At 37.8% G+C, this 66806-nt stretch overlaps 6 protein-coding genes, 2 long non-coding RNA genes, 1 other non-coding gene and 1 pseudogene across 13 annotated transcripts in view; 4 read left to right on the forward strand and 6 right to left on the reverse strand.

Annotated features, from left to right (window-relative positions):
* Window positions 1–5994: 5994 nt before the first annotated feature.
* LOC131325196 (small ribosomal subunit protein eS25) lies at window positions 5995–9303 on the forward strand. The gene is made up of 4 exons (XM_058357310.1): window positions 5995–6148; window positions 6288–6362; window positions 6810–6944; window positions 9031–9303. Exons 1-4 carry the CDS (start codon window positions 6146–6148, stop codon window positions 9142–9144), a joined length of 327 nt encoding a protein of 108 aa, XP_058213293.1. The 5' UTR covers window positions 5995–6145; the 3' UTR covers window positions 9145–9303.
* Window positions 9304–13078: 3775 nt separating this feature from the next.
* Window positions 13079–19365, forward strand: LOC131325189 (glucose-1-phosphate adenylyltransferase large subunit 1-like). 4 transcript variants are annotated; one of them, XM_058357303.1, is made up of 15 exons: window positions 13079–13207; window positions 13832–14087; window positions 14535–14657; window positions 15415–15585; window positions 16242–16334; window positions 16423–16506; window positions 16591–16646; window positions 16778–16871; window positions 17573–17758; window positions 17957–18037; window positions 18171–18257; window positions 18335–18439; window positions 18554–18660; window positions 18759–18819; window positions 18944–19365. In XM_058357303.1, the coding sequence occupies exons 2-15, from the start codon at window positions 13854–13856 to the stop codon at window positions 19043–19045; spliced, it is 1584 nt and encodes a 527-aa protein (XP_058213286.1). In that variant the 5' UTR covers window positions 13079–13207; window positions 13832–13853; the 3' UTR covers window positions 19046–19365. The 4 variants fall into 4 exon arrangements, with proteins under 4 accessions (XP_058213286.1, XP_058213287.1, XP_058213285.1 ...); XM_058357304.1 differs by having other exon boundaries at window positions 13131–13154; XM_058357302.1 differs by having other exon boundaries at window positions 13205–13347.
* A 2476-nt stretch (window positions 19366–21841) lies between these two features.
* On the forward strand, window positions 21842–26400 carry LOC131325191 (SNF1-related protein kinase regulatory subunit gamma-1-like). The gene is made up of 7 exons (XM_058357305.1): window positions 21842–22143; window positions 22633–22817; window positions 23288–23380; window positions 23520–23678; window positions 25124–25206; window positions 25295–25486; window positions 25865–26400. The coding sequence occupies exons 1-7, from the start codon at window positions 21915–21917 to the stop codon at window positions 26250–26252; spliced, it is 1329 nt and encodes a 442-aa protein (XP_058213288.1). The 5' UTR covers window positions 21842–21914; the 3' UTR covers window positions 26253–26400.
* Window positions 26401–27124: 724 nt separating this feature from the next.
* On the reverse strand, window positions 27125–27930 carry LOC131325194 (17.3 kDa class II heat shock protein-like). The gene has a single exon (XM_058357309.1). It carries the CDS (start codon window positions 27743–27745, stop codon window positions 27257–27259), a length of 489 nt encoding a protein of 162 aa, XP_058213292.1. The 5' UTR covers window positions 27746–27930; the 3' UTR covers window positions 27125–27256.
* Window positions 27931–34028: 6098 nt separating this feature from the next.
* On the forward strand, window positions 34029–39029 carry LOC131325193 (protein RER1A-like). 2 transcript variants are annotated; one of them, XM_058357308.1, is made up of 4 exons: window positions 34029–34233; window positions 35774–36152; window positions 38317–38497; window positions 38690–39029. In XM_058357308.1, exons 2-4 carry the CDS (start codon window positions 35803–35805, stop codon window positions 38741–38743), a joined length of 585 nt encoding a protein of 194 aa, XP_058213291.1. In that variant the 5' UTR covers window positions 34029–34233; window positions 35774–35802; the 3' UTR covers window positions 38744–39029. The 2 variants fall into 2 exon arrangements, with proteins under 2 accessions (XP_058213291.1, XP_058213290.1); XM_058357307.1 differs by having other exon boundaries at window positions 34057–34233; window positions 35782–36152.
* A 1255-nt stretch (window positions 39030–40284) lies between these two features.
* On the reverse strand, window positions 40285–44194 carry LOC131325192 (probable pinoresinol-lariciresinol reductase 3). Its single transcript, XM_058357306.1, has 5 exons — window positions 43978–44194; window positions 43137–43271; window positions 42196–42433; window positions 41868–42071; window positions 40285–40969 (listed from the first exon to the last, which is right to left on the reverse strand). Exons 1-5 carry the CDS (start codon window positions 44158–44160, stop codon window positions 40803–40805), a joined length of 927 nt encoding a protein of 308 aa, XP_058213289.1. The 5' UTR covers window positions 44161–44194; the 3' UTR covers window positions 40285–40802.
* Window positions 41670–41777, reverse strand: LOC131328133 (small nucleolar RNA snoR100). The gene has a single exon (XR_009200413.1). It is a non-coding gene; the product is annotated as a small nucleolar RNA snoR100 (small nucleolar RNA).
* A 1337-nt stretch (window positions 44195–45531) lies between the features above and the next one.
* Window positions 45532–51616, reverse strand: LOC131325200 (uncharacterized). The gene is made up of 2 exons (XR_009199610.1): window positions 51442–51616; window positions 45532–46179 (listed from the first exon to the last, which is right to left on the reverse strand). It is a non-coding gene; the product is annotated as an uncharacterized LOC131325200 (long non-coding RNA).
* A 13-nt stretch (window positions 51617–51629) lies between these two features.
* LOC131327523 (putative F-box protein At5g60060) lies at window positions 51630–52818 on the reverse strand (annotated as a pseudogene).
* A 13409-nt stretch (window positions 52819–66227) lies between these two features.
* The window catches only part of LOC131325199 (uncharacterized), a 3852-nt gene continuing 3273 nt past the window's right edge, over window positions 66228–66806 (reverse strand). The window contains exon 2 of the long non-coding RNA XR_009199609.1: window positions 66228–66806. This exon is cut by the window's right edge and continues 624 nt beyond it. This is a non-coding gene — a long non-coding RNA (uncharacterized LOC131325199).

Below are 66806 nucleotides of genomic sequence, written 5' to 3' on the forward strand. Positions count from 1 at the left end.
GTGCCCAACCAACTGAGCTAGAAGTTAGGGTGAAACAATTGGGCAGTTAACACTAGAGCAGTTGTTTATAGGGGTGAGCAAATAATCCGTTAAACCGTAAATCCAATCCAAACCGAATTATTTTGTTTGGTTTTTAAGTAGTGTGGTTTGGTCTTGGTTTTAAAAAATTCAAAACCGAGTTATATGGTTTGGTTTGTGAATTTACAATAAGGTTGTAGTTCCAAACCGATCCGGACAATATATATGCATTTATATATATTTTTAATTTAATATAGATACACCAATAAACATAGGCTATCCCATGGTGAATTGACTTCTGAATTAGTAATTGCCCTAAATTTCTTTACTGCGAATAGTAATTGCCTGCTACATTTCTTTACTCCACTTCACCGTTACATTTCTTTACTGCGAATAGTAATTGCCCTAAATTTCTATTAGTTCATGAGTTTTGGTGATGGTTGATTTTGATGAGTTTTGATGATTTCAATAGAATTTTATGTTTAACTATAAGTTTTGGTTTTATTTATCTATGCCATGTTGAGTACTTTAAATCATGTATAAAATTGATATTTTAATTTCAAGCAAATTATGGTTCAAAATCAAAATCGATTCGTATCTTAAAGGTCAGGATTGGTTAGGTTTTATAAATTTAAGGATTGATTTGGTTCTCAAAATTCATAATCCGTAGGTATTGATTTGGTTCTTGTATTACTATAAAATCGAATCAATCCGAACCATGCTCATTGTTTAGCTTCCCATTCAGGGTGTGACACCTGGATAGGAGGGCCAAGTGTGCTGCTTCCATTGGATTCCACAACCCTTCCTTACTTGCTAAGAAACAGCCACGTGTAATGTCTCCATCTTTCCTCTTTAAAATCTTTCACCTCAAATAACTGACCTTTTGCCTTCCAAAGAGTTTTTTTTTTTTACACCGGCCCTTTTCCTTTCAGTTATTCATCTGGCCCACCAAGGGAGCCCACCACAATAGCAAAGATTTCTAGGGGGGCCCCTCAAGAGCCTTGTATTTTTCCTTTTTTTTTATTGGGCGCCAGAAACATGGTATACCAACATGTTGGGTCCTAGCTTGGTCACACAAAAGGCTTCAATGGTACCCTATGCTCTAATTCTCAATGCTTCCACATACTAGTAACGTTTTCGCACTAAGATCGCGCTTTTGCTTCCGCTCTCGCTCATCCACGGGTGACTCAGGTTGGGTCTATACGCTAGTGGTGCAATACGTGTGAGTCCTCATACGATAGTGACTTTCACCGATCAAAAGAACACTTATTTGAGTGCGTGTGCATTTGGGTGTTGTTATAGATTTATTCATCGAAGAAAACGGATCTACAAGCAGAAAAGTAACTATTTTTGTCGTACTTGACCATGATTATTCATAATTCATTTGAACTATAATAACTCCTTTGATAAATCAGAAGATAAGGGAATAGAATTAAGGCTCCGTTCCATTAAGGTTCTTATTTTTTGCTGCAATTTTGCCACCTTTTTTTTTTGTTAATGCCACTTCTCTGCAAGTGTATTTTTGGTGCAAAAATACACTTACAGGGGAGTGACATTAACAAAAAAAAAAGTGGTAAAATCATTTCCCTTATTTTTTAAGTATTTATTTTTCGTTTTATAAGATAGATCATTCTCTCACAATACATCACTTTAAATTTAAAAAATAAATATTTATTTAAAATTATATACTTATTTTTCTTAACAGAAAAGCTACGTGCACAGCATGCTGTGCACAGCAGCTGTGCACAGATCCCGTTTTCTCCCGCCTCGGGTCGCACAAAGATAATCGGAGCCGCTCATTTTGTTCAAAATATGTTGTTTAAGGTCTCTGTAAAAAATGAGCTTTGTTCGATATCATTAGAGGCGTTAACAAAACACCCAAAATCACTTCAGAATTTAGGCTATCATCTTTGCGTGACCCGATGCAGGAGAAAAAGGCCGCTGTGCACAGCCTGCTGTGCACGTAGCACAGCTCTTTTCTTAATGAAACAGGCCTAACCAATATTTCAAAATACGAGACCGCGTGCTTTTGAAGTTGAAAGTAATCAAGGGAAAGAGGACATAATGATGAGTGAACTGCATTTTTAAAGGGATCAACTCCTCTTTTTATGCTGTCGCTTCATTCCCTCCAAATTTCTCATCTTTTAAACCCAGTCAGAAAAAAAAAAAAAAACCCCACATTTGCCGTGCAACTCTTGATCTGAAACGTTCACGGTGTAAAATTCTAACAAAAAAAAAAAAAAAAAGGGTCTGGTAATAATTAGGCCAAAGAAGAGCTAGAAAATAGGAGTTTAAAGGGATCGAGATGAAGATGACTTGACTCTGTTTTTCAAACAATAATGCTAGGGATACACTCAAAGTGCACGTACGCTCACAAAAAAGTAGGAGGTCCACCTACACTACACAATGTAGCAAACGTTTGTGATAGTTTCATTTACATAGGAGTATTATATATGTGTGTCCTCAGTATTTTTTTTTTTTTTTTCAAAATGATGAAAGCACACAATTAAGCAAGGAAAGTGTGTAACATATGAATACTGATTGTGTTCGATTTAGGGTCTCTAGACTCAACTTCTCTTTCTGCGCACAGTCTTCAATAAATTTTTTTCTCAATTATTACTCACATTTTTCTATCTATTTACTTCACTCCCTCTCTCTCCACTCATAACCTCAAAAATCTTTCTCAAAATCCAAACCAAACGAAGTCTAAAGGTCTTGTCCCACTCGGCAAAACTTCCATGAATGATTGGGCTCCATAATGGTTGATAGTCCCTGCTTGGGACTTCCAATTGAGTTGGATCTCTGGGATCCATCGGCTTCATAACTTAGATTATCCAGCTGAAATTAGGCAGATATCCGAATAGTTTACTAAAAAAAAATCCACAGAAAATGTGTATACATATTAATAGGTTGCTCTTTTAAATTATTCTGCGTTGGGGAGGTGGGCTCTATTGGGGGAACATGGCTTTTCAATGATGCTTATGTTCTCCAAAATTGTTTTCGAATTTCGATCATGATTGTCCCGTCAGGACTTCGGGTGGAGTTCACGTTATTGACTAAACTATATTTTTATTTTTTCGGTACCAGAAAATACCCACTATTCAGTTTTCCTTATATCTAAATGGATTAAGTGCTATTGTTTTGTATTTTTTTAGTAGAAACAAGTGGTATTTTGGCATTAGCTTGATAGACAAAGCATAACGCAAACTCGCCTTAAATAAGAAAAAATCAAGCAGTAGAGAAACTCTTAATAATTTCCCCTTTACTATTTTTATTCTCTTACATGAATTTCTCCATAAATCTTCCAGACAAAAACTTAAATCTGAGAGTACGTAATAGGCAAAAAAAACTATCCTTCTTAATAAACCAGCTATCCCTTATCTCAATTTCTCCCATACCTCCTCCCTTTCTCCTATACATTTCCAATATCTAGGAAGAAAGAATAACAAGAAATCAAACTTTCTTCTTGCTTAAATAGCAAGTATTTTTGGTTTCAAATTAGATAAATCGGTTTATCTATGATTCGTTGGAACGGAAAAAATGCCCGGCAGCTGGTTACTAACCTAGCCTGATCGGTGGAATAAAAAGAAAAAGACCCTTTCGTACAAAATCAAAGCAAAGAATTCTTCTTTAATTTATTTTTGTTTCTATCGGATCTTTAATTCCAGGGCCAAAATAATAAATTAGTTCTTTGGTTCAAAGTAGAAGCTTTTTTTGTTTTTTCTAGATCCTAGAAGGCTAATCGGAGAACAGATAAGGAATCTATTATTAAACTCCAAAAGCTACTTGGTTTAATCAAAATTAAAACCTTTCACACATTTGACAATCTTTTAATCTCATTGGAGCTCCAGACACTCTCTTTTGATGCTACTTTTGTCATGTTAGTATTTTCAAACTTTTTTCAGCTGGGGCTGAGTCAATGGATAGCAACTACGATTCTCTATGTTTGTTCACTTTTTTTTTTTTCCCTTCGTGAGCCAGCTTACGCGTACCTCGGCTAATCGCCTCTCCGGTCAGGTCAAAGGCAAATCAATCACGCTAGAACTAGGGGATTCACAATAAATTTATTTCTTGCAGCCATACCCCAAGAATCAATCTCTCGCAAACCCATCAACCAACCGGATTAACCCTTTCGGGCTGTTTGTTCTCCTTTCACAGTTAAGAAGAAGGATAGGTAATCGAAAAGGAAGAGTGTTTTTTAAGCTATCTGGAGTGAGATTCTATAAATTATTGTCCACGATTATATGCACACGGCTGAACACGGTGGATTTGGAGATAATTGAGTCGGATCCCCACTAAGTTGTATCATCGATCCTAGGTTCTCCTTTTATTCCATGTTCTTTTTTTTTCTAGGAAAACAAGATTACAATTACTTTAGCATAAAACCATTAATTCCGCTGGACAAATTGACTCCAACAACTTTTTTGGGTCCAAATACAAGTATACTTATTGGGGAATAAGTACTATTTTTATAAATTAAAGGTGATGTATCGTGAGAGGATGACATGTCTTGTGAAAGCGGGAATAAGTACTTATCCCATGCGTAAGAGAGGTTAGATGTTTTAGGTCAAATGTTCGTATGTGTATGTGCTAGAGAGGTATGAATAATCAACGGTCAAGATGTGAGAAATGAGAGGATCTCTTGGGGTTGAAGGAGAAGGTAAGGGTGTACAGAATGGACTCTATGGTAGTCACCCTGTGTGAGAGCATGCGTGAGCTTTGGAAAAACAAGAGCGAGAGTGTAAAGCATGTATCAAAAATGAGAATAAATTCTTTACACTGCTAGTGTAAACATTTGTTTCCTCTAAATTAATGATATTGCGCTACGTCGCTATGTTCTATTGATTGGAACCACTGTTTTGCAACGTGGCGCGATGTAATTGATCTGGATAAAACAAATGTTTACACCGGCTGTGTAAAGAATTTATTCTCATTAAAAATACTTCAAACTATTAAAAATCGCTAGTGAGGGTAATATCGGGTTATCCCGGATCCATTGACGTGATCAAAGTGAAGCAAGTACTGATTAAAGGTTTTTTTCAAAAAAAAAAGTACTGATTAAAGTTTTTCGCCTCATGTAGTGGGTAATTTTGAACAAAATTTTTGTTTCATCCTCCTTATCGGATAGTGAACAATACCTTCACTTTCATTGTTGTCTCGCAAAAATGCTACTCATATAACAATTCAAACACAACATCAAACACAATTTTTCACATACATGTAGGCTCTACACACACATTGTTGGTTCGAGAAAGTGGTAGTATTTAGAAAAAAAGTCATTCCAGTTACACCAAAAGGGTATTGTTAATGTTAAAAAAGTGTAGTGCCTTGTACCATGTGAAAGGTACAAGGCTTTTATGCAATATAATTTTGGCACAAAGAAACACAATTTTGACATTATTATTTTCTTAAAAAAGAACGTATTGATTCCGGGAATTCAACCCATTTTCAATCAATAAGTTAATAAAAATGTATCAAACTCTTCATTCTAGTATGATAATAATAATAAAAAACTCTTCATTCTAGCATGAAATTAATATTTGGGTCAAATCTATTTCATTATGTTGGTAGGATCGATTATACTCTACGAGCTTTTCAATTTGAACAGCTCGGATCAATGTGATCGAAGCAAACCCTATTCTTGAGGTCAAGTCGCAACAAAGTAATTTTTTGTGAATTTCCTAGTCCCTGGGTTGATAACCTCCATTTGACCAGACTGAAAAGAAGATTAGTTGAGGTACATGAAAGCTAGTCCAGACGAGCGTGAAAATCCATAAAAAAAAAAAAAGAAGAAGACTGACAACACAGTGAACTCACACTCCTCAAACATCTCCTAATTCTGGTTTGTGTGGGTATTTCACTATTCAAGGCCTGATGGGCATCTTGGGGATGGCCCAAGCCCAGCCCAGAGTAGACCCATCTCATCTTTTAATCACGGGCTTCCAGTATTTGTGGATTATTTTAAGTTTAGCCCATTTACTAAATGACCAAAAACTCCAAGCCCACAAAGAAAGCAATTAAAGCCCTGGAGCCTCCTAGGGCTTGAAGAGTTGTCGTCTTCTTCTTTCTCACTCTTGTAGTGCCTCTCCAATCTCCGCCTCTCTCTCTCTCTCTCTGAACTCATCCGATGGTATGCTCCGCCGACTCTCTCTCTCTCTCTCTCTCTCTCTCTCTCTCTCTCTCTCTCTCTCTCTATACACACACATATATATATATATATATATGTACATAAATCACTAACATGTGATTCTGTATTTGTGACTTTACAGGCTCCGAAGAAGGAAAAGGCTCCTCCTCCGTCGTCCAAGCCAGCCAAATCCGGCGGCGGAAAACAAAAGAAGAAGGTCATCATTTCTCTCTCTCTCTCTCTCTCTCTCTATAGTAATTTGATTCAATCTGTTCAACGCAAAGATTAGAAAGTCACACACACACGCATAATCTAGATGTATTGATAACCCGAGGGGTTGGCCAGGTGGTCAAGGCCTGAGACTAAGGGTTTGTTTAGGAGTCACTCATCAGGTCAGGTTGAAATGAGATCTATCAACCCCTTTGGGCCGGACCATATGGGGCTCTGCCCGGCTTTAATTGGGCCCCGCTAGTGGATTGTGGGATTAGTCCTCAGGATTAGTCGTCCCGAGGTGTGCGAGAACTGGCCAAGACACCTGAGTTGTCAAAAACTAATCTGGATATATTGATATTTTTGTGTCTGTGTAAATGAGTGTATGTATGCTTGTTGGCTGTGTTGTGTGGTTGGTGATGGATTTGGTGTGGGTTTGTCTAAAAAATTGCAGAAGTGGAGCAAGGGAAAGCAAAAGGAGAAGGTGAACAACATGGTGTTGTTTGATAAGGCTACCTATGATAAGCTTCTCTCTGAGGCTCCCAAGTACAAGCTCATCACGCCTTCCATTCTCTCTGATCGTTTGAGGGTAATACGTTTTTCCTGTTTTAGTACTTTCAGTTCTACTTATGGTTTGAAAGGTATACAGTTATGAACTTATGAGCTAAATAACTGATTGCATTGTAGATGTGGGTTTCAATAGAATTGATCAAGTCTTCAATTTAAACGTCGATTAAAGTAGGTTTAGATCTAGGTTGCTTGTGAAACTGGTCCGGAAGCGGATTAGGGATGTCACAAAATGATGTGTTTTCACTTTTCAGTAGATCGATTCATTTTTAACAACATTTCATAATGAGACAGGTTTCAAATTCCCAAACTACTGTGAAAAGCTATATCCAAACTAAGGTTTTTGAGCTAATCCTATTGAATACTGAAGGCAATTTGCTTCATACATATCCAAATTTTGAACCTAGCCTTTCTGATTATTAAGCACATGTTCATAATTGATGCATAATTGTGCTTTTTTAGCTTTACACCTTTACTGTTTCTTGTAATCTGTTTTTGGGGGTGCAATATCAGTACATTCTCAATGAGTTGTTGCTTCTTAAAAGTGTTGTTTGAGCAATTCAAAAAATCCTAGATTAGCCTGGGGAAAATTTCCTTTTTAAGATAGTTAGGTCAATGACGCTACATTATGGCCTATTTTTGTTGAATGCAACCTAAGCCAAGTTTTCGCTAAGGGACTTAGGATATTCCTCACCAGTTCATCAGATTTGTGTGTCATTGAGACCTATTGTCATCGTAATGTTCGACGAGGAAACAATTTACTCTTATCTTCACCTAACGAGTGTAGTGGTGGAAGCATTTATTCTGAAAGAGGAGCTGGAACTAACAGAACTCCAAGGGTAGTTTGCAATATAGTTTTATGTTTTTTTAGTTGGCCAATCAGCAGTTAGATGATCAGTCTGTCTTTTGCCAATCTCACGAGTACAGTTTTTGTTCATGAATTTCTAAAAGTCGTTTCACGGTCCGTTGGGAAATTTTTGTTAAATTATATGAAAAAACTTAAATCTTAGCTATGCCAAACCTAATCAATTGGGGTCGGCTACATAAAACCATTTTTTCCATTGAGCTCTATTGAGAGCATCATGTTCCATAATATTCAAAAGATCTAGATCTTTTTGAAATGTCAATTTGGGTCTTACCCTCCCTTTAGTGTTACTTAGCTATCAAAATTCATATAAATTATTGACAAAAAAACAAACTTACTGCCTAAGGGGGACTCAGTAACATCAATTACTTGGACAATACTGAACATGGGAGGGAGCTTCTGAAACCAGTTAAAGGTGATTACCATTTGCTACTGTGCAAGCAACACAATTGAATGTTGTTGAATGCGGTTGTTCTAATAATTTATCTTGATGAAGGATGACTAATATCTTTGATGATAAGCGCAAAATAATTGATGGGCCAGTCGCGGACGCTACCTCCATGGCTCCATTAGTTCACTTAGTCAATGAATTTTCCACTGCTGGGTATTTTTTGTTTATTTTGTCTATTTTACTTTATTGTTATACTAGCTTGCTATATCCAGTGCTGGGCAAGGCTGACAATTGCAAAATTGGTGTGAGATGTTCAATTTTGCCAGTCTACATCTCAGTATATCCAGTTCCGGGCTTCCTCTATTTGTGTGTTTTTTGATGTCTAAGAGCCAGCCACTCAATCCACCCTCTGTATCTCTTTTTTTTTTTATTTGCTTCAGATCTACTTTTTGAATCCTCTATTTCACCTTTATGAGGATGAATAGTGACACGGAATGCCCCCTCAACCAACCCTCTATTTTGGAGGATTGATGGGACACTTCGTGCCACTTTTCATCTCCATCAAGGTGAATAGAGGATGTGTTGGAGTTCTTCTTCATTTATATTTAACGAAATCGAGGGTGGTTGGGTTGGAGATGCTCTAATGAGTTTCCTTTGTTCCGAGCCTGCTTCCTCAAGTAATTAGTAGATAGAATTAAGTACTCCAGTAATTTTAAGTGCACTGTTTTCATCTTGATAATGTAAACATCTAAGCCTGCTTTTTGTATCTTTCGTCAAATAATTGAAGTTTGTTATAAGCACATAGATACTGATAATTTGATCCCTTTCAATTGCTTTGTACGATTTTCACAGGTTAATGGGTCACTTGCGAGGAAGGCTATAAGAGACCTGATGGCTAGGGGTGTGATTAGGATGGTATCTGCCCATTCCAGCCAGCAGATTTACACTAGGGCAACCAACACCTAGTTGTCTCATTTCTTCTTGTTTGTCAAACTTATGTAATAGGGTAATTCTGGTTGCTACCACTCAGTAATTGCTTCAGCTTGTGTTTTGTTTATTTAGTATTTCTTCTGCATGTCTTTTGTTGGCTAGAATCTCAATTATCAAATCAGTTTTGCTTGATTATTTTGATGGATTTGTTGAACGAACTTGCGAATGTTCTTGCTACCCTCAAACTATAATCTTCACTTCAAGATTTTGCTTTATTGGCAATGGAAATGAAAAAGCAAGGACCTTCTGGGAGCTTCTCTCTAGATAGAGAGTCCTATTCTTCCCCTCTTCAGCTGCCGTTCTCTCTTCTTCCTTCCCCTTTTCCCGTGCAGCCCCGTACTCCCTCCTCTTGATGGTTGTGAGATAGTTAAGACTCTTTTTATGTTCTCGTATATTTATGATTTGTTCACCGCCAATCTAATCTGTGGAGGTTTGTAGCAACGGATGGTGGCGACAATGATGAGGGACTAGGATTTTGCTGGTCATCAAGCCACTTCTTATATATCTTCTAACCGCGTACTATGAGGAAAGCTGGGTTTCAACACAACAGGCCTGTTATTTACTTGTTATTGCTATATTGCTGTTTCTGCTTCCTAAATGACCAATCCAGGGACTCAGTGAGGTGCCGTGCACTATCTGGACCCATCGTTTCAGCAATTAATGGTCCGAATTTTAAGCGAATTTTTCCATGAAAGAATTTAACTCTTTCCTAGGTTTTATTTTTTTAATTTGGACCATTCAAAACACTTTAAAATGGTTAAGATTGCACTGCACCACCCCCGGGTTCCCAATCTAGTTAATCTCAGGGGATTGGACTAGTGCTGCTTAATGGATCACTTTCATTCAACAAACATATCATGTGAAACCTCGTCACATAGTATATGGTCCGAAGCCCTTTGTCTTCGTTGTTTTTTGGTTGATTATCACTTATCAATACCCTAATAATTGAGGCCCATGGTACCAAAGTCCTCCCTTTAATGAGCACCATGTAAATTAGAAGTATCATTCATCAAACTGACATTGATTGGAAATTTCTTCTATTTTTGACAAAATTGTCGTATTATCATTACCATTTTCTGAGTGCAACTTTGTCTTTACCATTTTCCATTTTCTGAGCAACTTGATTCACTGCCAGACTATGAGGAGAATGTCCTCTACTAAATTTTTTAGTGTCCACGATTATTAAAGTGCTCCTCGACAACAACATGTGGTGTTTCAAAACCATTTTTCATCACGCATCAAGTCTAAAGTCACAAATTTTGTGGTGAAATTCGCTCTCATATATAGTGGGTGTTAGCGGAAAACTATTTTGACAGATTTTTAGATTCTAGTTTCTAAAAACCAGTTTAGAATGTTTGTCAAAAATTTTACATAATTGATTTTTAAAATCTACAGATTCTGAGAACCTGTAAAAAAGAAATTTTTGAAAATTCCAAACTTGGGTTTGGGTAGATTTTGGGATTCTGCAACACAATTTCTCAAAAAATGAATGAAATTCGCGTAATCTTGGAACAATAGGGAATTCACATAATCTTGGAACAACAGGGTTTCTCAACATGTACTAAAATTCGAAAGCTAAAATCTGCAGCAGAATTTGAAACTTAAATCTAGAATATATGTCTAGAACTATCGCAAAAATGCCCATAGTTAAAGGAGGTGGATTCTCGACAATTTTTGCCGACAACTGCACATCGTGCTGTTTGGCTTTTTTCGTCCAAACATTTATGGTTTATTGAATTTCCATTTGATCGAAGAAAAAAATTATGGTTTACAATCATGTGATTCGATGCCAATTAATATGTAAGAGTAATAATTGACAGAAGAAAATATCAAATTTTGGTTTTTTGCATACACTGGATCAGAACCCATTCTGATAAGTATGTTTTTGTATTTTGATTACATACTTTGTGAAAATCAATTCGGCTGAACTACTGAGAATCCATTTCCTACAATACGAAAAAGAAAAAAAATTCCTAGAGCACCTCCTTGTAGTCATGGACGGAGTTGTGTTGGAGCTGCCCGAGTTTTAAAAATTCTACTTATACGATACTTAATTTTGAGCTTTGTCGATATTTAGCAGCTACTTATAAATTTAATTATTTTAGTTTGATTTAATAAATAAACGCCTTTTGCATTCTCATTACCCAATGTATGTCATCATCATTAATAAAAATAAGTGGTAGTAGCATAAAGAAATAAACGAGAGGATTCATATATTTTTACTGCAGTGGGCCCGAATTCATCAATGTACACATGCAATGTGTTTGAAAACTAAACATCTCTATTATACAAGAAGCATAAGTTCCAACAAAAATATGTCAAGCTGGATTTAAAATTCTGATTCCGCCACTGTCCCGATACTTCGGTTAGATGTTCTTATTGTCCATCAATGGGAAAAATTTTCAGTGCCAAATGGGTACCTCGTGGTGCCCACTTGTGCATCCGAGTCGTCCATTGCATATTTAAACGGCTCAGATTTGGAGAGAGGAAGTGTTAGGTGAGAGGAGAGAAAGGGTTTCAATCTGAACCATCCAAAAATGAATCGAACGATTCGAATGCGCCGAGCGAATACTACGTAGGATATACTCATTCGGCGCTGAAAAATCACTCTCATCAAATCATCAATGAGATGGGAAGTGGATTCAGTTGGGTCAGATCACCATTGTTGGGGCCCACAGACAACAAGTTAAAAGATAACCATTTCAAGGGCACGTGGACCCGGTGATGGGGGTGCCTCATTTTAAACGAACCGTCCATGGCGATTAGGAGTGATTTCTGTCCAAAATCTACATTGGTGGAATTTGGACCCATGAATGCATCTGGAGACGATGCAAAGCAGCTCTTGGTAGAGTGTTGTAGGCAGCATTCGAACCGTCCAAAGGTATTTTGAGTGGCTTGGATTAAAAATGAACTTCTTCAAAAAAAATTAACTCTTTTTTGAAAGAGTTTACTTTCAATCAGAATTATTAATTGACGAGATGGACGATCTGAATGTGCTGCAGCATCCCCCTGTTGATTCGCAAATCATTTGATTGTTTTGTTTGCACTTGGCTGACTGATTTGTACCCGACAAATGCATCTTAATATCTTAACACAAACATTAATGAGTTTGAATTAAAAAGTTAAGTGATTTATTTTTTTTGTTCTTATTTAAATTTTTGTTTGCATTTGTTCGTTTTGTATCAAACTTTTGTGATTTATTGATTTGTTTCGACAAGAAGAATAAAAAACGTAAAAAAATTTGATCGAAACTCATAATTTATTGAATAAAGACAAAAATAAGTTAAAAAGACGGTTATCGTAAAAGTAAAATGTGAAAATAAAAAAAAAAGAGTTGCAGCTTGCAAGTACTACTATATTTGGCTTGCTATTGATTGTACTTCTGAAATCGTGTCTTGGCCATATGCTGAAAAAAGACAGGTGTTGGGCTTATAAATGGAGGAGACTACATACGTGGGCTAGGCTATGCAGCAGACCAATGATACCTGTGACACACAGACCCCCCATACACACAGACCCCCCATACGTGGGCTAGACTACATACGTGTACTAGAGTTACAAGGAGTATGATATGGAGAGAGAACAAATTTGCTGATATTTATTAAAACTTAGCATTCGGGTGAATTTACGTTCATTTTAATTAATCTTGAAGTTTTAAAATTAATGACAGAACAATTTTTTTTTAAAAATCGAATGTTTGGACCAACTTGCATGCACCTTGTTTAATTTTGAGGCTCTAAAGGTAAAGACCATGCATAATTCTATGTCCTCAAGGTTTAGATTATTTGGCTTATTGTTTTTTTTTTTGATCCGCATTTGGCTTATTGTTTGAAATTACAATTATTTGACGGGTCGATAGCACTTGGCAAATTTCAAATATAAAAGCTTAAGAGGAGAAATAAAACCCTTGAAACCAACAAGGCCATAGTAAATACCGATATTGCAAGATGTTTCCGTGAGAGATCATAATTGACGGTGCCACGAAAGTTGAACTTCAACATCAACTCACGCATTTTCTTCCCTCTGAATCTGCCAACATGTATATATTTTCAACACTCCCTAGAGCACTCTCTCTCATCACTTTCCACTAGAACATTCACTTCTCCGTATCAAACTTTTCGGTTCGTCCAAATCTTTTTCATTAATTCTCTCCACTGTGATTTCCTTTTTCCTTCCAAGGTTCATGCTTTTTTGACTTCTGGGTATTTCATATAACAGGAATCCTGTGATTTTGGTAACTTCTCCTTTAGTAAATATATAGAAAGAATTATTTGTTTTGAAAAGGGTGGAAATCGCGGATCAAAAAAAAAAAAGGGTGGAAATCTATGTATATATTACTGGGGACTAAATATTGTCACTTGACTTCCATTAGATTTGGATTGGCTATGTGTTGTTAATGCTACTATATTATTGTGTTTTTGCTACTTTGCGTATAAGCATTTTTTCCCAATTTCATTACTCCTTAATCCTGTGATCTGTACTTAAATCTATTTTGTAAAAAAAAAATGAAATAAAAAATCTGTACTTTACCTGATTACTCTTAGATTGTAGGTCTACAATGTCTACATCATCTACTTTACCGCTTCTAACTAGTATCAGATTGATTGATAATTTATGATTATCCTGACCATCTGGGTTGTTTTTTTTTTTTTACTGGGTTCAGTTGTGTTGGTGAATCAGCTGCAATGGATTCTTGCTTTTCAACACTGAGAGCCAGTACCCACTTGGGAAACTCAAGCAAATGTGGTCTCACTGATAGGGACAATGGCTTTTGGGGGGAGAAGATGAGAGGGAATCTGAACAAGGGTCTCTGGGTTTATCAGTTGGGAAAAGGTTTGAGATTTGAGAAAAGGGCAAAGAAGATCAAACCTAGGGTTTCTTGCTCTGTTATTACAACAGGCAATGGCAAAGAGACTTTGGTGAGTCATTTCTATTCTCTTTTATCAACCTTAATAGTTTTTTTTTATATAACTGGATGTCTGTGTTGTGCACCTCTACTAATTCCGAGACCTGAAGTTAACGGCTGGCAAACCTCCAAACCTCCAGTGGCCCAAGGTTTGAAATGTTTGGCTCGAACTTGCTACCTCTTGGGACAAACTTGCTTTCTCATACCCAGTTAGGCAAACCCCGTGGGGCTTATCAACCTTAACGGTCTTTAGTATCTCATTTCTGGACTTAGAAGTGGTTTTATTTTTGCTTGATCATGATCATGCTATTTCTTCTGGGTTTATGTACTTCTTGTACAGGTGTATCAATTGCTTTTGCAGAAAAAAAAAATTAAAATTAAAATGTTGGTTTTGTGAATTTGTCTGGATAGAGTTAATTGGATATGTGGTCTCATCTTCAAAATTTTTATTTAATATCAGACCATACAAGCACCCCGGTTGGAGAGACAGAGAGCGGAACCGAAAAATGTGGCTTCAATCATATTGGGTGGAGGTGCAGGGACTCAACTATTTCCACTTACCAGTAAAACTGCAACACCGGCCGTAAGAAACTTCTTCTGGTCTCATGAGCCTAGTTACATGACAGATTGCTAATTTCATGACTACTGCTTCTGCTTGTGGGGCAAAATTTGTTTAGATAAGTTGATATTCCGGAGGCTTCATGTTAATGCTTTTGGCTCACACTTTTAATGCAATCAGCTTTTACCTTAATATTAGGTCCAACAAAGCTCCACTAGATGAACTTTCTATTCTGATATGAACTCACCAGCTCTTGGAAGGTCAGCTTTTGATATCAAGTTGACCTCTCTGATAGGATTAACTGAAAGTCTAAGACGGTAGAACTTAATGTTTAGTATTTCAGAAGATCTAAGGGTCTGTTTGTGTGATGATTTGGGATGCATGTTTTGTGCTTCATGAATTTGATTCTGAAATTACGATTTACGAACATGTTTATAGTATGATGTACTTTTTGGTATATGAAGTTTCAAACTTATTCAAACGATAAGAATTTGGTGGTGGTCTAAGCAGCTTGTATGGATTATCGGAGTGAGTAGCATTTTCCCTGAACTTGATTTTCTGGTATTACCTTAAGACTGTGTTGTAACCTTGGATTTTGGGGAGTGAAGTGTGAGGTACAAAGATAAAAAAGTAGCTTCACAAATCCCTTTTCTTTTATTTTCCCTCCACAAGTAACTCCATAAATTCAAGATCCAAATAAAAAAACAACTTCGAAAAAATTGGTGATCTTTAAAATGGTTTGGGATTTTGTCATGCAATGAGATGGTATTTTATTATGCAGGTTCAAGTTGGAGGATGCTGTAGGCTTATTGACATACCAATGAGCAACTGCATCAACAGTGGCATAAACAAGATTTTTGTACTTACTCAGTTCAACTCTACTTCCCTCAATCGTCACCTAGCTCGGACCTACTATGGAACTGGTGTGAACTTTGGGGATGGATTCGTGGAGGTACCCACTAAAACCCTGAATTGAGATAGAAATTTTATATACTTGGTTACGCAAAAGTGATGCAGTGATGTTGATGGCAATATAGTTAGATATTTTTTAAAATGCCACATGTATTATATCTTGATGCATGAATGAAGTATGATACAGGAGAAAATAAACTTGACGGATTCAGCTGTATACATGGAATATTACTCATTAACATAGCGGATCCTTAGTAAATGGGTGTGTATATAAATTGGCTTCTTGAGAAAAAAAAGAAGGGATGAATCTTGTAGGAGTCCCTTGAAATTCTTGAAATTTTTTTCTGGAAGAAGATTAAAACTTGAGAAATCTCTGGTGGACATTGTCCACATACGCGTACAATGGTTTTTTGGTTTTTTGATAACCAGATGTCCGGGCCAACTTGGCGCCCCTCAACTAATTCCGAGGCCCTGAAGGTAACGACCGGGCATAACCTCTAGTGGCCCCAATGTTTGAAATGTTTGGCCTCTGTGGGAATGGAACCCGTGACCTCATGGAAGAGCATGCAATTGAGTTTTAATCATAAGTCATAGATACGAAGAAGGTGATAAAAAAGTAGTTAATACTGTTACACATAATGAGATTTCACATTTTTCTAATGGTGTGGTTTTGTGGTTACTCTACTTGTCAAACAGGTTCTGGCAGCCACTCAAACAGCTGGAGATGCGGGTATGAAGTGGTTCCAAGGGACTGCAGATGCTGTAAGGCAATTTACTTGGGTGTTTGAGGTGAGTTGATGTGATAGATTTCCGGAAAGTTGATGATATTCTTTCCAACTTGATATATGAATCTGTTGAAACTCTTTTACGCTTGTAGGATGCTAGGAATAAGGACGTTGAGAATATTCTGATCTTATCTGGTGATCATCTTTATCGTATGGACTATATGGACTTTGTGCAGGTACATATTTGCTCTCTTTGAAGTCCATTTCATTTTTGTTGTTTATGCAATCTTGCTAATTCCTTGCACTTTGTTCATTAACAGAATCACATCGACAGAAATGCTGATATCACCGTTTCATGTGTTCCGGTGGGGAATAGGTTAGTTGAGTCTTCTGCTTTCCTTTACATGCTTCAAACTATAATGTAAATTCGCCAATCCTGTATACATGGTCATTGTTTACCTCACAATGGTTGGATTCCACCTGATGTTGAGTTTCAATTCTTTCCAGCCGTGCCTCGGATTATGGATTGATGAAGATTGACCGCAATGGACGAATCATACATTTTTCGGAAAAACCCAAGGGTGCTGATCTGAAAGCAATGGTAAATTATATCCATCATTGTGCCTATCTTACTTTGTCCGATTTCCAAGTTACCACTGAACACATACCACAATTGTTAGGAAAAAAGCAAGCTTGATCTGTTTAACTTAGTCCTACTTAACTTGATCCACATGCAACCTTCCCCTGTGATTTCTTGCAGTATCATTGGAAACAAGAGGACTAGTTGCAATATAATCTAAACATCATGGAGGCGACTAACTATTACTTGAAAACTCCAGTTACAGTGAGGTCGAATACTCCAAACTTTGTCCCACTTAACCAAATCCACATCCAACTTTCCATGGTGATTAACTTCCAAGGGTTGGCATAGTTGCAGTCACCTGACAACAAGGGAACTAAGGAAAGCCTTTGGTCTGGATTTAACTTCCACTTGTGTGCTATCAATTTTTTGTGTTGGGCCAGTCCATATTGGGCTTTTGCCCTAGCTTGAATTGGGCCTTAGCTAGTGGATGGTGAAATAGGTCCCCGGATTAGTTGGTCCATTGTGCCAGATACCAGATCATAAAACAAAAACCTTCCATAGTGGTTACTTCAGCATCGTCGGTATCTTGTCATGTTGAAGACTAGTTGATCAAGATAATCTAATTACTTGAAAAGTCAAATTACGAATGATGTTAAGTAACTTTACAAATGCTTTTTTATTTACTTTTACTTGACTTGGCTTCCTGTTGGCTTATGCAGGAAGCGGATACCACTCTCCTAGGGCTGTCTCCCAAAGATGCTGCAAAGGATCCTTACATTGCTTCAATGGGAGTCTATGTATTTAAGACGGATGTCTTGTTAAAGCTTTTGAGGTGGAGATATCCTACCTCCAATGACTTCGGATCTGAAATCATTCCGTCAGAAGTGGCAGAACACAATGTCCAAGTAAGAAATGAGACTCTTTCCGTTTGGCTGTTTCTTTTGTCAAACTTGCTCTCTATTGTGTACCCTGGAGTACGTTCAGCTCCTTACATTTGAACCATTTGCTTGTTTAGTGTTCTAATTTACCCCTATTTATTTTTTCCTAAATCATTTGCGGGAAGAAGGGGCATACTGATGGTTGCTCTTATCTCGCTTTGTCAGGCGTATATATTCAGAGACTACTGGGAGGACATTGGAACAATAAAGTCTTTCTATGATGCTAACTTAGCCCTTACAGAAGAGGTTGTGTTCCATAGTTACCTATTTTCACAATTAGATCAAGAACTTGATTCGATTGACATTCTTGGAGGTAATCTAGTTTTTTTTCTTCAATGGAATATTGCTAACACCCTTTGGTGATTTCCCTTCAATGCAGTTTCCAAAATTCCACTTTTATGATCCAAAGACACCATTCTACACGTCTCCTAAATTCTTACCACCTACTAAAATTGATAAATGCCAGGTACACAATTGCCCTTGGGATTTGTTTGTGGCTTCTTTAAAGTGTCTTGTTTCTTAAGTTTCACTTGGGTTTTGCAGATCAAGGATTCAATTATCTCTCATGGCTGTTTCTTGAGAGAATGTAGCATTGAACACTCGATTGTAGGTGAACGTTCACGTTTGGACTCTGGTGTTGAACTTAAGGTAAGAATGTCATATTCCCCTATTTCCATAAATTCAAAAGGAAGCCAAGTTTTCCACTCATAGGAGCTTAATTGAGTGCCAAAATTACTTTTTCCCTACAATTTGTCATTGTAGGATACCTTGATGATGGGGGCAGACTATTACCAAACAGAAGCTGAAATTGCTTCTCTAGGGGCAGAGGGTAAAATCCCAATAGGGATCGGAAAGAATACCAAAATCAGGTAAGCCCACGTGATGAGATAAAATCTTACAACTATGATGGGTAATTAATACTTTGACTGCTGACAATTCCTTTTTGTGTGGTGGTTGTAATACGAAGAAAATGCATAATCGATAAGAATGTGAAGATAGGGAAAGACGTCATCATCATGAACAAAGATGTACGTAGTAGTTCCCATGCCCATTTTGAGCTTTTCCTTTATCTTTATGAGAAAAATGAATATTTGGTTATGAACTAGATATTCAACTTTTTTTCTCTTGCATTTCATCTTTCTGTTATATTAGGGTGTTGAAGAAGCAGATAGACCAGAAGAAGGATTCTACATTCGGTCAGGGATAACTATCCTATTAGAGAAGGCGACAATTGATGATGGAACCACTATCTAGATGGATCTTGAAGTTTTGGACGGAAGAAACAAATTGGAGGCACGGAAGGAGCTCCTGGGAGGTGCGGTCACAGGATCCTGTCTCCAGTGGTAACCAGTTGGCACTTACTTTCCTAGTATGTATAAAAGAAAGCCAAGTTTCCATGTAAAAAAGAAGAGCATACAAGAGGGTTTGCTGAGAAAGTTATGAATAAGATCGATCGAGGCTGTAGCAACTAGCTGCTTTCTTCCCTTTGTTGAGGGAGTTCCTATGTATACTTATGTTTAGTTTGCAATAATTTTGGTGCAGCAAATGAAACTTGTACTATGCAGTTCATAGCAGGAACCATCAATCCCCAATCTCTTGGTCTAGTGTAATAACTAATAACTAAGTCTATGCTGCAGAAATTTTGGTAGCACTGAGTTTGAGCTTCTGAGTTATCCAAGTCTCAAAACTAAATTTTTTGGTGATCCATCCAAATGTCCAGATATTTCGGAAATTTGGAAGAACAAAAAGAGATTCAGAATTTCCCTAGTGTTGTAAACTCTTGTGGGTTAGTTCATACGGGGACTTGACGCATTGGCGGAGCTACACAGAGTTGATTTGTACTCCCTCCGTCCTTGGATTAAGGTTTTTATTAGGATTGTTATGGATAATTCTATTGATTAATACATACTGTCAATAGAAAATCATGGAACTTAGAAGTTCGTCTAGTTAGTTGGGTGCTTAGCTAAGTTCATGTATGGTTAGTGGTTCAACTCTTGCTCATTGCTAATGTACTCGCTCTCTTACATTTTCTCAAAGAAAACAACAACAAAAAAAACGTAAGTACTGATTTTGTAGTTCATGATGAATATGAGGTCTTTTCTTTTACAAGGTTTATGATGAAATTCCGATTCCGCCACTGGCTTGGAAAAAGGCCCTACTAGTAGACGGCAAGGTTGATTGTTCAGAGATTAGTTGAAATGCACATAAACTGACATAATGACAGTGTCGAAGGAAATAAAAGAAGACCATGGTAACACGTGTAACTTCTGCCTTCCCCAATTTTCGTCCGGGCAGCATTTGGTCCGCCACAGTTTGGCCTTTTTGCCGTTTAGCTTGGGGTGATAGGCCCAAGCGGGTCTCCCCACACAACCCACACCCCGCGCCCGCCCGCCCGCCGATAAGCCGAAATCTATAGAGCCCTTATAAAGCTCGATTTGAGAGCCTAATTATTTTTTTATTTTACATTTTGTATTGTAAATTATTGATTTTAGTAGATTGTTGTCGGGATAAATTATGAATTTGGTAAAGTATTTGGGAAAAATATGTGAAGAATAGATTTTACAAAAGAAAAGTGTTTGGTAGAATATGCTCAATGTAAATTATGAATGGGTATTTGATAATACGAAATTGATTTCTATGCTCCCTCTAATTAATGCAAACATTTTTTTTTTGTCTTTTAGCGGTTAAATTTATGAAACAATCCCTGCATATACGAGAAATTATTCGATGGCCCAAGGGCAATGACAGGTGTTGCCTCCCACCTTTGTTTTTTTTTTTTTTATCCGCAGGTGCCTCCCACTTAAATATCTACTGACACGCGTTTTCTTCTCCCCTGTCCCACTAGACACAGTCTTTCCTCTAAAATTAAGTATTTCAAATTTCAATCCGTTTAAATGGGTGAGAAGATTTTATTTTTTATCATTTAATTCTAAAGGGTCATAATTAAATTTTGACTATAGGGCTCTCGTTGATTAACCTAAGAAAGTCGTAGAATCAAATATCTCTTAGGACTAACCAACGAGAGCCCTAGAGTCAAAATTTAATTATGACCCTTTAGAATTAAATGATCAGATAAATAAAATCTTCTCACCCATTCAAACGGATTGAAATTTGGAACACTTAATTTTTCAACCTTCAGTTTATATATTAAAAAATATGGTTAAAAAATTAAGTGCTTCAAATTTCAATCCGTTTGAATGGGTGAGAAGATTTTATTTATCTGATCATTTAATTATAAAGGGTCATAATTAAATTTTGACTCTATGGCTCTCGTTGGTTAGTCCTAAGAGATATTTGATTCTACGACTTTCTTAGGGTTAATCAACGAGAGTCTTATAGTCAAAATTTAATTATGACCCTTTAAAATTAAATGATAAAAAAATAAAATCTTCTCACCCATTTAAACGGATTGAAATTTGAAACACTTAATTTTAGAGAAAAGGCTGTGTCTAGTGGGACAGTGGAGAAGAAAATGTGTGTCAGTAGATATTTAAGTGAGAGGCACCTGCGGATAAAAAAAAACAAAAAAACAAAGGTGGAAGGCAACACCTGTCATTGCCATTGGGGCATCGAATAATTTCTCCTGCATACACACACCTTTTACAAATTTCAAGGACTATTTTGCAAATTCACCGGTTAAAAAACAAAAAAAAAGTGTTTTAATTGCATTAATTAGGGGAGTGTAGAAATTAATTTCTTTGAGAATAATGCTCAAAATTATGAATGGATATTTGAGGATAATGCTCAAAATTAATTAAGAATTTGAAAAGATAATCCAAAATGAGAATGAAAAAACTCCTCCGAAGCTGATTCTCAAATTGTGAGTCTAAAATGTAGTTTTGAGAATGCATTGTGACATAATAACGCATTATCAGAATTCGGTTCCCAAACGGAAAAAAAGAATCGCAAAATGCTAAAATGAGGAAGTCACAATTAGGCTCCCCAAACAGCCCTCTTGATAGTATTGGTCTTCAAAAGACAACTCTTCCCGCGCGTAGCCACGCGTAACTTACTTCCCGCGTGGAGCAACACGTGGCGTTACTCGCTGCATCAGAAGATTCAGAACAAAATAAAGACACCAAAAACAGAGAGAGAGAGAGAGAGAGAGAGAGAGAGTAGCAAAATGCAGGAGAGGAGAGAGGTGGATTTGAGAAAATTAGAGCAAATAATGGGGGAATCCAAAGGCGGAGTGGTTGACGAAAAAGATATCCTCAGTTCTTCCAAACAGGCCGTTAAAATGGCCGCCGGAAACAAACCCGCAAATGCGGTGGAATCATCCACCGCCCTCCAACGATTTCTCGATCGCATCCCCATCGGCTCCATCCCCGGCATCAACAACTCCTCCGCCGCCGGTACTTCCGTTCCCCGTCAATTTTGTGTTCGTACATTGATACAGTGATTCAGATACACGTCTACTTGTTGTTTATGGTAGAATTTTCAAATATTCATCTAGTAGGCGTGAGAATCGAGATTGGTAACTATATTCTGCAGTCATGTTCGCTTGGAACTGGAAAACTAATTCGCCAAGGATTTCCAGTTTCGTAATTAACTCTCATCGGATATTTACACAAAAACATGGGATATGCAAAATACTGTTCGTGAGCAGATCAAGGCTCATGTCGTTATGGGCTCGGCTTGGATCAGCTCATTGGTAACAAGTCAATCTCGAGCTTTAAGCTTGTTTAGTAAATGAGTCGAGCTCGAGAATGTTGTACCTCATGCTCGTTTATAAAAGCCCGGGTCGTTTGTAGAGGCACACCACTTTTATATTGATCCCTCAACATTTCGAGTTGATGCCATTTGGCATCATCTTTGCTAAGGGTTGTGTATACTTGTGCTAGTGATGGAGCTCAAAACTGGTGATTGTTTGGGTGATGCGATTCGATTGTTACACGAGAAGAATGTGTTCGGTGCTCCCATTGCTGTTGATGCCTTGGATACGGATACTGCTACCATTGGCCGGAAATTTTCAGATGGATACATTGGTTTCATAGATTTTGCTAGGATGATTCTTTGGTCTCTCGAGGTAATTTGGTTCCCCCAACAAATCCACGTCTTTTGATCCTTATCCATCTCCATTTCAAGCGAGAACATTTAATCCCCTATTTTAATTCACCGGCAGAATCCATAATTTCTTTTGACAATTGACTAGCAGAAGCTGCAGATCCCAGAAGGATAACAAACGAAAGATTTATTGATGTTGCTTTTTAACAGCTACTTATCATAAAATTGAAATCTCCATTTTTCACTTGAAATGGAGACTACCCCTAGATAGATGACAATTGCTGTACTCAGAAGAGTAAGTTCATAAACCATTCATCCACTGCTTGTTGGCCTAGTAATCTGTGGGAAGTGGTTTTACTAACTTAGCCCGAAAAAATTCAATCATTAGCAAGCATGTGTTTCATTGTGTACCCTTTAACATGTGGTATACTGTCTCAGAGGTAATTACTAAGATCAAAAAGCCCATTAACTTCCTTATGATTGCCTTTCTAGGAATGTGAGAGAGCTGGTACTCAGGCAAAAGAAGAGAGCAACAATGGTATCTTCTCCATGCTTGAACTCAATCCTCACATTGCTCATACTAAGGTGTCCTACTGTCCTGTTTCTTCACTTTGACTCTCTTTTGTGATTTGTTGCATTCAACATAGCTACATATGTATCATTGGTGTATCTTAATGCCCTGTTTGATTTGTGCTACTATTGTGCATTATGGCTTTATGAACAGATTGGTGAGCTAGCAAAGTCCTTCCTTTGGGATCCCTTCTTCCCGGTGCACTTAGACGCTACACTCTTCCATGTTCTGTTGCTTCTTTCCAAGCACTGCGTACAATTCGTTCCTGTTACCGAGCAATCTAGTCCTAAGGTCATTGGTTTTGTTACACAGGTAGATTATTTTCTATACATACTTAAGTGGCACTACTATGGCTTAGGTTAGACAGCAAGGATCACGAGAGGAATGCAAATGTGATTCCGGATCCTCATGCTTTCCTATTTTTGAACGTACTGGTATAGGTAAGTGATTTAACTTTGCCTGTGACGTGCTTAGAGTCTAATCTCTTAACAGCCAGTACCAAGCCCGGATGAAGGAGGAAGGTTGTGTAAGGTAGCTGACAACTGGCACGTAAAAGTCCCATTAGATCTTTATGACATAAATCCTAATGGACAGAGCTCAATGGAAAAATAGGATTCATATAGCCGACCCCAATTGATTGGGACACAAGGCTCGGTTTGGTTTAGTTTGGTATAGGAAAGTGCTTTCGTATAGCGATCCAATGCGAACCAAATTCTCTAATTAAGTAGGCATCTAATCGCCATTGTTGCTATTTGGCGTGTGCATGGGCCTGTTCGCGCCAGGTTTGCACCTACCCACCACCCAAGCTGATCGAACAATAGCTCACCATCTTTCGAACCGGATATTCTTTGGTACTACCAAAGCGGTCATTTGGGTTGTGGACAGATTTGATTGGGTAACTCAGGTCTTCTCTTTGCGAAAGAAAAATTGCAGATTTGAGGAGGTGAGAAGAGGTAAAGGATAACAAGCTAATCAGGTGAAGGAAGGGATGACAAAAGTTCTTCGAGCAAGCCATTGTACCCCTACTTTGTGCTTTTGCCGTCATCCCTCGTTTGGAAGAGGGAGAAGGTTGGGGTTTTTGGAAACTTGAAACGTAGTATTAAAGATAAAAGAAAAGAGGAAAGTCACATGTGGGAAATGAGAGAAGAGAGAGGGAGGGAGGTTTTTTTTTTTTTTTTGGATAGTGTGTTGCTTGGAAAAGGTGTACATTTAAAATGAGAGAGAGAGAGAGAGAGAGAGAGAGAGAGAGAGAGAGAGAGAGAGAGAGAGAGAGAGAGAGAGAGAGAGAGAGAGAGAGAGAGAGAGAGAATAGTTGACTTCATGTGTTCCCCATGCGTGCAAGTCTTAGATGTACAAATGTAATCGGCCAGGTCGGGTTACATGGTTGAAAATAACTAAACCTACCCGTACTGGGACCAGAAAACGATATTTTCAATACAATGGGTGAAACTGACCACAAGTCAAGGGGTCGGCCAGGGTTGGTCGGTTTGGACGATATGTACGGATTTTTGCTACTTGCTAGATAATCTTAGATTTTAGGCCTAATTTGTAAAAGCTGAGTTGAGCTTTAATAACGTCTTTGAAAAGTCTCAATGAAATTTACTACATCAGGTACTATAAAATTGCGTATTTGATTCCTAATAATCAAGTTTAATCCCCAGCCAAGATTATAGCATCCAAATATTGCCTCCATGTTTCTTACCAATCCAAAATTCAATTCCTCATTGCTTAACATTTTAGTTGTTTGCTTCTGGTAGAATGCAGTAATTCAATTGCTCCTTCGATCAAGTGGACTGGAGTGGTTCGATAGCATTGCAGACAAGGCTCTATCAGAGTTCCGGTTGAGACCGCCTTCATTTCAACATGATAGTAAGAATGTATAGTGATTGCCATATTGCTCATTCAACTCATCTATGTTCTCTGTCCAGGTTTGAAAATGACAAGCATGCTGTTTTCGTGTGTGGAGACCAAAGCATTGCAGAGGCAATGCACATCTTGTGGCAAAGCCAAATGGGTGCAGTTGCAGTTGTTGAAAGGGAGACTAAAAGGCTTATCGGTTGCATGCGAAACATCGATCTACATCTTCTTCTAGACAATATAGATCTCTTTAACAACAGAAAGTAAGTCTCATCCATGTAGTCGATTTGTTCTTCTCGTTCTAAGACCAGCCTCGAGGCGCTGTTTAATTGGTCAGACTAAATAAGAACTAACTTGTATTCTTGAAATGCCCATAGCATAAGGGATTTATACCACTTGACAGAACACACACTGGTTCTTTAGGTAAAATATCTTTAGTGACTTTCCTTTCTTTTCTCCTTCGAAGTCTAACGAAACAAGATTTGACGCATTCTTATCATTCCTATCATTCCTCTTCTTTTCATGTCCCTCATAACTAAGGGAATAAAACACATTTCTTTTCTTTCTTTTGTCTACTAAGTTGCCAAGCCTACATCGAGTTAGCAATCTACTACGCTAAAGCATGTTTGACGCAATTACAGGAGTCTGACTGCGAAAGAGTTCATTCATATGGATCAGAGCGAGGTAGATTCTGAGCCCACCATTGAACGAGATCTTGGGGCTTTTCTTTCAGCTGGGGTTTTGACACTGAGGAACACCTTCCTTCCGAGGATGGATTCACCCGTGACCAACAAAAAAACCGACACTCTCAAGCAAGCCATGAACAATTTGGCGGCCGCAAAGGGTAATTTCTGCTTTCTAATAGATGAGTTCCAGCAAGTACAAGGTGTGGTCACACTGAGGGACATGATCGTACAGTTTGCTCCACCCTCTATGGATTCAACAATCGACGGAGGTGGTTTTTTCGACTCTGCGTTGGAACAAACTGGTTGTCACATTGAGAAGGGAACCATGATTTGTGATCATTGATGACATGTATATTCATCAACCAATTTTTTTTTTTTTTAATAACTATTGATCTTTTATGTAGGTTTAGTGACTTTAGACCAATTTGGTTTGTCTCTGTTTATGGACAGGCAGTAAATGAAAAAAATCAGTCCCGCGAATTCCCCAACTAGCTGATGCATTGCTTTTGGAATTGATCAAGTGAAATGTGATTCATTTACCCGGTTATCGATGTACGGTTAACCTAATTTTTTTACAAATTGCACATTGAGTTCTACGATAAATTTTATCGGCACTCCTAAAATTTACTTTTGATATTTGAAATAAATTGTTAACCACCAACCCATTGAAAATCTTGAGCGGGTACAAAGGAGCTAGTAACTTTATTATTCATATTTTCAACATTTTCCCCCTAGTATTTACAATTTATTCAAAATCTTAAGCCAGAGAACTATTTTGTTCTTTTTTTGCAAAAAACGTGCTGATAAGAATTTTTCCTTTTTTGTATGACAAGAATTTTTCCCTTTCGTAAAAGACGTGTTGATAAGAAAGGAGTGCAATCCATCCAATACAACCGAATTACCAAACAAGTAAATTCCAAACAAGTATTATATAAAAGCAAGAATTAATCCAAAGAAAATAAATATGCCAATAAGAAATGGAAAGAGGCGATCAGAAAATAAAGATAGAGACCCCATTCGGGTTGAATTTTGAGAGATATTTTTTAAGGAGTAACTAACAGACAAATATAGATAAAAATATATATATATATATATATATATATATATATATATATATATATGAATAACCATGCGGCGAAAATTTCAAGACACAAAAGGAACAAACCCGAGACTAATACAAACTGGATTTAGAAGGCCACAAACCACCCAAACACAAACACAAAACAGACTCTTTATTATTCAAACAAACACAAAACAGACCCTTAATTATTCATAGCCAGTATTCAAGATCAGACTACTCCATCCCACACTATAGTTAAACCGTAAAACATATTTTTCTCCCATGTCTCAACCAATCTTAACCTCAATGGTCTTGGGCTTCTTCGGCTCCGGAGGCGGCAACTTCGGGACCGTGACGGTGAGCACTCCGTCCTGACAAACAGCCGACACCGCGTCCGTGTTCGCATTCTCCGGCAAAACAAACTTCCTCATGAACTTCCCAACCCTCCTCTCCATCCGCACGTACTTCGCCCCATCCTTCTCCTCCTCCTCCGGCTTCCTCTCCCCGCTTATCAGCAGCACGTTGCCGTCCTCGACCTGAACCTTGATATCCCCAGACTTCAGCCCGGGCATGTCCACTACGAACACATACGAGTTCGGGTACTCCTTCACGTCGGCGGGCGTCGCCGCCATCGCCCTAGCGTCCCGGACGTAGGTCCGGGATGGCACGTTGGCTGCAGACTTGTCGTCTGCCTGGGGGGCAGTGGTGTTGGCGGCGTCGAGGAGCTGGAGGGCGTGGAGGATTGGGGCGTCTAGTCCCGTTAGCCTGAAATCCATGCTTTTGGTGTCTGGATTTTCTGATGATGGTTTCAGATTTTGAAGTCTCGAGTGTATTTTGTGTGATTTTTGGATGGGTAGGACAGGTTGTTGGGGAGGTTTAATGCAGGAGTGGGGAATGGGAGAACGAGGGAATGCGAAGGTTCTGGAAAAGGGAAGAAGGTTTTGGGAGGTTCTGTTGGAGAATTCTAGGAGGTTCGGAGGGACTTCTAGGAGGTTCTGTTAGCAAATCCTCACTGATGATGACATAATCGTGCATAAAATTTTTGCAATACAAAATTCTATCTTAAATATAAATTTTTATTTGATTAAAAATAAATTGGAGCCTGATTGATTGTGTTTTTTTTGTCATATTACTATTACTCACAGATTTAAAATAGATTTTACTTGCATTGAGGCCCCGTTCCAAAACAGGAAAAAAAACCCTTATTTTTTAAGAAGGTAATTTCAAGCTCAAAAATTATGGACTTATTCAAATTTAAAAATATGCAATATGGATCTTGTTTGAAACATCTCATTGAGATCTTTTATACTCCCTCCGTCCCGCAAAGTTTGGCACTTTTGTGCTTTTACTAGTCTCATAATATTTGGCTAGTTTGAAAAGTCAATAGAAAAGTTAGGTGAACTTTTCACTTTACTCTTTTCTTTTGCACACCAGACAACAATCAGTTCAAACAAACAAATCAATTTTGAATTTGGGAGCCACAAATCAGCGCCAAAACTTTTGGCATCTGACACCCAATTTGAAAAATAGTTGTGAAAGTATTTTTTTTATGACAAAAGTTGTGAAAGTACAGATGGGTAACATTGGAAAGTTTGCTCATTAATTGTACATCAAATTTTTTCTCTTAAAAGTTGGATTTTCTAAAAATGCCAAATATTGCGGGACGGAGGGAGTACGATGCAAAAAAAATTAAAAAATAATTTTTCATTTATATTATTTTTGAGTTTGAAAATCTAAAATAAACTGTTTATTTTTTAAAAAGATTTCTGGACCGGGACCTGACTATACACGAATGATCGAGTGCAACAATAAGAAGAAAAATCAAATTAAATTAAGAAAATATAAAATTGTGGTGTATTTTTTAATCAAATGGGTACGCTTGAACCCCTTAAATACTAGTAAAGTCGCCCATGCTTACAATATATGATCGGAGCGAAGATCTAAATGTATTCGCAGTAAAAATTATAAGGGAAAAAAGATAATCTTTGTTACTCACTTGAAAGAAGAATAGTACTCCATTTTTTGTTAGCGCAGTAAGTTTTAGATTCTTAAACAGTCAAGTATTTTGTTTTATCTTATTAATAAAAAAATTCAGTGCATTTTTTGAACACACCAAACCTTTTGGGAGAGTAGCGTAGCCGCCCCGGAGAGAGAGAGGTGTCGATTGGTGGAGAGGGAGAGAGCACATGAATTGAGATGAGGGGAGAATACTTGTGTTGTGGGATCTAATCTCAGTCATCCAAAGCAAGAGTTGAGTTTGAATGTCATTTATTGTGTTAATTGTAATGACCCGAGTCAGCTGATTTGTTAACTATTCGTCTAATCACATGATTCAAAAGATTAACCTCAAGTTATACAGTAACTGCTTGGGTTTCTATATATATTACCATCGGTGGCGACGCCACAGGTTAAGTAGCGGGGTTGGGCGACCCCATGGCATGAAAAAAAAACTAAGATTATTACATTGATTTTTTTTTTTCAAACTAATAAATGACCCCATTGTAATTTGATGATGACGCTTAAGGGTCATCATCGGGCCGGGCCGAGCCGGCCCAGCCCGCCAAGTCGCTGTCCAAGCCCGCTCACGGGCCAGGTTGACTGGACTTTTTCTTTTTGGCGGGCCGGGCTACCTATCATAAATTAAAGCCCAATCCCGGCCCACGGGCTAGTCCAATTGGCGGACCAGCGGGCCAAAATCAGGGCGGGCTTAAATTTCCTTGGGCAAAACTAAACCAAGGGAAAAAAGAAAGGATTTTGTGGGATTTTGGGCTAATAGGCGGGCCCGTTGGTGGGCTTTTGGGCGGGTACCACGGGCAGGCTGCCTGATGGGCTCACGGACCGGGCTATGGGCGGGCCGAGAAAAAATTCATAGGCCCGAGCCCGCCCATTACAAACTACAGGCCGGGCTAGCCCGCCCATTTTATGGGCTCGGGCCGGGCGGGCTTTGGACGGGTCGCGGGCCTTCGGGCTAAATGATGACCCTTAATGACGCTATACTTGATTATTTTTCCACTTGAAATCCACACTCTCCTCCGTAAAAGTTAAGAGTTAAAACACCACCGCATTACAATTTGATGACCACAATACATTAGATTATTTTTCCACTTGAAACCCACCTCACTCTCTATGAAAAAATTATTTGGGGCATCGCCACGTAATGCCCCAGTACCACTAAACACTACATATTTATGTGAAATCCATCACTAAGTATATGAACCGTAAAGACCCGATATATTTTTTTTAAATAATAATAATTATCAAAACAAAAATAATTATTTTGCTCGAAAAAAAAAATTATCTATGCCATCATATGAAATTTTATTCCGTAATCGGTTGTGTACGCGCACGTATCTGACGAGTAATTTTCCCTAGCATAGACATGCGTTGCACTAAATTATTTTTTTAAAACCAACCCAAAATTGTTTCCAGCCATTCGTTGCCTTGTATGCCAGGCCAATGAACCCACTGTCTCCTCCCCATCGTATAATGTTCCTCCATTTTTGTCTACATTTTCTTCCTAGCCAATCAAAGATTGACAGACCTTTTAAACCCTTTCTTTTACCCATCAAACAAATACCTTAACTCACATCTTCCTAATGACCATGAGGTATATGAATTGAATTTCTTTTTATTAACCGTTTCCTCATATTAACCTATATCTAACAAATGGCAACCCAATTACTTTTCTTTAACTCTTAGTCTTCACTTACCTAATTTCTTATTAAGCCCCTTTTTCCCACTCCCTTTCTGAATCGGCAGAGAGAGAGAAGAGGTCACCACTGTTTTCCCCATCATCACTCGGCCACCTGCTGTAGCACCACCACCCGAACTCCTTCGGCCACCACCTTCTCCTCGTCCTCCACTCATCATTACCACCGTAGCCACCTCCGGAGCACCTCCACAGCCGTAGCACCATCACCACTACAGCCGTAGCACCATCACCACTACCGAGCTCCGCCGCCACTCCGACTCGCCACCGAAACCTCTTCGAAAGAAAGAAAAAAAAAAACCGTTTCGCAAGACGAGAGGTAGTCCGAAACTCACCTCCCTACGTATATATCGTGTCCGTAATGACTTTTATGTTTCGGTATGATTATATTCGAACACGACGTTGCCGGACGGGTCCGGACAAAAACCCACCTTATTCGAACACCACTGTGTTTGTTTTGTTTTAAAAAAATGTTGCTTGTCACCGTTGGGTTTGATTTAGAAAAGCATGACTCGGGTTTGATCAATGCAATTAAGAATTAAATATAAAGCATGCTTGGGCTTGATTAATGAAATTAGAAAATTAAATATACGTGATAGTTTATAGTGAAATTTGTTCTGTTGATGCATGACTTGGAATTTTGGTTAAAGGAAATAAGAATCATTGTTTTTACATGGTACAATTTTAAGAGGAAGGTTGCCAAGTGTATTATCGTTAATGCAAGAGGAATGTTACTTCTATCACATGCTGTCATAGTCTCTAAATTCGTCAAGCGGAAAAGCATGATAATAGGTATTTATTTTCTTGCCTGATTTGTTATTATCGCAAAAATTAATTATCGTTAACCTATTAGTATGTTCGTAGAAATGTTAGATTGTGTGAAATGTTACTGTACTGATAGATTGGACAAATAGGTTTCCGGGGTTGGTTGCGATGTGCGGATTTAACTTATGAGACGTGAAAGTAGGATTAATGGAAAAGATAAAAAAAAATGAGAGGCTGAGATTTGGATTCCGGGATTGGAACCCGTGGTGATGTATTGATTGGAGATTGATTGGTGGTGAATTTGTGAATTGTTGGTTTACGAAACCCTGGGTACGGCATGGTGGTGGTCGGCTCTCGGATGCTGGGACGGGACATAAGGGTGGCATTGTGCTTGCGTCACAACCCGGGCTAGACGGCGCTTGAGCGTTGCCGGTGAAGTTTTATCCGAGTACATAACTTAGGTATCTTTCATCCGGATCTGGAAAAGGGGAGTCGGACCACACTAATGTTTGTACTAGAGGTTATGGATAGGAACAGATCTGTGGTTAAGATCCGAGATTTCACTTGAGTTAAAGATTAGTAATGAAATAATGGATTTGTTCTCTTTTGATATTGCATTCCTATTATATAACTTGTTGCTTGTAAGTTATGGGTTCGGGTGGGTTTTGGCTATTGAGCATCATCGCTCACGGTACTATGTTGCCCTGGTAACTCGAACGCCAGGTACCGAAGACGGAACGGAAGTGCCGTTCGAACAATCCGACTTCAACCCCGCTACGGACGGAGGCGAGGAAACCTGGTTGCCGTACGCTTAGATGCTTTGCCAGATGATTGATCCTTGATTTTGAAAGCTTAAACGTTTAAATTTGGAAAGTGTAATATTTTGACTTGTTCAAAAACTTTAAAATTAAATTCGATATGGTTGTAATATTGTGACGTATATTTTTGGACCGTCTGACGTAGTAAATCGGATTTATCTTTTGAGAAATTGGTCTTTTAGTATTTACTTAACGTTTCCGAAATTTGGGGCGTTACATGAACCCTATGAAAAATGTATAATGTTAATGGGTGTTGGGATGCCACTTGGCCAAAACCCCATCGAATGCAATGGAAGAAACTCTTGAATTCTTTCTTTTTGTTAACTGTAAAGAGGTTTATTAGTACATACTTGATATCTTTTACTAATTTTTTAGATGAAATGCTTGTAGATGAAATGTTTGTTGAGCTTTTGATGTATTTTTTGTCGAACTAGAAAATTGATTGTTATTTTTTTATTTATAATTGGTAAGAGGATTTATGCTTATGAATGACTCCATGTTTTTAAAATCCTGGAATCGTCACTGATTACCATATTTTCTCCCAAAGTCCCGATGTGGGACTACTTATTCCTGGCAGGTACCGGTCTATATATATTATATAGATTTTTTTTTCTCTCCAATTTTTTTTTGACTAAAATTAAATTTTCATAATATTTATTTATCTTTTCAGTGTAGATTTGGGAATTAATCGCTTGTCGAGAGAAATCGAAAAAATATAAAAATATGAACTGAAATTGAAAAAAATTCATATACACGACTTTGTAGAAAAAAAAATACCATCTGTTTAGTATTTTTCTTCTTTAGTAAACTTTTGTTTTACTTTTGGTCATAATCTACTTTTTGAACTTCTTTTGTCGAGACGAATGATTAATTTAAAAAATAAAACATAAAATCAATAGAAATTTAAGAAAAGATGAAAATAAATACCAAAAGCGAATATTCCAAAAGATAGCGCGAACTCACAAAAACGTGTTATCAGATTGGAAATTTGAGATGAGTTGGCTCTCATATTAACAGTTATATGTTGTAAATATATTCATGAATAACCGAAAAACTTAACGTAGAGAAGTAAAACAAATTCTAACATCTTGATATACCTTAACGTCAGTCCTAATAAAAAATTAAGATGATTTACATGTCATAAACTCTAAGTTCTGTTAAATTATTTATTTATTTAGTGAGAACAATTTAATTATTTTTTTTAGTGAGAGCAATTTTTTGCCCGCACAGGCCGAGATCCCAATACAAACTGGGATTTTGGAATGTACAGAACGTCTACGTATGTGTACCGCTTCATTACCGGTACGGTACATAATGGCCGGTATGGTATATGATTGACAACACGAAAATAGTACTTCCTTCGTCTCTTATTTAGTGTCTAGTACTCCATTTTAGATGGTCCCTTCATAAGTGTCCATTTTATAAAATTATAGGGTAAAAGTTGGTGTATTGTCTATTTTGTCTCTAAAAGTATATTTCATTTTGAAAAGTTAGTGAGTAAAAGTATAATGATGATGGGTAAATAAAGAAAATGAAGGAAAAAATTGATGTAAAAGGTATAATGATAATATTTTTTTAATAAATTAGAGTTATAGAGCAGGACATTTAAAAAAAGACGAAGGAAGTACATGATAAAGAGTTTTCTTCAACATAAATACATTTCGTAATTACACTTCGTTAAATTCAATTAACATGGTTTTTGATGTAATAAATAATCTTGACGAGATCTACGACACGAACAATTTTGATCACGAAAGTGCCCATGAATGGCAAACTGGATCCGGATCCTACTAAGGAGGAAAAGTCCATGTAGGGTAAAAGATTCGAGGCGACTCACCACCTAGGTTCAACTACTGTTCAACCCGTATCTTCTCTCTCCCGTAAATTTCTTTCACCATAACAGACGTCTCTCTCTCTCTTCCAACACTACCTCCCACCGACGATCTCTCACTGCTCGAACTAGTCTTTGGAGGTAAGCCTTCAATCACTTAAGCCCTAATTCAACGTCGATCACTTCACACACACACACACACACACACAGGCGTCCCAATCTATATCAGGCATCCGGTCAGCTCATGCGCACCTCGACAATACATCCCAATCTATACTGCCGTTGATTTCGTTATTATTTGGTTTTTTCGTCCGATTTAATTTTACGCCGTGACGAATTAGGGTTTCTGATTTAGGATCCTCGGATAATGGATCTGTTTCCGAACATGGGACATTTTTGGTATTGGGGTTAGGGTTTGCTTTTTGTCCACTGTGTGCAATCAAGAAATGCGGCGGAAGACAAAAATATCGACAGCAAAGAAAAGAAAGCTTTTGGGTGCTTTGTTTTGCATTCTTTTACCTATGAAGGAATTTTGGATTTTGATGAGAAACCCTAATGTATTGGAGAATGTTGCTCTTTCAGAAGGTGCTAGATTGTGTCCAAGCCAATTTTCTTTCACTATCTTTCTTATAGCTATAAATCAGAGTTGGAACTCGCTTTGTATGGAGTGTTTGTTAGGGGCTTATTCATTGCTGAATGCCTTGAGTTAATTGGATCCTTTTACCAGATCTATAGGGCTTTGAGAAGAAAAAGACAGTTTCTTGTGGTACTTTGTTTTGCATTCTTTCATCTACAAGGAAATTTGAATTCTGTTAAGAACTCAACAAATTGTAATGTTTCAGAATGTTGCTTTCAGAAGGTGCTGGATTATGACCAAGTTCACTTCTTTCACTGCCTTTCTTAGCTACGAATGAGAGTAAAACTTACTTTGCATATTTACGGTTTGGGGTTATTCATTGCTGAATAACCCAAGTTAATCGATCTGTTTCCGAACTCGGTGTATTTTGAGTATTAGGGTTAGGGTTTTCTTTTTGTCCACTGTATGCAATCAAGAAACGCAGCAGAAGAAAAAAATAGCGACAGTAAAGAAAATAAAGCTTTTTGGGTGCTTTGTTTTGCATTCTTTTGTCGATGAAGGAAATTTGGATTTTGATAAGAAACCCTAATGTTCTTTCTCTGTCTTTTTTAGCTATAAATCAGAGTTGAAACTCACTTTGTTATAGAGTGTTTGTTTGGGGCTTATTCATTGCTGAATGGTTTGAATTAATTTGAGTCTTTTACTAGATATGTAGGGCTTTGAAGAAGAAAATTAAAGTCTCGGGGGTACTTTTTTTTTTTCCCTTTTATTGGATAACTCAGGTGTCTGGGCAGCTTACGCGCACGTCGACTAATCTTGGGGACCAATCCCACCGCCCACTTTGCGGAGGTCCCAATTAAAACCAGAGCAAAGCTCTTTTAGGGGTACTTTGTTTCACATTCTTTCATTTGTAAGGAAATTCTGTTAAGTTAAGAAGTCGTGATGTCTCAGAATGTTGCTTCCACTACCTTTCTTAGTTATCAATGAGAGTGTAAACTCACTTTGCATATTTACGGTTTGGGGTTATTCAAATTTTTTTTTTAATCAGCTGGTTTGGGGTTATTCATTGCTGAATGCTTTGAGTTAATTGAAGCCTTCTATTAGATCTGTAGGGCTGTGAAGCTCACTTTTTGATGGAGGGTGTTGGAGCTGATGCTGCCTCAGCGGCGGCGCCTTTGAATCAATGGAGGCATGATGTGTGGAAGCTTTTCCAGTTCTATTTGGATAAAACTACACCTCATGCAGTCTATAGATGGGTTGGAACGTTTGTTTTAGCATGCCTTTATGCTCTGCGGGTTTATTACATTCAAGGATTCTATATTGTTACCTATGGCTTGGGTATCTACATATTGAATTTGTTGATCGGGTTTTTGTCGCCTCTTGTTGATCCTGAGATGGAGCCTTCTGATGGCCCGATGCTACCGACAAAAGGTTCTGATGAGTTTAAGCCTTTCATTCGCCGTCTCCCTGAGTTCAAGTTCTGGTAATTGTACACTCTGTGTTCCTGTCATTTTTATTTCGGTATGTTCTTACATCATGTGACGAGGGTACTGTAATTTGGGTGTACTCTTTGCTATTTCATCATGTGATGAAATAGCTTCAGTTTGGGCTATCTCATACGGAAGAAACCTATTACTTAGAGATGAAATAGTTTTCTTTTGGGCTGTCAACGCTAACCTGTCCGCAAAATTTTCCTCTCCCGGTCTACCCCCCCTTCTCTCGAAAAGACCTTTAGGATTTGAAGGGAAGAGATCCACAGCCACTTAGTATTTGCTACAAGTTACAGTCCAATGGTATATTGAAACAAACAATCTAAAGCTCAACTCTGCTGAATAGAAAGATTACTATGCTTATATAATCTGTTGTGTTTTTCCACAATTATTGAGTTAGGCCTGTAATATGATTTTGTTTTTAACCTTCGTTTCAGTAAGAATATTTAAGCCCAACAAAGGCTTCTTACAAAGTTCCAGGAAAAGAAAAAATATCTTGATCTTATAAGTTTTATGATCGATCCATAGCCAATATCCTGCAAATATGAAGAATATCAAAATACATTGACTCGTAAGAATAATTTTGTGCTAACGGCATATTAACTTAAAATAAATGTGTAAAAGGACTGGCAATGTACTCTAGTCTTTCTTGTGCATGGTAGAGTTCCTCACAACCTTCGTTCGGCCATCAAGTTTTCTTCAAATGCATCGGGCCCATTGTTTTACTTTTAGGCTTCCAAAGCGATGACTAATGCATAAAGTGAGTTTTTGAATTAGTTTCACTTTGTTGTGCTCATGTATATGATTTATTCTCCTACCATTGTAAATTGTTATAGCTAATAGCAGGAGAATGCACACTTTGTTTCATCTTTGTTGCCTGTGCAGTTAACTCATCATTAGCTTCTAGGATGTTACGGCATGTGCCATTTTATGTCATACCTTTTACGTGCAGTTAATGAGTTACCTTAGCTGGGTCCAAACTTTATCTCTTCCATCTGATTGTCCAGTTTTTATTTCATGTACTTCTTAAGTTTTAATGTCACCTGACTTGCCTCTTGTGATACGTTATAAATGCGAGGAGACATCTTATTTTCCTTTCAATGCATGTTAATCCGTTTCTTTTTCTCGCCCCATTTATATTTCTTCATTGTCCGATCCTATGTTACCAGGGAACTCTACTACCCTAGCAAATTACGTTTTGGCACGAACGTTTCAAAACATGGTACCCTACCGTTCGTTTTGGAACGATAAATTTAGCGATCCAAAGCAATCCCCTTGGCTTTCCCCAAAATATCAACTTATAATGGTAAAAATAGAGAGAAAATGGAATTTCGGTGGGAGAAAGTGTAAAAAGTTCAGTCTTTATACTCCTAGAAATGTGTTTTGTATGAATAATTTGACAAACAATGTTTAGTTGCACTGGATGTTTATCACTTGGAAGAGCAAATTCTAGTTTTGTTATCTATAGAAGTCTACCCCTAGTGTACCACAATTTAAGCATGTGGCGTACTGCGTTCCCGTTCCTCGTACCGGAACGATCCCTGTTCCAAGTAACATAGGTCCAATCTATGTATGTCTTATCAAGATCCTATTGAAAATGTGATTTATCCAGATATACCTTCGCAGTTAACTCCTTTCGTGTGCCTTGAATTTTTGCTTCTGTGCCACCTTCTATTAGCATATTGCATGTCTCCTTGTCGACTTTACATTTTATGTGCAGACTATTTGGTAATTATATTTTGTTTGAAATGCATGTTTCATGGTGTTTGCTTTCCTCTCTGGTTGTCTTTACTGGCTTTAACCGTCGTTGGGTGGTTGATGCTTTGTTCTTTGCTATTGATTTGTTTCTGAAAACCTTTATATTCATTAACTCGGCGGGCTGCTAGCTGATTTCTCTCTGGGCCCCCCTTCATTAGCTTCAAGCATTTGGTTTTGTTTACTCCTCTTCTTGGCTTTTCTTTTCTATTCTTTTTCCATGTGAGGAATGTGGGCTTGTTTTTTGTTTTTTGTTTTTTGATCTATAATGTGAACTTGTTCATGTGGTGTGAATAAATGTCATCTGGATGTTTCTGACTACTCGAGGCACCTAAGTTATTTCTGAATATGCAAACATGGAGGTAATTAGGATATTTTCTTGTTTTCTTTTCATGCTTCCAGGTATGCTATCACGAAGGCTTTCTGCGTCGCATTTCTCATGACCTTCTTTTCAATGTTTGATGTCCCTGTCTTCTGGCCTATATTACTGTGCTATTGGGTGGTTCTATTTGTCCTCACAATGAAGCGCCAAATCATGCACATGATCAAATACAAATATGTCCCATTGAATATTGGAAAGCAGGTGAGCTTCAAGTTTTTTGAAATGCTTATTTTCCCATCAAAATATTGTGGTAGTACTATTGTCCGCATTTTTTTGCTTTCAGACTGCAATTGTAGCAAATCATCCTGCTTGAAGATATTGTTGGTTTCTCTGTTTAATTTTTCCGTTTCAAATTCTCATTGTTTGTTTTCTCTTTTTTCGCTTTGTTTACAGAAATACGGTGGCAAGAAAAGTTCTGCAAGTAGCAGTGGCTCCCGTGCGGACTAAAAGCGTTGCTGGATCTAAAGGCCAGAAGATAACTGGGGAAAAAGCAGACTTTCAGAAATATTCGTTGTTGTATATTTACTATTAATTTTGGGCATTTAGTATAATGGGTTTCAAACAATGGAGTTATGAACATGTAGTTGCTGAAGTAAAACTTGCATATACACATGCTATCACGATTCAATTCTGTTTAGATATTTGCCACTTATTGTTTTTTGGTAGTCTATGCAAGTTTTATGTAGCGAGAATGCGAAAACGTGTTGAAGTTCTGGCTTCCCTTTTCCAGTGAGATCATGTTCCCTGGGTAGTTTGGAATCTTGGTGATTTCCTTGCCTTTGGTTGCTAGTTCATCACCCGTTGGTATTTTCTGCCATTGTCGATTATTTTCTTGCCAATACTAGACAGTATTGACTGGTACGACCGGTATCTTACCAACCGGCGTTTGAGCTGAAACAAAATTGGAAATGTAGGCTACGGGATACGGTCAATACCGGCGTTTGAGCTGAAACAAAATTGGAAATGTAGGGTACGGGATACGGTCAATACCGGCTAGAACGGTACGGATTCAAAACATTGATCAGGCAAGACAACCTTGATCAGGCAAGAATGGCTTGACAATGGGTTTACCCTCCTTTTTCCAAAAGCATTTGCACAACAGGGGCTCTTCCTTTCTTTGTTTCTTCCCAATGATGGGTTATTTCTTGTATTAGTTGAGTTGTTGGGCTTAGTTAGTGTCTAGGGCCGGCTCAAGGATTTTTAGTGTCTAATGTCTAATAAAAAAAAGTGTGCCCTTGGAGAAAAAAAAAATTTGGAAGCTCCAATCAAAAAAAAAAAAAACCACCTCGGAAGCTTAAAAAATTAAAAATGAAGAGAGACCTGCACAGTTAATCAGTTATACAATTTAGCTGGTGGTTGTTTCTAGGACCAATGACCTCATCTCTCAAAATACCAAGACAATACTTGTTCTTCCAATGGTGAACATGCACTGGACTACTGGTGGTGCTGCTGGTGCACTAGTGGCGTGGCCCGTGGTGCCGAGTGCGGTGATGGTGAGCCGATTTAGGAAAAGAGAAGAAAACCCTTCTTAGTTTCGTTCAATTTCAAGGCCCTTCTTAGAAAATCCTTCTTCATTCTTCGTTCAAATTATTTTTTTTTCGATTTGGGCAAAAACGTGAGACTCAGATGGTTTTATTTGTTTCGAAAATTAAATAGACCATCTAGATCTCCTATTTACAAAAGTGCCACCGAGTTTTTTTTGGACCCTTCTTTCATTGGAGCCGTGTGGGCCTTTATTTTAACTTGAAATGGGCCATTTTTTCCTTTTATTGGGCTAAAAAAGACTTCTACTCAAACCCAAATAGAAAAATTAGTAGAGTGTCCTTAAAATTTAGCATTTTTTAGATGCCCAAGGCCCAAGCCTCTTGGGCCTTGGAGTTGAGCCAGCCCTGTTAGTATCTCGTGATTTGTATTTTATAATTCATATAATATATATTTTATCTCTCCTATTGATTGACAAAAAAAAATTCAGACCACTAACATTCATATATTCTATCAATATGATCTCTCTTATTGAGATTGACAAAAAAAATCCAGATCACAACAGAGAAACTACCACCAAGTTTCATCCTCAGAAAACCTGATTAAGGTACATCAACAGTGACATACTTGGCATCAGTGTTTTTGAGCCCCAATGCCTCCAAACCAAATAACAGTTCAATCTCAAATTCTGCGTGACCTCCCTTGACAAAAGCAGAGTGGCCGATCAATATTTCATTTTTATTCCTCTGCAAAAACAGGAAAAGAAAAAGAAAAAGAAATGGTACTTCTGATATCTTTTACAGCATCCGTACATCTCAATTCACAAGACGAGAAGTAGGATTGGGAAGATTTTCTGCCAAGGCCGTAGGGGTCTTTACTTAACTCGCAGACTTCAATAACAATGCCCCAACTGACCTTTGACATTCTCCAGAACTTGTTCCTCTGGCTGTCTGTCAATGGACCGGTTAGGATCTGAATCTGACATGAATGTGTAATCCCTAAATTCATTGGTAAGGGAGAACCCTCACACAAGTGTGTCTAAGTACTGGCTAATTGTAGTGTATTTGAGACGCGGATACAGCTTTGTCCCATCCACACCGTCTGGTGACTCGATATCAAAATATGTCTGATCTCCTTTTACAAACACACCGTATATGAAAATCATGTTCATGTTGTCTGGATATGGAGTCTCTGAAATAAACGAGCGAAGAAGTGTTAATACAAACCTCAAAGCACGAAAATAGTAGCAGAAAATAGTAAGTTAAAACAGAAAAAAAAGAAGTAAAAGAACTAGAGTTTAACAATACTTGTGCGAGTACAGCAGCTCGTTGCCATGAAGTCACTAAGAAAGCCAAACCCTGTTTTTTTTTCTTGAACGGCTTATATTTAAAACTTTTTTTGAACGGCAACCAAACACGGATGCCATCCAAAGATTGCAAACGAACCCTCACCAAGTATCAACAGGATGTTCAATTTCAGGTTAAATGTGATGACATTCCCAAAAGTCGTAGATAATCCCTTCACAAAATCATACAGAATCATAAAGATGACTTCTTCCTACTTTTGTCCTGATGTCTGTGATTTCGGCGAAATTACTTTATCATGTGAACTTGCACGTGACATGAAATTTAAAACATTTTTGTAATTGTTGTGCAAAGCAACGGGGGAGTTTTCACTTAGCAATAAGTAGGTAGCATTCTCTAAGTCAGCTTGCAAGTTTTTTTTTTTTTCTCTCTCCCTTCTGTTTTTGGTAAATACAACAACAGAACCCATGTAGTCTCCGATCATTGGGGGTATGGGCGGGGGAGGATTGGAGATAGACCTAACTTTTGGCAATATGCACAAAGTGGTTGCTCTCAAAATACCACTGAATCAGTGGCCCCCCTATACCTGTTTTGCTGCTAAACCACGCCCCCAAATCAAAGCTAAATGGCATCAGAGAGGGCAGGCCTAGAGACCCAATTCAATTTATGTGCACATTACCATGCTTCATTGATAGTCCAGAGCATCGGTATGCACAATCCCTATTTCTGGTAAATAGCAAGCAAAATTTGTGAATGGTAGATGTGCCTCAAAAGGACTGGAATACCTTTAATTTTTTTGAGAAGCTCCTCCTCTGGCACATAAATCTTCTCAAGCTTCTTCCCAATCTTGCTCTCCCAAAGCTCAAGCAGCTCATTCATCGAATAAACATTTCCTTGGGGCCTCAAGTGGACCGCCTTATTCAATGTCCGTGGATCATCCACTGTACTGATGGTAAAGGCAGCAACATCACTCTCCTTCATAAAAACACCTACCAAAAAAAAAAGAAAAAAAAAAGAGTGACATATGAAAAAAGATCAAAATTACTTATATTTCCTACTATTGCCCCTTATTGTTCCACTGAGAAATAAAAGAGGTACTTTTTATCAAAAGACCTTTTACATTGCCATCTCCAAATATCGTGAATTTGTCCCTCGGAGGGGTCTTTAGTCCTGGCTGCACTATTGATGGAAGCAAGTAGCTCGTAAAGAAGTTGCAGCAAATATAGGTGTGCGGAATGCCCTCAGCTTCTACAAGATGTCGAATTTCTGCTTTCCTAGCATAGAAGTTGTGGTCCAGACCAGATATCCGTGCTTTACTTGGATCTAATCCGAACTCTGATGGAATGAGCCTCTGTGTTAATCCAAGTTAGTAGGTAGCTCACTTGAGAAAAACACCATTGGTGCACAATACAAACTTCCATTGTGTGATTCAATAAACATTTTTATTTCCCCTAAACTATAAATGTGAAAGAGTTCAAAAAAATCCAATCTATGTCCAAGGAGATTCTCTCCATGGTATGGTCTATGCATAAGTGCATTCAGAGAGTGCATATTCTATAACATGACTGATTATGAAACGATTCAGTATTTATTTGGGACCCTATTAACTTGAGTCATGCTCAATTCATAGAAACTTAGAACATAATGTCATTTTCTGTGATCATCAGAATAACATGAAAACGGAAGCATAAAACTAAGGATTTTATTCCCACTATGTAGGTTTTTTAGTACTACAAGTTGTGCAATTGAAGTCGAGGCAAAGCCTAGTATGGACTGGCCTCAAAAGAGTTCATAGCACTTGGAAGGTTTCAAACCCAAGACTTTAGGAGAGAGTAAACACATAAGTCCCAAGCCTTGACAATTAGGCCAACCCCTTGGGGTAGAGGTCATGCAGGTAATAATCAAAATTCAGGTTCAAGACGACCGCAACAAAATTAATCAGATAGTACAAAGAACTTTTAGCAGAAAAAGTATGTCAAATGGACAGGTATACACAAATAGCTAAGATCGTAATGAACGTGTTAACAAAATGACCAAACAAGGGGAATGATGACCTTGATACACCCAGCTTGTTTGATAGCCGCAACGAGGAGCTTCTGATCGAGGACTTGTTTAGACGAAACAGCACAAATCACGACTTCCACTTGCTTGATTGCTTCAATGAGGCTCGTCTCATCTTGCAGCGAACCCTAAAATTCACAAAAATCAATCCCTTGAGGCTACAAGAAAAATGAGATAGACCAAAAATAATTTGAAACTTAAAATTACCCATTTTTTCCTTGGCTAATTCTTTGCATGGATGACATACTCGGCAAGGTCTACAAAATGAACGATTTTGATTATTGTTGCGGGCCCAAGGCCCAAAACTGGACACCCACAACTACCCAAAGAAACTGCCAAGGAGAGGGAAAAAAATGTCACCCTATTTTTCTTCTCCCTTTTTCTACATGCACATCTCAGGTTTCATTATGGATAAATCTCAATCGAAGATTTTTCACTTTTCCTCTTTTACATAGTAATTTTTTTGATCAATCGATATCCGGGATCATTTACATTATGTACGAATTATAAAGTATAAACCCAGAACACTATATCAATTAATTAAGCCCAACAACTCAACCAATACAAGAAATAAACTCATTAAAAAAACACAGAAAAAAAAAGAAAAGAAAAGGAAAAGCCCTCCTAGAAAGAACGTCCAAACGGAGGTGGGGAGATTCGAACCCCGACCTCTCCTAGTGAGATGCAAAAGTTATCACTAAGTGAGATAGTCCTAGTTGGTTCTCTTTTACATTATTGAAACATACGATTTGCGCACGCGATCCTGAGCGTCTAGTGCATAATTAGAGAGAGAGAGAGAGAGAGAGAGAGAGAGAGAGAGAGAGAGAGAGGAACCTTGAGAAGAGTGGCGCCGGAATCGGAGAGGGATTGAAGCTTGAGGGATTTCAGGGGATCGCAGAAGGCGGAGTCCCTGACCAGGGCATACGTGGGATGAGAAGCTTGGAGGCTGGCTTTGGCTATTTCGAAACCCAGATTTCCAGTCGCTCCAACTATCAGTATCCTGCTCTTCTTCTCCATTACTCTCTCTCTCTCTCTCTCTCTCTCTCTCTCTCTCTGTGGAGCGGGAGTCAACTACCGTAGGTGGCCAAGTGCAGTTGTGTGAAATCTGGCTTGGTCGTGGGATACGTGGGATTCGTCCGATCAAGTTGATTTTTGTGCGTGAACATGTTATTTTACGAGTCGTACAAGATAAACGGTTTATATTACTGCATTAAACACTTGGTAAGGTCCATAATGGACGGTGGCAAAAAACCCATGATTTCCACCTAAGTCGGACAGAACTTAAACTCGAAGAAAAGACTATATTCCGTCACCTCGGTCGGGATTGAAAGTAAAGTTTCATATAATGTTAAGAGTATATTAGTTTCAATAAAAAGCTATGGAAAATGAAATCTGGATTTTATTCACCAAATTCAAGTTTTCTTTGCTGAACCAACCCCTCATTGGTAGGAATGTTACAAATATCGATCAACCGGATCCTTTAGGCAGTGGAAGATCAACTTACTATAATTTTCTGAGTGTTTGCTCAAAAAAAAAAATTTTGGACACTTAATTTTAGTAATTTTTTCCACTTGAAAATATCTCTTGGTTAAAAAAGAAACTTTAGTTTTTCTGTATTTACTTCATTTTGGACATTTCTCGTAATATTCCCGACAATTGAATGAAGAATTAATGGAAAAAATAAAATTAGGTTCCACGACTATATTAACTATTCAAACAATATGGACTACAATCCAAGTTGACATATATTGTGGTTATCCGCGTAAGTTCAGGAATTCACCTATAAAATAGGAGTGCTAGGTGCAAAGAAAATCACAGCCGTTCATGTACACTTTAAGGGTATTTTCTTTGCCCATTTTTCTTTGCACCTTTGAGCAATTCATGTACATTTTAAAGATATTTTCTTTGCATCTAGCATTTCTCATAAAATTAGATTTGTTGATAGAGTTGATATTGAAGGTTGGACTTTAAGTGAATTTTAATATATTTCGAATCAAAGTACATGGGCCTCAATTATTATTATTTTTTTGGATGAGTTTGTTTAGGGGTTGTATTTAAGTGGTGTTTACTATTTTTGACAAACACAAAAGTCCCAAGACGCCTCGATGTTGGCTTTCCTTACAGTTTTAGAGTAGTACTCAATGCATAAGGTTTTGGAGTTTGATCTCTGTTGTTCTGAAAATTTCTGTGCCTCTGGGTAACCATTGGAGTCCAAATCAACGTAAATTTGGCTCTTTTTTTTTTTTTAATGCTTACATAAGATCTTAGTTTTGGCAAACACATATATAAAGACCCGAGACGCCCGCAAGCGAAGAGCTGCCGGCATGGTCTCAAAGCTTTAAAAGAGTACCCAATTCACAAAATTTTTGCTCTAAGCACAAGGTGAAATGATCTGAAGGACCATTCGGCAGTAATGTTGTAACATTTGATTTAAAATCAAAGTAAACGGGGTTTAATCTTTTTTGAGCTTACATGGGAGATATATTTGATTTTAATGAGTTTAAATTCGGTCCGCTGTCGAAGAAATTTTGTGTTTTCCGACACGTCCATTTTGGGTCCTACCGTACTACTTGTAGCAATAAGAATCATTCATCTTGTAGAGTCTACATAACCGCTGCCGAAATTTTTCAAGAGTAAGCTTTGCCTCTCCATCTTTCGATAAGACAAGCCCACCATTATTCCGCCATCATATCTCCTGCCACCGTCCTCATATCAATCCAACGGGGAAGCATACCACACCATCTGAGCTCACCGGCTAAAAGATGGATGGTAGATTCCCCTTCCTTTTGGTACACCGGATGTAACGCACTAGCGCAAAATTTTCCTCTTGTACAGCACTTCCATAGATGGCACTATATCATGAACAGCTCTCCAAGTGAAGTTTTTAATTTTTCCCACAGACGAAGAGACCACACGCTACTTCATATTCGCTTCATTTGCTCTCGGTTACAGCTTTCCACAACCTCCTTCTCCCATACAAGAAGTATCCTTCTAAAGGGGAGAAAAAAATACAAAGACAAGCAGATGCCTGGAAATCTGGAGAAGAGAAAACGAGTACGAAGAGAAAATATAGAGAGAAACTGAAGAAGAAAATATCCCTAAGTAAAGAAAAAACAGAGAACTAATTCTATCATGTACGTGAGAGGTGACTACCATGTGAAGCACACGTACTTGCTCAAATGAAAAACAGCCGAGCATATAGTGACTGCAATACAAAAGTTCATCAGTAGCACTAGTTTTTAGAAACAGTACCCAGACCATACTAGCTAAAACGAAACTACTATCAACTCAAAAAGATGTTAACGGACTATAGTACCAGCTAGATCGCCCACACTTTCTTTGATAACATGTTGGAGTCGCTCCCATCTTCTCCACAGCTCCCAAAAAACACACTTCTTTGCGGTGTACCTGCAATGACCATGCAACGAGTACCATAGACAAGAAAGGCTAAAATTGCCCACAATTTCTCAAATTAAATGTTGTAGATAGATACTTTACTTTCTGGTAAGATGGGAAGAACTCCTGTTTTCAGCTCACCTGTAATGATCAAGCAAATTGAAAGATGGATCACTAATAGAAATAAAACAGTGGAACTAAATATCCTCTCAGAATATTTAACACCACATGACTAGTTTAACTTTTTGCGCTGCATGGTAAACTAAATACTAACGTTACCCATAAGCAATAGTGAAGCATAGAAGCTTCTTCCTACAAGTTACTTCATGTGCCAAAGATAGCAAATTCCACAATTTGCCCGATTTTGCACACACACGAAGCCGCACAGTCAACAATTACCCATGCTACAAGTTGTAGCATTTCGCAAGTACTTACTCTACAATCATTAGCATGGACAAGCAGAGATTCCAAATTTATACTCCATCCGTTTCATTTTGCTGGTCCTTTACGGGATCTCTAACCGTTAAAGGGGACATGTAATTAACGCATGTCTTCCTAAAAAACTAAATGTGATTTCCAATATTGCCCATATGTTACAACTTTAAAAACTACTTGCACAGTTGCTCTTCAATTATGAGGGTCAATTTTGAAAAACCTAGACAAGTTTTTCTTTGACTATTCAAAAAGGACTAACGTTTTGGAACGGTCACAAAATGGAATAGTGGACAACCAATGTGGAACGGAGGGAGTACAAGCAAAGTCCATTAATAGAAACTTGTATAATAAATCCCGATATTGATAGCAGCTCTGTAAATTACTTTCTACATTCTGTCTTTGATTTCTATGCATGAAGCAAGTTTCATTTATCTTTACTTAAGCCCCTAGATTCTCCTTTTTGGATTACTACAGAAGCCTTACATAATATCAACAACAATTATGAAAATCAAAACTCGTACGGATTACGAGCCATATTATTTCCTCGATGACTTTTCTTTTGACCAAGAAATCCGATACAAGTATCTAAAAAAAGCTGAATGTATTTGAGATAATAATAAACTATAAGGATCCAACACAAGTGTGATGAGTCAATGACCCAAAAGCCACAACCAAAAGAAAGTTGAACTCCAATTGAAAAACCAGACACATAAGGTTCTCATTTTAAGAAACCTACACAACGGCGTCCTCGATGTTCTGTCCATTGGAGTTTTTTATTTATTTCATGATTGAAAATAATCGAGTAAGGTTTGCTTGATTACACGCGCAGCTACCAAATGCATTGTTGCACTAAAACATTATCATTATAATCGAGACCAAGGGGTAGATAAGTTGGCAAGGATTCCTCCAACAGAAGAGGAGGCCTCAGGTTAAACTCTTCTTAACCTCTTGGGGCCACCTGGACAAGATCTCATGGTTCTCATGGGGTATTAGCTTTGCCCAGTCTGTGTGTGTGGTGAGACCGGGATGTACATAGACCTTGGGATTAGTCGAGGTCCGCGCAATCGAGACCAATATAAAATGAATAGTAATGCTCGATAGAGAAAGGTAATGCATAAGAAATACGATCGGAAAATAAGAATTGGGATGAAGACCAACACAAGAAGATCAGATATATACAAAGCCAAGTTTGACAAGGTAATCATCTAGCAAACAGAAAATCAGTCCAATTAGCAGAGACCATTGTGAGCCACCATCCAGGTCTGAACCATTTGCGATTTAACAAGCATGGGAAGTTGGGAACATAATACAATTACGATGAAAGAGGAAGATAGATTGTTGCATAGCTTTGCATCTATTCCAGGATCTAACAATCCCAAGTCCTAAAGTAGTTACTTTAAAGGTGGACAATTTACATTTCTTTCATAGTTGACAATTGGCATGCAGTGACGTAGCTCATAAAACTTCATTTGATTATCAAGGACCATCTTGCTCTTTTATGTAATTATAAAAAACCATAACCCTAAATAAAAAAACAAGAAAGAAAATCATTGGAAGAATAGGTTACAAAATAGACGTTGGAGAACAAACTCAAAGGATAAAAATGGATTGAAGACAGTCTTGACTTCTCCTCCATGCATCCAACTTTTAGCATCGAATGAAAACTCGGAATAGGGGAATATAAGTTGTATTTGGAGGAGATATTTATTAAAGAGAACCCTGATGGCTTTACTTACGTTGCACATATAAGGAACAGACAAGTGTATCAACGAAGCAAGGAACCATCTCAGTATGTAAATACATAGAAAAAGAAAATCAGGCTCTGATGGATCGAACATCCACAAAAGAATGAAAGGCATGCAAAGAACTAATAAATTTTCACCCAAGATACCCAACACGACTTCCAAAAGATCTGTGTCTATAAATGGGATAAAAATGTCCATCCTCGTAAGGCCATAACTCCAAACCATGTGGATCAATCAATTCATCTTGACCTCCAAATATGAAATCCGAAGTTCCGAACAAAGATCAGAAGGGGGAACTACAAGCACTGCCAGAGTATATGCTAATTGACCGAAGCTTTTAATATGCCTTGACATTATTGTTTAGGGCAAGTTTGGCCTAACTTTCGGGTATCACGAGTACTTTTAATATGCCTTCACATAATGTTTCCCGGCCTTTGACCATGAAACCTGACCTAAGAATTATCTACATACTGAATGTATGTAATTTTAAGGATCCAACAAAATTGCCATGAACCAAAAAGCCAGAACCAAGAAAAAAAGGTTGAACCCCAGTTGAAAAACAAACACAATGCTTTGTTTGGATTGGTGTTTGAATTTTTTTTTGAAAAATAGTAGGGGTAATAAGTGGAGAGAGATAGAGACAGAAATGTTGGAAGTAGGGGGAATTTTTTGAAAAATTCTTTTTTGGCAAAAACTACACATTGGCATCCTGCATCTGACCATTAAAGTTTTCATTTATTTCATGACCGACAATAGTCGAGTAAGTTTTGCTTGATTACATGTGACAGCTGACAAATGCACTGTTGCACTACAACCTAATCATCATAATCAAAACCAACTACAAAATTAACAGTAACACTCACCAGAACAAAAATATGCATAAGACATAGAAGAAGATTGACACGGAAGATCAGCTAAACAGAGCTAAGTTTGAATGTAATCATCTAGCAAAGAAAATCAGCCCAATAGTGTCATCCACAGTCCAAGACCTTTGCTTTTTAACAAATATGGGAAGCTGGGAACACAATATAACTGCGATGAAGAGGAATAGGAAGATAGACTCATGCATAGCTTTGCATCAAATCCCAGGATTAACACTGCCAAGTTCTAAAGGAGTTAACGTATAGATGGAGAATTTCCATTCTTTCATACTTGAGAAAGTGGAGAGACTTCTCTGTGTTCCCAAAGTTTTGCATTGAATGTCAAATGAGAATATGGGATTCAGTCATAACGTAAAAGATGGGGGAGAGATCTAGTGAAGAGAAACTGTATGGCTTTACTTAAGTTACATAAATAAAGAACAAACAAGTGCTTCAATGAAGCAAGGGACCCTCTCAATTTGTAACTACACATATTAAAGTCAGGCAGAAGATGGCTCTGAAAATGGAAGAATTCGCACAGACTACATCTCCATAAACAAATGAAAGACTGCGTAAAGAACTAATAACTTTTCACCCACAGCCTTCTACAAGCAAAGTCCATGAATAGAAACTAAGATAATAAAAAAATTCTTGATAATGATAGCAGCTCTGTATTATTACTATGTTTGGTCTTTTTTCTATGCATGAAGCAAGTTTCATTTGTTTTATTTAGGCCCCTAGATTCTCATTTTTGGATTACTACTGAAGGCTTACAGGATATCAACACCACTTGTACAGATCAAAACTCAGATGGATTATGAGCGATAATGTTTCCTGGATGGCTTTTATTTTGACCAAGAAATCCAATAAGCTGAATGTATATGAGTTAAGAAGTAACTTTAAGGATCCAACACAAGTGCAACGACTGAAAGCCACAACCAAAAGAATGATGAACTCCGGTTGAAAAACCACCCACTTAAAATTTCTCATTTTAAAAAAATTACACACTGGCATCCTCCATGTTCTGTCCATTAGAGTTTTAATCTATTTCATGATTGACAATAGTCGAGTAAGGTTTGCTTGATTACATGTGACAAATCCATTGTCGCACTAAAACACAATCATCATAATCGAAACCATCATGAAACTAACAGTAATGCTCACCAGAACGAAGGTAATACATAAGAAATAAGACGGGAAAATTAGAAATGGGACGAAGACTCAAACAAGAAGATCAGAGATACAAAGCCAAGTTCAACAATGTAATAATCTAGCAAACAAAAATCAGCCCATAGACAGCTTTCCAAACAGATACCAAACACAACTTCCAAAGGATCTACGTCTATGATTGCGCAAAAAATGCCCATCCCCTAGCAAGGCTATAACCCAATACCATATGGACCAATCAGTTCAGCTTGACCTTGACATATGAATCCAAGCTTAGATGCAGGAGGGAACTCCAGGAACTACCGAGTATGCATATTGGTTTAGGCAAGTTTGGCCTAGCATCTCGGGCTGTGAGAGGAATTTTTAGGGCAAGTTTGTAGACTAGGAGTTTCTTGTGTTGTCTCTCAATAAAGAGATTATTGTATTTTGGTCTGTCTTTGTGTGACCCTATGGGTTGTGTCTCCCACTTCAGTGTATCCTTCTATAGGTAATGAACAACTTATATACGGAAAGAACATAAATGTATATTCAAAAGATAAATCATGCGCTAGCTGCACAAAGTTTTACTCATGTAGAATAGATGAAGATATTAGTTCCATGAGACAATATGAATAATAGAATGAATTTGCACAATAACACTTCAAAAAAAAAAAAACAATTCACCTGCAATAAGCAAAATATAGAGAGAGACTTACAATCATTTCTTTGAAGCAGGGGGTTTCGACTTAAGCCAAGTTGGGAGCGTAAACATGGGCATATGATCCGGCTGAAACAATTCTACCGGCCCACATTTACCATTCTCCAAGTCCTGCACACCATCACAGAAGTCTTCCTCTCCATAAAAATTATAACATGTGAGAGGGAAATAAATGCAGTAAATAAATGCAGTTCCCTTGGAGACTGAAAGACAGCAATCATCACCAACAAAGAACACCTGATCATTCACATGATTAACCCTTTCCCATTTTTTGTTGGTTTCATTGAGCTTATATACCTCCAAGTGAACAACACTCTTTGAGCCCGGAAACTTATCAATCAAATAGAGATGATCATCACCCGATTTCACAAGAAACTTAATCTGACCACCACGGGGGCCACAGCCACGGCCAGGCAACGGAGGCACAATTTGCTTAGCCTTCAAATCAGAATCAATCACCACAGCCCCTCCTTGGTAGTCCACAGCATAGAACTGGCCCCTGTGATGAACAACATCATTTTACTTGGATTCATCAGAAATGGGTATCCATTTTTCATCTCCGAGCTTGTAGAAGCCTAGTTTTCCCTGATTATGAATGGCCATGACCGCGTAATCATCACCACCACTCCAGGGGGACGAAGACACGGCCACTCTCAATATGAGAGTGGACTTGAATTCTTCGGCCAGGGTGGCATCCACTCTCAAACTGCTCGATTGTTCCATCAGAGTCTTGATCCTGATCGTAGTCCAATCTTCTTCGTCTTCCTTGTTGCTCCCCGTAGTACGAGCATCCTCATGGACGAAGCGGATGCTGTAGGCTACACCGATTTGGGAGAAGCGCAAGTCGAGCAAGTTGAGCGACTTGGGAAACCATTTCGGGATGCTGTCGGTGGAGACCTTGGAGAGGGGGTTGAGAGGCTTCCATTTGCCCTTTTCGGCATATCCTTTTCTTCAACCCTAAGCAACCACGGGAGGGAGGAGGATTTGGATGACGAAGAAGAAGGAGAAGACGGGGCAGGTTGGAGGAAGTAGATGGTGCTTTGGGCAAGGGAGAAGCGGCCACGGAGGTTGAGGTTGTGGTTGGGGTTGGGGTTGGGAGAGATGGGGAAGGGAAGGCTGAGAGGGAAGTGGAGGGTTTCCTGCTGTTGCATGAAGGTGGGGATCGAAGAGCGCCATGACTTGCAGACGGAGCGGAGGCGGAGCGTGTCCACACGAGCGGCGGCGGCGGCGGTTTTGTTGAGGCATTTGGCGATTGTGATCAGGATTTCCCTCGTGAGTCGAGACCATTGCTGCTGCTCCTGTGTCGTCTCTTCCATTCTCTTCGTCAACTTCTCAAAACCCTAACAAACAAACAAAAAAGGAGGTCCTCTTAACTCTTTAACTCAGCAAACCAATTTCTACTTAATCAAAACAAACACAAAGCGTAGGAACAAAAGACATGCATACCCGGTACTGTTGGCACAAAAAGGAAACCTTGGGAAATTATTTGTGTCACATACTATAACATTGAAAGGATTTTTTGCATCAGACCGTACAAGCAGACGCACTTGAGAGTGTTTTTCTTCCAAAATTACGTATCTCATGTCAGAGGATGTGCTTGCGCACGCGAGTGCCCTAGGCGCTAGTGTTGAATAAGTGGGAAATCACGTTGAAAAAGGAAAAAAGAAGAAAGGGAAATCATGTTCAAAGAGATAACTTACCGAAGAGAAACGAAGTTAATTTCAAATTTAAAAATTATGTATTTATGTAAATAATTTTTTTATCAATATGAATCTTATTTGATAGATCTCATCGAAATTTTTTAAACGATAAAAAAAATTGAAATATTAATTTTATTTTTGTTATATTTAAATTAAAAATTACTTTCTTTTTTAAGAGTAAAAAAAAAATTTAGAATGAAAGCTTAATTAAGGGGGCCTTATTTCTTCACCCTCCTCCTGTGGTGTCCTTTACAGCCTGTTTGGCAAATGGATATAGCAATGACCCGGATGTAACAATCTGGGTGCTTTTTATATCTGGTGTTTGTTTAGTTAATTTTGGCCCGAATGTGATATCCTGGGATATTCTTATCCTGCTGCAGGGGTATGTGGTTCTAATAAACGCTGATGCTAAGGGGACTGATCACCACCATACCGATGGAATGCCGACAGGCACGCGGAACTCATAAAAACACTAGTGGTTCTGTGAAAAATTAGCTCAATCCGATATGTGTAGGTGCTCGATCCCAATCTTTCAATCTGAAAAATCAGAAGATTGGATCGAGCATCTACACATATCGGATTAAGCTGATTTTTCATACGTCCACTCGATTTTTTTAAATCATTGAACGACTCACATCATCCGCGTAGGACTCAAAATGGATCCCGCGTGCCTATCGATACCCATCAGTATGTGGTCAGTTCCAAAACCAGGGTTCCAAACTCAGCCTTCAACATCGTTGTCTACTTTTTAGAGTTTCATTCATTCCTTCCCTAAACTCAAATCTTCCTCCAAAATCTTTATTTTTATTTTTATTTTTAAACCATTCGTTAAAATATTTAACATTGATCTCATTCTGAAGATATTGTGAATGCCATTTTAATGATACCAATTTCGTATACATCACGTCTATACGTACACAGTTTTATGTGTATATAGATTTGGAGAACCATCTCCATGTTTTGAAGGTCCTCGATATATGGAGAATCAATTTCAAATGGAGAACCAATATGAAGATGGTTGGAGGGGCTAAGGGGACAGCATGCGTGTTGTGTCAATTCAAGCCACCCATGCTTTGCAATGAATGGCTCAAATTGCATCTTAGTCGAACAACAATGGACAATCGAGATGCAAACGGTCCGGATCGACCCAACACACATGCTATCCCTAAGGGACAACACGCACTCCGAGTTCATATTATTTATTCTTTGGTTCTCCATTTAGGAGATTTAGGTAATGGTTCTCCAAATCTATAAGCATGAGTGACCGTTTTAGAAAAATGTATTATTTTTCAATTGCTTATATATTTTAATATGAGTATTAAAAAATATGCAATATGAATATTGTTTAATACAATTTTAATTAGTTCTAATAAACAAAGTTTTCAAAATCACATAAAATTTCATAAATTGAAAGATATAAGCATTTTAAAATGACACGAAGTCTCAAAAAGATAACTCATTTTAGAACGGAGGGAGTATAACTTTAAAAGGTCACTTTGGATTTATTATGCGAAGGGTTGCGCAAACAAATTATGTGACAGAAGTGATTGTCTCTCACCAACGATCATCCATCATCGTCATTTTCCATACTTACATAATGGCACTAACTCAAAAGATTTTTTTTTTTTTGTCAAAACGATAACAGGTAATATTATAGATTCAAGAAATGGTACATAGAGAAAACTTCATCCCTAAACAAGGGATCAAGTTTAGCATAAAATCAAAAGGTGCAAGTCGGTGCAACATAACTATAGATTTTTTTTTAATATGTACATAACTATAGATTTCAAATCAAAAGGTTTAAGATAATTGTTCAATAAGCATATCTTAAATTTGGATTTGATTATTACATAGGGTTTCGGATATTGAGTTTGAGAGCTCTATTGGATGGATTTGAAATACATTACTAACGGCAAATCCACGCTATGCATGAGCTAATTAATTACATTTTTATTTAACTTATGATAGGCTGTTTAAATTAGGCAATTTATAAAACATGGAGACACACTATTTTGAATAAGTTTCTGGCTGTTAAAAAAAAATTGTCTAAAATAAATTTCTTGATCCATGAATGTAAATTTTAAACTACCGTACTAATTTATACAAATGAACGATTTATGAGAAGCTAATTTTTTTAAAAAGAAAAATCTTACGTATTTGTCTTTCTTGTCAAAAGCGATCGATGTTAACATTTGAATAAGAACTTCCATGCTAGCATAGGTGGAAAGTTCACCTCCTCTCTCAGTGGAGGAGTTCGAGCCCCGCGAGAGCCGAAGTTGGATTTAAGGGCTATGCCTCTGTGAACTAACACAATAACATCTCGCTAACCCCCTGATATATATAATATTGAAAAAAAAAAAACCATTTGAATAAAACCTCCTCCATCGTGGATTGGAGCTCAATAGATATTCTTAACCGCGGATAGACGTGTCGAACGGTGCTCGACACGTTTAAATGTGGCACAGGCACGGTTTCAGACGGGCACGACACGGAAGTGGGCCGGACACGGCACAACACACCAAATACCAATTTAATACCGAAAAAAAATTTTAATTGTTTATTTTATACTGTAACATAACATTTTACATTTTTTGTGTTGATAAAATTTTTACACTTTTCGGAGTTTTTTTTCTTTTCAACAAAACTCGGTTGGAAATGTGCCGACATGTCATGACACGGCACGACACGATTAAAAAACGGCACAATATAATTAAGTAAATGGACCGGCACGACACGATTAAGTAAATAAACTGGCACAACATGGTACGAAGCACGGTTGGCAGGATTGCTCTGCCATATTCTCGGATGAAGTGGCAAGTGGGTTAACTTTCATTTGCTGCTTGTGAAACGGGGATGCATAGGAGGCTTCACCAATTTGTGCTTGCTCATATAGCAAGAAACGTGGCTTGTAGTGTTTGTGACCCCGCGGGCCGTTCGGCTAAATAGTCACTTGGCTTATTTTTTTGTTTTTATTCAATTTTTTTTTACATTTGTTAGTTTTTTGTCAATTTTGAGGGATTATTGCTTCTTCATGACAAGAGAAATCTAAAAAGTAAAAAATTACGATCAAAATCTAATTTTTTTTGAATAAAAACGAAAAAATTGGCTTATTGGCTTATTTTTGTCTTTATTCAAAAAAATTAGGTTTCGATCATAATTTTTTACTTTTTAGATTCCTTTCGTCATGACGAAGCAATAATCCCTAAAAAAATTCACGAAAAACTAACAAATGCGAAAAAAATTTGAATAAGGACAAAAAATAAACCATTTGACTTATTTAGCCAAACGGCCCAATGCATGTGGTCATTGTGTGAAGAGATAAATGCATGCTTAAGACACAAAAAGGAGGGAGGAAAATTGGTAATTAAGTGGTAGCCAATACTCAAAAGCCTTAGTAGCGGGATCTTTTATGCCGAAAATTTCTGTGCCTCTAAGTCGAGGGGTTTTTCGACCGTTGGGTTATGTTTTTTTTTTTTTTAATATTTTAATTTTAACGGCAGAAAAGTCTCTCGTCACAGAGACACATGAATTTTCGACATAGAGGATCCTGCCCCTGAGGTTTTTGCTTTAAACACAAGATGAAAAGATATGAAGGACCACCATTTATTAGCACTAATGTTTTCGTCACCATCGGAGTCAAAATCAACGTAAATTTGGCTTAATACTGTATTTTTTTAAATGTGCTTATATAAGATCTTAGTTTTGCTTTGAAAAATTAAAAAAAAAGATCTTAGCTTTGGAAAGCACGTAAGGACCCGAGACGCCGGCAGGCAAGAGTTGCCGGCATAGTCTCGAAGCGCTTTAAAATAGTACTCAATTCACAAAATTTTTGCTCTAAGGGGTAATGTCGTCGTCACATTTGATTTGAAATCAAAGTAAATGGGGTTTAATATTTTTTGAGCTTACATGGGATATATATTAATGAGTTTAAATTCGGTACGTTGTCGATGAAATTGTGGGTTTTTCGCCGCCCTCATTTTGGGCCATACCGTACTATTGTAGCAATATGAACAATTTATCTTGTAGAGACCACATATATAGTATTTTATTCTCGCAAACAATAGTTTGATAAGATATTGAAAGGTATATCAAAATTGAATTTTGTATTATAAAATGGACGGTGGCTTATCAAATGGATGGTCTGAATGTCTGCTTTAAAGTTAAATTGTCCATGATCGTCTAGTTTATAAACACAAATTCAATTTTTTATATACCTGTCGATATCCGATCAACCTGATTTTTTTGCGTGAATAGACAACTTTACAAACCCTACAAAATGACCGATTACTACAATCAACGACTTGTTGCCATCAAGGCCTCACATCTTTAAAATTGTAACGCCCCGAATTTTGAGAACGTTAAATAAACAATTTCATTGAAAAGCTAAATGGAGTCCGACTCATTATTACATCATATCTCTCATGGGAGTACTTTTATTACACAAAGGAAGGGAAACTAAGGTTCGTAACTACAGCTCCGCTTACTCTTCCATCCTAACCAACTCTTCGGCTCTAAAAGCTTTCAAGGCGTGCAGCTCACCCTATTCATCTACCAAGTCTGACACATTATACCAGCGTCGCCGCCGATATAATATGTCAGGGTCACCAAAGGTAACACCGTGAACTACAAAAGCTCAATAGAATAACTCATACCCCTAACCCTTAATTTACAAACAATAGATCACAAATTTAATGATTTCCACATAATTCATGCATATTTGACAAAAACAGTTAACAATGATACATCCACATTCACTATCCAAACTAACGTAGGTGTCCTTGATTTCCTGAGTTTCTCCTACGTGACATTTCGTAGACCGTGTCACTATTTTCACTCACTACTACAATAAACTATAAAGATCACAGTTATTGGCCGTGATTGTAAGTTTTTCATCACGCTCTTGTTACCGTGATGGATTTAGGTATGATTGTAAGTCACTCTCTTTTATCACGGTTATAAACCGTGATTGAAAGAGAGAAACAATCACGGCCAAAGGGTGTGATCGTTTCTCTTTTATCACGGTTATAAGTCGTGATTGTTTCTCTTGGGTGTGATCATTTCTCTTTTCTGGGTGTGATTGTATGTCACTTTAGATCACGGTCTATAAACGTGATTGAAAGTTCAAAATTATCACACCACCATAAACTGAGATGAAAAACCATTGCCCGTGATCTTTTCTTTGTATCTACTAGACCATATTTTCTTGTCATTGTCAAGTTTCAAACCCACGCACCCTTAGTTGATTTTCCAAATCCTTACCACTAAGCTAGCCAAGAACTTCTATTACATTAGGAAAACAAAAATATTTATATTTACTTCCTAAAGCGAGAAAACTTTCTTTTTTCCTTAAAATTTGTTGAATTTTTTGAAATGCAATTAACATGATATAAAAATATATAAAAAAATACAAGTATAAACATTGTTTAAAAAATTTTAAAAATATGAAAACAGATCTTTTGCCAATCAAAATTAGTTGTTGGTCACCAAAAGATTTTTTTGGGGCGAAAAATTTAGTTTTAGCTAGTAAATTTAGTAGCGTGCGCTTTGTATTTCTATGAAAATTATCACAATCTGCAGATTGTAACATTATGGACAAACTTTAGAATTTTTTTTTATAAACTAATTATTTCACATGGATTTTGTGCTGATATTGAATTTCAATTTCAATAGTGGCTTCTCAATTGGACTTTAATCCTTTTCAGATAAGGCTAAACCAGAATAATATAATTGCTTTTTTATCTAATGTGTTAAACGTATATTTGGAAGACATCCGAAATTACTAAATTTCACTACTACAGTAAACCGTAAAGATCACGGCTCGCCCACGTGAAAATCGGGCACTAGTGGAACAATACGCCTGTCGTCGAAAAAACAACTGGGCACTGGTGGAACCCAGTTGTAGGATTTGCCTTCTCTCTCTCGATCTTTTTGGGCGTGAAGATGAAGATGAAACGTAAAGATTTTTTGGGATGGGTGTAATTAGGGTTTATCTTCTTATTTTTTGTAAAAAAGAAAAAAAAGAACTTTGAAAAGTTCTTAAGCGACATCGTTTTTCTCACATAACTTTTCAAAATCTGCCTAAATGAGTACCAGCCAGCCTATGTGAAAATTTAGACTGCGCCAAATAGGTAGGCTTTTTATCTCGCCACAAGAGTGAGATCATTTATCTCACTTTTTTTCGCGCTAAAGGTTTTTATCACACTACAAGGTTGAGGTCATTTCTCTTTTATCTCGCTACAAGAGCGAGATCTTTTATCTCATTCTTTTCTGCCCTAAAACCTTTATCACGCCACAATGGCGAGGTCTTTTCTCTTTTTTATTACGCCACAAGGGTGAGGTCTTTTCTCTTTTATCTCGCCACAAGAGCGAGATCTTTTATTTCATTTTTTTCCGCCCTAAAATCATTTATCACGCCGCAAGGGTGAGATTGTTTTTCTTTTATCTCGCCGCACGGTCTTTTATTTCGCGCTAAAACTCACTTTTTATCTCAGCTTTGGATTTAAACTGAGATAAAAAAATTTAAGCATAATTTTTTATCACGCTTTTCACTGAAAACTGTGATCTTTGTAAATCTCATTAATGTGATGCATGTTTATTATTGTAGTAGTGACCTTTCATTTACCAAATCAACATTTTCAAAATCGTTTTAACACAACCAACATCGGTTCTGCCGCGCCGGTTTCTCGAGTATCCTCACAATGGTTCTGTTACGTCGGGTTCCCATTGGCACACAAAAACATTGAATTGGCTTTGGTTCCCCTCTCCACGGATAACCAATCCACAATTCAAAACCCTCGGTTCCATCGCTCCGGGTTTTCGAGTATCCCACAATAGTTCCACCGCTCCGGGTTCCCATTTGGGTTTTCGAAAATCATTAAAACAATTGCTTTGGCTCCTCTCCGCGGATAACCAAACCATAATTCATCCCTCGGTTCCGCCGCTCCGGGTTCCCATTGGGTTTTCGAAAAACACACACACACACCACACAATGACTACCATGTTCGGCCATATTGCGGTTTTCAAACCGTTTCTTGCCTTTAACACACCATAGGTGTCATATCTTTATTTTCTCGATTTTTGTGTCACGTTGCATGCATAGACTCCGCGGTAGGACTTTTCACGTACGTAGATATAAATTAGTTTGATAAGATATTGAAAGGTATATCAATATCTTTTGATATAACTATTGTTTATTCTCGCAAACAATAGTTTGATAAGATATTGAAAGGTATATCAAAATTGAATTTTGTATTATAAAATGGACGGTGGCTTATCAAATGGATGGTCTGAATGTCTGCTTTAAAGTTAAATTGTCAATGATCGTCTAGTTTATAAACGCAAATTCAATTTTTTATATATCTATCGATATCCGATCAACTTGATTTTTTTGCGTGAATAGACAACTTTACAAACCCTACAAAATGACCGATTACTACAATCGACGACTTGTTGCCATCAAGGCCTCACATCTTTAAAATTGTAACGCCTCGAATTTTGAGAACGTTAAATAAACGATTTCATTGAAAAGCTAAATAGAGTCTGGCTCATTATTACATCATATCTCTCATGGGAGTACTTTTATTACACAAGGGAAGGGAAACTAAGGTTCCTAACTACAGCTCCGCCTACTCTTCCATTCTAGCCAGTTCTTCGGCTCCAAAAGCTTTCAAGGTGTGCAGCTCACCCTGTTCATCTACCAAGTCTGACACATTATACCAGCGTCGCCGCCGATATAATATGTCAGGGTCACCAAAGGTAACACCGTGAGTTACAAAAGCTCAATAGAATCACCCATACCCACAAACCCTTAACTTTCAAACAATAGATCACAAATTTAATGATTTCCACATAATTCATGCATATTTGACAAAAACAGTTAACAATGATACATCCACATTCACTGTCCAAACTAACGTAGGTGTCTTTGATTTCCTGAGTTTCTCCTACGTGACATTTCGTAGACCATGTCACTATTTTCACCCACTACTACAATAAACTATAAAGATCAAAGCTATTGGCCGTGATTGTAAGTTTTTCATCACGCTTTTGTTACCATGATGGATTTGGGTATGATTGTAAGTCACTCTCTTTTATCACGGTTATAAACCGTGATTGAAAGAGAGAAACAATCACGACCAAAAGGTGTGATCGTTTCTCTTTTATCACGGTTATAAGCCGTGATTGTTTCTCTTGGGCGTGATTATTTCTCTTTTCTGGGTGTGATTGTACGTCACTTTAGATCACGGTCTATAAACGTGATTGAAAGTTCAAAATGATCACACCACCATAAACTGAGATGGAAAATCATTGCGCGTGATCTTTTCTTTGTATCTATTAGACCATCTTTTCTTGTCATTGTCAAGTTTCGAACCTACGCACCCTTAGTTGATTTTTCAAGTCCTTACCACTAAGCTAGCCAAGAACTTCTATTACATTAGAAAAACAAAAATATTTATATTTACTTCCTAAAGTGAGAAAACTTTCTTTTTTCCTTAAAATTTGTTGAATTTTTTGAAATGCAATTAACATGATATTAAAATATATAAAAAAATACAAGTATAAACATTGTTTAAAAAAATTTTAAAATATGAAAACAGATCTTTTGCTGATCAAAATTAGTTATTGGTCACTAAAAAAAATTTTTGGGGTGAAAAATTTAGTTTTAGCTAGTAAATTTAGTAGTGTGCGCTTTGTATTTCTATGAAAATTATCACAACCTGCAGATTGTAATATTATGGACAAACTTTAGAAATTTTTTTTTATAAACTAATTATTTCATATGGATTTTGTGCTTATATTGAATTTCAATTTCAATGGTGGCTTCTCAATTGGATTTTAATCCTTTTTAGATAAGGCTAAGCCAGAATAATATAATTGTTTTTTTACCTAATGTGTCAAACGTATACTTGGAAGACATCCGAAATTACTAAATTTTACTACTACAGTAAACCGTAAAGATCACGGCTCGCCCACGTGAAAATCGGGCACTAGTGGAACAGTCTGCCCGTCGTCAAAAAAACAACTGGGCACTGGTGGAACTCAGTTGTAGGATTTGCCTTCTCTCTCTCTCTCTCTCGATCTTTTTGGGTGTGAAGATGAAGATGAAACGTAAAGATTTTTTGGGATGGGTGTAATTAGGGTTTATCTTCTTACCTTTTGTAAAAAAGAAAAAAAAAGAACTTTGAAAAATTCTTAAGCGACGTCGTTTTTCTCACATAACTTTTCAAAGTCTGCCTAAATGAGTATCAGCCCGTCCATGTGAAAATTTAGACTGCGCCAAATATGTAGGCTTTTTATCTCGCCACAAGAATGAGATCATTTATCTCACTATTTTTCGCGCTAAAGGTTTTTATCACGCTACAAGGTTGAAGTCATTTCTCTTTTATCTCGCCACAAGAGCGAGATCTTTTATCTCATTTTTTTCCGCCTTAAAACCTTTATCACGCCACAAGGGTGATGTCTTTTCTCTTTTTTATCACACCACAAGGGTGATGTCTTTTCTCTTTTATCTCGCCACAAGAGCGAGATCTTTTATCTCATTTTTTTCCACCCTAAAATCATTTATCACGCAGCAAGGGTGAGGTTGTTTTTCTTTTATCTCGCCGCACGAACGAGGTCTTTTATTTTGCGCTAAAACCCACTTTTCATCTCAGCTTTGGATTTAAACTGAGATAAAAAAATTTAAGCACAATTTTTTATCACACTTTTCACTGAAAACTGTGATCTTTGTAAATCTCCTTAATGTGATGCATATCTATTATTGTAGTAGTGACATTTCATTTACCAAATCAATATTTCCAAAATCGTTTTAACACACCCAACATCGATTCCGCCGCGCCGGTCTCTCAAGTATCCTCACAATGGTTCTGTTACGTCGGGTTCCCATTGGCACACAAAAACATTGAATTGGCTTTGGTTCCTCTCCACGGATATATAACCAATCCACAATTCAAAACTCTCGGTTCCGCCGCTCCGGGTTCCCATTTGGGTTTTCGAAAATCATTAAAACAATTGCATTGGCTCCTCTCCGCGGATAACCAAACCATAATTCATTCCTCGGTTCCGCCGCTCTGGGTTCCCATTGGGTTTTCGAAAAACACACACACACCACACAATAGGCTACCATGTTCGGCCATATTGCGGTTTTCAAATCGTTTCTTGCCTTTAACACACCCTAGGTGTCATGTCTCTATTTTCTCGATTTTTGTGTCACGTTGCATGCATAGACTCCGTGGTTGGACTTTTCACGTACGTAGATATAAATCATTCATTGTAATCTTGAAATTAAACTAGCAAGATCATTCAACTCTATAATACTAATCATGCTCAAATCACAACTTAAAGCATAACGCCACATGTACGGACGCCTTTGGAGTGAAAATCACTTATGCTTTATCACTCAACAAATAATACAAACAATTCACGTATACATGCTCATACTTCCATTAGCAAAAATAAGTTTGTTGACTATCATGCATTCCAAACATTATAAGTGACAGATCACCTTATCTACTTAGAGAAAAACGGTTAAGGATATTCTATTTTATGCCTTGAACTAGAGAGTAAGGGCATTCTACTTTCCAACATACGATTCTACGCTATACGTGGGGTTAGTGGACAAAGGACTCTACCTTTCTTCTTGGCGGTAGTGACGATTGCGAAAAGTAAGTTGTCTATCGGACGGAGTAACTTCCTACGGTAAGCTTCCGGTAGCTTCGAAAGAGAAGGGTTTCTCTCGAAACTAAATCTTGACCAATACCACTAAAACTTTTGGATCGAGAGGGTGGTCGAGTGGTGGTTTAGTGACGGCTTTGGATGAGTTTCAAGAAGAACTTCAAGAAAAACTCAAGAACGCCAAGAACAAGAAAGAACAAAATAAGAACTCAAGAATTTCTAAAGAGGGAAGTTGAAAGGTTGGAATGTGTGAGTTTAATGGCAAGGATGTGGTGCTATTTATAGCAAAAGTTTTGGCTATTACCCAAAGAATAAAATTTTTCCTAGCAATTATTATCCAATAGATAAATGGGCAAGGTATGGCCTTGTCTTGTCCTACGTTAATGTTGCTTGCAAGAAAGAACATAATAATGACTAGGATTTTGTTCATAAATGCCTAGATATTAGGCTTAGGTATAGCCTTCCATGTATGGTCAATCCTAGTCTAGGTTTGTAGTGAAAATCTAGGATGATCAAAGGCTAGGATTCTATGCTTGAAATTGACTAGAAATGGGTTGTCATGAAGTACTTAGGTTAAGTGTGAAGTTGGTCAAAAAGAGTTAACTTGTTTGAGTGTACAAAATCACATGCACACACGTACACACACACACACACTCTCTCTCTCTCTCTCTCTCTCTCTCTCTCTCTCTCAGCCTCTCCCCTCTCTCTCTCCCTCTCTTCCTCCCCCCCTCTCTCTCTCTCTCTCTCTCTCGGCCTCTTCCCTCTCTCTCTCTCCCTCTCTTCCTCCCCCCCCCCTCTCTCAATAGTACTAGGTATATATATGTATATATCTACATATATGGTTATATATGAGTACACTTAGGTACTAAATAGTCTAGGATGAGAGGTGATGAGTGACAAGGCTTAGGTTGCTTCTTTTGGAAGCAAAAAGATGACTTCTTTTGGTAATAAAATGATGGCATGAGTTGTCTTGTCAAATATATAAATACATAGGCAAATCTAGCTTCTATTATCCAAGGGACAAAAATTCCCCTAACATTTATTATCCAATGGGTAAAGTAATAATGATGATGACTAAGGTTGAAATGACTAGATATGGAGTATAATGATAATCTCTCTAGGTCTAAAAAGTTCAATTAGGGTTGGAGGGATTCATAAGGCTCAAAGACGGTCAAAAAGGTCCATCTAAGGTTAGAGAATTGTAACTAGGTGGATTGGTGGTTCGGTTTCTCCAACTAATCGGTTAGAAACTAACTATACTTGCCATGTAGGATTTCTCGCCAAGAAATATAAATTTTGAGGACTAAAATCTAATTATGACGGATTATTAGAAATTAAAAAGAATTTTAAAAGTAAAAACAAGCAATTAAAATAAAATTTAAATATTTAATGAAATTTTTATTTACCGAAAATCAGGGTCGTTACAAAAATCGTACCCAATACACAATATGTTAGCTTTAAAACCACAAGCTCAATTTTTTTTTTTTGGCAAACTTATGCGAGAGATATATTCGAGTGGGAATCTTATTTTTGACCAACACATAATGAAGAAGGATCGTTGCCAGCATATTTGCATTTTAATTCGAATTATGGTGCTTAAAATAACTATTTCTTTGTGTGTGGGCTTTATGTAGGCGGTGCACAGAAAAATCCTAAAAAGGGTAAAACATGCGTTTTGCCTGTGCCGACTGCTGGACAATGGCGAGGCCTGTCTGGACGGGATTTCCAGAACCTCAGGTCTTCAATCCTCTTCACCGAACGGACATCATAGACGGAATTTCCAGAACCTCAGGTCTTCAATCCTCTTCACTGAACGGACGTCTTCAATCCTCTTCACCGAACGGACGTCATAGACAGGATTTCTAGAACCTCAGGTCTTCCATCCTCTTCACCGGACGGACGTCATGACTCCTGTCTGGACAGAATTTGCTGAAGCTGATCGTCTCCATAGCTCAACAGGACCACCATTTCATTTATGAGATTGATGTCACATTTAGATTAGCCACTCATCTAATTGGCAATCCAACTACCCTACCTTTTGCTAGTGGATGCATGTATTGAGGGCAGCATTCTAACTAATTATATAACCACCGGCCTATCTAGCTAGGTGCGATCCTGCATGGAGGGCTGCCCCTTCATTAATTAGGGTCAGTTCTTACGGCCGGGAAAAAAATGTTTCAAATTAACGTTTCATAAACTTTCATTTGCACGATAGTATCTCAAAAATTAGTGTATTTGGAGATTCTCAACCCTTCCCCAAACCACCAATTGTCCTTGTTGAAACTAGTAGCTGAGAAGCTAACGCATGCATTTGGATATTCGAATGTGGTGCGGACGTGCGGTGGTTTCTGTTGCGGAAACAAAGGACCAAACCAGAACACAAACACATATACAAACACAGAGACAAAGATTTACGTGGTTCCCCAAAATCGGGTACGTCCACGGGAGAGGGCCGACGAATTTCTATTATAGAGGAAGAGGAGGATTACAAAATCACTCAAACTCACACTCACTCATAGACTGATACAAATGCATACATATGCTGCTCTCAAACTCTCTCTGATTTTCAGATGCTCTATCATTCTCTTTTTGACAGAGCCTCCTAGGATGAGCTCGGCTCCCTCCCGAAGGAGGAGCCCTCACGCTGCTCTACTCTCTCTACACTACCTCACTCTCCTCTCTGGTCTCTCACTCAAGAGAGATACAAAACCATGGAGCAAAGCTCCCAATTTATAGGCAAAACCCAAACCGTGGTTTAAATGCTACGCTTGTGGCATTGACTCCAGTATCCACGCCTAAGATTTTCCAAATCTTTGCCAATCTTCAACAACACATAGCTGATCTTTCCATTGTCAAGAAAGGCTGCCCATCTTTATCCAATCTTTGACCAATGAGAGAATTGGAGCCACACTTCAGCAGCCCATGTGCTGATTTCAACAATCTCCACCTTGACGACAATTCTCCAAAGGTCCGATGCTGCCCCCAAATA

The sequence above is a fragment of the Rhododendron vialii genome, chromosome 5a, assembly GCF_030253575.1.
Source record: "Rhododendron vialii isolate Sample 1 chromosome 5a, ASM3025357v1".
NCBI classification, from domain to species: domain Eukaryota; kingdom Viridiplantae; phylum Streptophyta; class Magnoliopsida; order Ericales; family Ericaceae; genus Rhododendron; species Rhododendron vialii.

Bases quoted from the DNA above. Each gene is read 5' to 3' on its own strand.
- LOC131325196 (XM_058357310.1), top strand. The intron at 6,363-6,809 runs GTCATCATTTCT...AAAAAATTGCAG, and splicing joins GCGGAAAACAAAAGAAGAAG to AAGTGGAGCAAGGGAAAGCA. The intron at 6,945-9,030 runs GTAATACGTTTT...CGATTTTCACAG, and splicing joins TTCTCTCTGATCGTTTGAGG to GTTAATGGGTCACTTGCGAG.
- LOC131325189 (XM_058357303.1), top strand. From the start codon at position 13,854: ATGGATTCTTGCTTTTCAACACTGAGAGCCAGTACCCACTTGGGAAAC. The intron at 16,647-16,777 runs GTTAGTTGAGTC...AATTCTTTCCAG, and splicing joins TGTGTTCCGGTGGGGAATAG to CCGTGCCTCGGATTATGGAT. The intron at 17,759-17,956 runs GTAAGAAATGAG...TCGCTTTGTCAG, and splicing joins TGGCAGAACACAATGTCCAA to GCGTATATATTCAGAGACTA.
- LOC131325191 (XM_058357305.1), top strand. From the start codon at position 21,915: ATGCAGGAGAGGAGAGAGGTGGATTTGAGAAAATTAGAGCAAATAATG. The intron at 22,144-22,632 runs GTACTTCCGTTC...TACTTGTGCTAG, and splicing joins CAACAACTCCTCCGCCGCCG to TGATGGAGCTCAAAACTGGT. The intron at 23,679-25,123 runs GTAGATTATTTT...TGCTTCTGGTAG, and splicing joins TCATTGGTTTTGTTACACAG to AATGCAGTAATTCAATTGCT.
- LOC131325194 (XM_058357309.1), bottom strand. From the start codon at position 27,745: ATGGATTTCAGGCTAACGGGACTAGACGCCCCAATCCTCCACGCCCTC.
- LOC131325193 (XM_058357308.1), top strand. From the start codon at position 35,803: ATGGAGGGTGTTGGAGCTGATGCTGCCTCAGCGGCGGCGCCTTTGAAT. The intron at 36,153-38,316 runs GTAATTGTACAC...TCATGCTTCCAG, and splicing joins CTCCCTGAGTTCAAGTTCTG to GTATGCTATCACGAAGGCTT. The intron at 38,498-38,689 runs GTGAGCTTCAAG...CTTTGTTTACAG, and splicing joins CATTGAATATTGGAAAGCAG to AAATACGGTGGCAAGAAAAG.
- LOC131325192 (XM_058357306.1), bottom strand. From the start codon at position 44,160: ATGGAGAAGAAGAGCAGGATACTGATAGTTGGAGCGACTGGAAATCTG. The intron at 42,072-42,195 runs GTCTTTTGATAA...TTTTTTTGGTAG, and splicing joins TGGAGATGGCAATGTAAAAG to GTGTTTTTATGAAGGAGAGT. The intron at 40,970-41,867 runs GTATTCCAGTCC...CGTTTATTTCAG, and splicing joins GCTTCTCAAAAAAATTAAAG to AGACTCCATATCCAGACAAC.